General features: G+C 35.1%; 3 protein-coding genes and 1 pseudogene across 6 annotated transcripts; 2 read left to right on the top strand and 2 right to left on the bottom strand.

The window, feature by feature from the left end:
* Positions 1-23,554: 23,554 nt before the first annotated feature.
* Positions 23,555-46,002, top strand: LOC107791354 (E3 ubiquitin-protein ligase UPL7). Of its 3 annotated transcripts, none has more exons than XM_075222552.1 (15): positions 23,555-23,826; positions 23,917-24,039; positions 29,271-29,511; positions 30,385-30,959; positions 33,910-34,878; positions 34,982-35,316; positions 37,821-38,099; positions 38,197-38,449; positions 39,927-40,097; positions 40,177-40,269; positions 41,510-41,617; positions 41,862-41,978; positions 43,416-43,505; positions 43,652-43,746; positions 45,643-46,002. In XM_075222552.1, exons 1-14 carry the CDS (start codon positions 23,803-23,805, stop codon positions 43,733-43,735), a joined length of 3,462 nt encoding a protein of 1,153 aa, XP_075078653.1. In that variant the 5' UTR covers positions 23,555-23,802; the 3' UTR covers positions 43,736-43,746; positions 45,643-46,002. The 3 variants fall into 3 exon arrangements, with proteins under 3 accessions (XP_075078653.1, XP_075078654.1, XP_075078655.1); XM_075222553.1 differs by having other exon boundaries at positions 45,569-46,002; XM_075222554.1 differs by lacking the exons at positions 43,416-43,505; positions 43,652-43,746; positions 45,643-46,002 and adding an exon at positions 42,098-42,293 and having other exon boundaries at positions 23,649-23,826.
* On the bottom strand, positions 44,965-47,329 carry LOC107791355 (GDSL esterase/lipase At5g03820-like). Its single transcript, XM_075222555.1, has 5 exons — positions 46,997-47,329; positions 46,756-46,886; positions 46,439-46,672; positions 45,631-45,886; positions 44,965-45,268 (listed from the first exon to the last, which is right to left on the bottom strand). The coding sequence occupies exons 1-5, from the start codon at positions 47,232-47,234 to the stop codon at positions 45,075-45,077; spliced, it is 1,053 nt and encodes a 350-aa protein (XP_075078656.1). The 5' UTR covers positions 47,235-47,329; the 3' UTR covers positions 44,965-45,074.
* A 7,908-nt stretch (positions 47,330-55,237) lies between these two features.
* On the top strand, positions 55,238-61,851 carry LOC107791357 (uncharacterized). 2 transcript variants are annotated; one of them, XM_016613402.2, is made up of 9 exons: positions 55,238-55,692; positions 55,782-55,897; positions 58,026-58,109; positions 58,870-58,937; positions 59,031-59,171; positions 59,826-59,867; positions 60,321-60,460; positions 61,152-61,253; positions 61,397-61,851. In XM_016613402.2, the coding sequence occupies exons 3-9, from the start codon at positions 58,027-58,029 to the stop codon at positions 61,526-61,528; spliced, it is 708 nt and encodes a 235-aa protein (XP_016468888.2). In that variant the 5' UTR covers positions 55,238-55,692; positions 55,782-55,897; position 58,026; the 3' UTR covers positions 61,529-61,851. The 2 variants fall into 2 exon arrangements, with proteins under 2 accessions (XP_016468888.2, XP_016468889.2); XM_016613403.2 differs by lacking the exon at positions 59,826-59,867 and having other exon boundaries at positions 55,238-55,897.
* LOC107791356 (threonine dehydratase-like) lies at positions 61,608-67,557 on the bottom strand (annotated as a pseudogene).
* Positions 67,558-72,089: the final 4,532 nt, after the last annotated feature.

Below are 72,089 nucleotides of genomic sequence, written 5' to 3'. Positions count from 1 at the left end.
ATCAAAGATCAAAGCTATCCAAGAATTGTCACCCCCAAAGAACAAGACTGAGGTGATGAATCTGTTGGGGAGATTGAATTACATTAGCAGGTTTATTGCTCAGCTCACGACGACTTGTGAGCCTATCTTCAAACTGTTAAAGAAAGATGTTGCGGTCAAGTGGACAGATGAATGTCAGGAAGCATTTGATAAGATAAAGGGGTACTTGTCAAACCCACCTATGTTGGTCTCGCCAGGACTAGGGAGACCTTTGATTCTGTATTTGACAGTCTTGGACAATTCATTTGATGTGTGTTGGGACAGCATGACGTCACCAGCAGGAAGGAGCAGTCCATCTATTATCTCAGCAAGAAGTTCACATCTTACGAGGTTAAGTACACTCACCTTGAGAGGACATATTGCGCCCTGACTTGGGTAGCACAGAAGTTGAAGCACTATTTGTCATCTTACACTACTTACCTCATCTCTCGTTTGGATCCGTTAAAGTATATCTTTCAGAAGCCCATGCCCACAGGGAGGCTCGCAAAATGGTAGATCCTTCTCACAGAATTTGACATCGTTTATGTGACGCAAACTGCGATAAAAGCACAGGCTTTGGCTGACCATTTGGCCGAGAACCCAGTGGATGAAGAATATGAACCTTTGAAGACTTATTTACCTGATGAAGAGGTAATGCACATTGATGAGTTGGAACCGATTGAGAAGCTAGGATGGAAACTTTTCTTTGATGGGGCTGCTAACATAAAAGGCGTTGGGATAGGAGCGGTACTTATTTCTGAAGCAGGGCATCATTACCCTGTTACGGCTCAGCTTTGGTTCTACTGTACTAACAACATAGCTGAGTATGAAGCATGCATTCTGGGTTTGAGGATGGCTATAGATATGGGTGTCCAGGAAGTCTTGGTCTTGGGTGACTCGGACCTTCTGGTACACCAGATTCAAGCGGAATAGGAAACACGGGATTTGAAGCTCATACCGTACCGACAATGTTTGCATGATCTTTGGCAATAGTTTCAATCAGTAGAGTTTAGGCATATTCCAAGGATCCATAATGAGGTTTCCGATGCTTTAGCTACGTTGGCGTCAATGTTATATTATCCAGATAAGGCTTATGTGGACCCTTTGCAAATTCAGGTCCGCGATCAGCATGCTTATTGTAATATGGTGGAAGAAGAGCTTGACGGGGAGCCTTGGTTTCACGATATCAGGGAATATATCAGGATGGGAGTGTATCCAGTACAAGCCACAGGTGATCAAAAGAGAACAATTAGGCGGTTGGCAAGCAGATTTTTCTTTAGTGGAGGGGTGTTGTACAAAAGAACTCCAGATCTCGGGTTGTTAAGATGCATAGATGCTAGGTAGGCCACAATTATCATGACCGAGGTACATTCCGGGGTCTGTGGATCGCATATGAGTGGGTATGTTCTGGCGAAGAAGATTCTCCGGCAGGTTATTATTGGCTCACCATGGAGAGAGATTGTATCAGTTTTGTGCACAAGTGTCATCAATGTCAGGTGCACGGAGATTTGATTCATTCTCCACCATCTGAATTGCATACAATGTCGACACCATGGCCCTTTGTTGCTTGGGGCATGGATATCATTGGGCCAATCGAACCAGCAGCATCAAATGGACACAGGTTTATTTTGGTGGCCATTGATTATTTCACAAAGTGGGTTGAAGCTCAAACTTTCAAGTCTATGACCAAGAAAGCAATGGTTGATTTTGTGCATTCAAATATCATCTGTCGATTTGGGATCCCGAAGGTAATTATCACGGACAATGGTGCTAATCTTAACAGTCATCTGATCACGGAGACATGTCAGCAGTTTAAGATTACACATCGCAATTCCACCCCATATCGCCCCAAGGCTAATGGAGCAGTCGAGGCAGCCAACAAGAGCATAAAGAAGATACTTCGGAAAATGGTGGAAGGGTCCAGGCAATGGCATGAGAAGTTGCCTTTTGCATTGTTGGGTTATCGCACTACTGTTCGTACTTTAGTAGAGGCAACTCCTTACTTGTTGGTATATGGCACGGAAGCAGTGATACCCGCGGAAATTGAAATTCCATCCATTCGAATTGTTGCAGAAGCCAAAATTGATGATGATGAGTGGGTTAAAACCCGCCTGGAACAATTAAGTTAAATTGATGAGAAAAGATTAGCAGTAGTGTGTCATGGCCAGTTGTATCAACAACAGAGAATGGCAAGAGCATATAATAAGAAGGTGCGTCCATGGAAGTTTGAAGTGGGTCAGTTAGTATTGAAACGCATTCTTCCTCATCAGGCTGAAGCCAAAGGCAAGTTCGCCCCAAACTGGTAGGGGTCGTTCGTCATAACGAGAGTGTTGTCCAATGGTGCTTTGTATTTAACAGATATAGAAGGAAAATGTGTAGAAATGGCCATCAATGCCGATGTAGTCAAAAGATATTATGTATGATTTCTTCGTTTAAATTGTATTTGTTCGTACTTGGCATGTTTTGAAGATTGGAATGACGCAAGGCATTTTATTCTGCTATCTAAACACTTTATCCTTTGTTGCCCCCTTGAGCCTTAATTATTTCCTTCATACCCCCCTTTTGGAATCAGTAGCAAAGTTTAGAAATGCAAGCGCAAAATATAAGTAAAGGAAGAAGAAAAAAAAAAGAGAAAAAGAGAAAGAAAGGAATGAAAAGAGAAAGAAAAGAATGAAAAGAGAAAAAGAGAGAGAAGAAAAGCAACAAAAGGAGAAAAAAAAAGAAAAAGAGAAAGAAAAGAAAGAGAAAAGAGAAAATCACAACAACAAAGTAATTTCTATGACACGAACTTCGTTTGACCTGATTCCTTTTAAGGATACGTAGGCAGCCTTACAGTTCGGTCCCATCAAAACAAAATCCAAAAGTCCCCCAAGCAAAGCAATTGGGGCAGAAGTTGTAGTTGTTGTAGGAAATCTGATTCCAAAAGGTGTAATTTTGAACCTATTTGTATTGTTTTGAGCCTTTAATACCATTTCTTTCTAACCCTATCCAAAAGCCCACATTACGGTCCAAAGAAAGACCTTCAGATCAGTTTTTGAGGGATGCCAAGTCGAGCAAGTAGAAGTGATTCATATCAGGGGCAACACTCTGGTCCAAGCAGGAAAATCAAAATGAGAGAGTCTTATTGGTGAAAACCCTCGTGGACATCGTAAGGCGATAGGAGTTGAGAGAAATAAAAAATGAGAGAGTCTTATTGGTGAAAACCCTCACCGGCACCTTGAGGCAAAAGTGAGTTGAGAGATAAACAAATGAGAGAGGCTTGTTGGTGAAAACCCTTCAGGGTACCACAGGCCGAACAAGGTCAAGGTTTTGGTGAAGAAATCAAGTTATGGAAATTCCGGGGCAACAAGTATGGCAACTGAAAGTTGATTGGTTGGACAAATTGGGCCAATTAATCCGAAATGCATGTCATGATCATTGGTACCAACTGTTCCACATAGATAAGTCTTTTTCCTCTTTCCTTTTTTTAGCAAGTCATCCAGTTTTGGATTTTCTTTACCCTTAACTCTCAAGGTCATTGCATTTTATTTCTTTTGGGTTTCATTTCTCTAAGATGTTCCAATGTCAGTTTTGATAAGAAGGGATTTCAAAGATTACTACCAACTTCCAAAGTTGCATAAGGCGCAGGGCAAACAAGGCATTGCTAGAGGTAGTACGATGTGAAATGGGGTATTAAAGGTCAAGTGAAAGTTCCATCGGTGAAACGGTTTAGTAATTTTGTGGGAAATGCAGAGGGTCAAACAGATGACTCAGAGATGGAGCACAATAGTTTGGGTATAGAACACTCGGGTCATCCAAGGTCATGGGAGTTTGAAAGTCAGCCGGGAAGTGAAACGGTTCTTAGCCAGTTCAGAGGGAGCCAATCAAAACAAAGCACGACAGCGGAGAGACCTTCAGCAAAGAATGTCATCAACTAACCACCACATTTAAACTGATAAAATTTCTCCTTGATTGAAACAGGGGCAGAAAGTTCCGTTTGTTTCAGGGAAACCCTCCGTAAAGAAAGGCGAGCACCAAACAGGTTTGACGGTAAAATCTCAGGTCCCGCTTAGATAATGGGATTTAATTTGAAGTTCTCAGGACCCTCCTGAAAAATGGAACCTAGTTTAAAATTCAAAACAATCATGAGTAGTAAAATCTAGCATAAATGTACTCCAAGGAATGCAAGATGGTTTCAAAGTTTGCATGTTTGAGATAGGATTCAAGTAGGAGTTTTCAGGGCCCTCCTGAATAATGAGACCTAGCTTTAAGATTTCCATTAGATAACAAGATGTACTGTAAGTTCTGTTATAGGGCAGCATAATTCGGCCGAAAAGAATAGTCACTCTTAAGATAAGACTTGGTTATTGATTTTCAAGACCCTCTTGGATAATGGGATGTAGTTTAAGACTTTCTTAGATAACAAGATGTAGCAGGAGTAATACCTTTAGAAGATATAATTTAGATTTTAAAGCCATCATTTAACTAGGAGTTTTCAGGACCCTCCTGGATAATGGGATTTAGCTTTCAAATTCATAGAGATATTTGGTAACATGATTCAATGGCGCCCAGAATCAGACTGGGGCAGAAATTTTCTTTGTTTTGTCTATTTTTGTTAAAATGAGGTGCCCACCAGCCTGGAGAACAAGAGAATACATTTTCAAGTTCTGCAATCAGGCGCCCACCTGGAGAACAAGGGAATACATTTTTAAGTTTTAGCAATCAGGCGCCCACCTGGAGAACAAGGGAATACGTTTTTAAGTTTTAGCAATCGGGCGCCCACCTGGAGAACAAGGGAATAGATTTTTAAGTTTTAGCAATCATGCGCCCACCTGGAGAACAAGGGAACACATTTTCAAGTTCAACAATCATGCGCCCACCTGGAGAACAAGGGAATACATTTTTAAGTTTTAGCAATCAGGCGCCCACCTGGAGAACAAGGGAACACATTTTCAAGTTCAGCAATCAAGCGCCCACCTGGAGAACAAGGGAATACATTTTTAAGTTTTAGCAATTAGGCGCTCACCTGGAGAACAAGGGAATACATTTTCAAGTTCAGTAATCAGGCGCCCACCTGGAGAACAAGGGAATACATTTTTCAAAGTTTGGCAATCAGGCGCCCACCTGAAGAACAAGGGAATATATTTTCAAAATTTCAGTAATCATGCGCCCACCTGAAAAATAAGGGAGTACAATTCAAGTTTTAGCTTTCAAGTTCTTACTGATATTTGGTAACATGATTTAGTTTACAATCACATATGTTCCCAGCCACCAAACTGGGGCAGAAATTTTCTTTGTTTTTGTCTATTTTTGTTGAAATCAGGCGCCCACCTGGAGAACAAGGGAATACATCTCTCAAGTTCAGTAATCAGGCGCCCACCTGGAGAACAAGGGAATACATTTTTCAAAGTTTGGCAATCAGGTGCCCACCTGGAGAACAAGGGAATACATTTCAAGTTCAGCAATCAGGCGTCCACTTGAAGAAAGGCAAAGCATCTCAGACTACAAATTCAAGGAGGCAACAAAGGGATTCCACCGGGAGAATACAAGTCAACAAGGCAAAAAGAACCACAAAAGCAAGTTTGAAGATATAGATAGGATTTTTGTAATGCATAGATCATAGTCTAGTCTAGCTTCTTATTTTATTTTGACATGGTGTAATAAGGGGGTTCAACAAGTGGTAGTAGCAGCGACGACAACAGTGAAATCACAGCTTCATGGTAGTCCCAGCTACCAAACATTCTTGAACTACACTGACCTGATTCCTTTTTAGCCAAGGATATGTAGGTAACCTCGGAAGCAGGGTGCTTTCAAAAATGCTTCCCACGGAGTATTCAAACGGGCAAAAATCGCTCGTATCCGCTAACTTTATCTTTGCCCGAAAACTCTGCGTGTTTTCGAGCAAAGAGGGGCAGCTGTGAGCACGTGATTTTTGCCCTATATAAATTACTCTCATAGTTTCAAAACAAAATAATTTCTTTTCATTATTTGCAACTTTATGGATTTTCGGGGCATTTTCTGTTAATTGTTTGCATTTGTCTGTGCATTTTATTTTTGTTTAATGAATGAAAAATACAAAAAAAAAGTGTTGCATGTGCATTTAGGAGTTAATTTTGCATTTTTATAATTTTTTAGTAATTAAGTTGTTTTAAATAAAAGAAAATCACCAAAAATAGGTTAATTTGCTTTTTTCATTCTAAATTTCAGTTTGGAGTAATTTTTCTCTTAATTGTTTGGTTAATTAATTTTGATAATTATCATTTAGGCTTAATTAGTGTATTTAGGTCAATTAGGTTCTAGGAATTAATTTATATTTTTATTATTATTTTGAAAAAAACAACAACAAAAAGAATTAATTTTGGAAAAAGGAAAAGATTTTGAAAAGAAAAGAGAGATTAGATTTTATATTTGGGCCAAAGTTAATTAAAATTGTCAAGCTCAAATCAAACTCAGCCAAACCCACTCAAAACCCGTCCAATAAATCCCCACAACCCGGCCTAGACTACCCCTGAACTAGTCCAGATCCCTCCCATCTAAAACGACCCCGTTTAATTGAGAAATGATCCCAGCCGTCGAGGTTCTCTCATCCAACGGCTGGGAAGCTGGGGGTCAATAATATAAATATGTCCAAACGCCCCCTACCCCCTTAGCCTCATCTCTCACCTCCAAACTCTAGAGACCCAAAACCCTAGCCGCCCTATTTTTTCCCACCGTCTCCGCCGTCCGCCGAAAATTGCCCCACGGCGGCAGCAAGTCTCTGATAACCTTCAAATTTACACCACAACTTCGTCTCCCCTCCCTCTCCCCTAATCCACAAATGGTTCTCTCAGAATCCTCCCCGAACACCTCAAATCTTGAATTGAAGATGAACCCTAATTCAACAAAAACTCAAATCGTGCGAGTTATTGAAGATTGAGGCCAAAATTGATCTTATTCATGTGTTTTCACCTGAAAATACATGATTAAGACCCATTTCGTTCAAAATCTGAGGCTCAAGGAATAACTTCAAGACTTGCCTATCCGATTTTAGGTATTTCCAGTTTCTTTTCCTTTTCCTGCATTTCTTCTTCTTTTTAGTTCAAATTCACTTTCATCTCTTCTCCGTCCCCTCTCTTTGTTGTTTCGTTATGTGTTAATTTCCCTTGTTTATTCTGTTTTTTTTGCATGATTAGCTTAACCACGAATTTAGCCTAATTAGTTTTGATAATCGGTTCATTTCTCTTTCTGTTGTGGAATTTGACTCAGTAGAGTTAGTCTTTTGTTTTTCTTTTATTTGATCTATTTGTTAATTTTCAGGGTTAGATTAATTTAATCGGGTTCTTGATTTTTGATTCTTTTTTTTTACTTAGTGGTAGTTTTATTTAATTTGTGTAATCAGGCTCACTACTTTAGGATTCGACTGGTTAAACTTTTGTGTGTTTTTCTTATTAATGTGTGATTTGAGTTTGTTTCACTGTAGTAGGTTAAGACTTCTTTCTTGGGGTTTGGGGTAAGGCAGACCTGGGCATTAGAGGCCCATACGTTCAGGCCTAGGTTTGGAATCCAGCTAGGCCATTGAGCCAGCCTGACCCAAGTAAGAGGAAGGTAATTTCAAGGAACTTGGGGGTAATTTAGGAAGTTTAGGATAGGGGAATCTTGGGTAACTGATTTAGAAGCCTCTAGTAGGGGTCTTCTAGGAAATTTTAGACTTTAACTTGGTTAGCAAGTCAAAAACAGTGGCTAAGTAGCAAAAGAAAAGTTAGGAGAGGTCTAAAATGCAAAACCTAGCATATATTGGCTGCCCTAGTAACTTGCCTATAAAGGCATAGTTACTTGAGGCTGGAAAAAAAAATCCAAGAGCTAAGAGACCTAAGGGAGAAATATACAGAAAAAGAAAAGTTGCTACTGTTCCATTGAGACTTGGCTCTACACTTCGAAATTTTCACTTTCTGAATCATTTTTTTTCCTTTGTCTGGACTTTGAAATGGTTTGAGGTTTAGTCAGTGAGGTCAGATCTTGGTGTTTATCGAGTTGGCTATGTGTTTGAAGCTGGTGTTAGCTTGCTTAATTGCATTTTACTAGGTTTTGAACTGTGAAGTTATTGTTCCATTGGATTTGGAACTAATGCGGTGGTTTCATCACTGAATCTGGGTTGTTTTGTTGTTGCTGTCAATCTCTGCTGAAATACAAAATGTTGATCCTTTTTTATTTACTTGTTCCTTCAGTTTCAGGTACTCATCTCACCTTCGAATGTATGAAAATGTATGAATATGAAGATTGGTTCACTTGAATAGAGATTTATACTAATGTAGTTGTTATTCAATGTTTTTGCACCTTCTAAATTGTTTAGCTTAGCTTAATTTTCTTATACTTCTTTCTGTCTGTTCTGAAAATGAACTGATGTAGTAATATTAGTTTGGTAGTTCACTGTGGGGGTATCAAATGTGCATGAAAGGTCTTGTTATGTAGGCCAGCTTTTGTATTCGTGTTATTGAAAGGAGTATGTTTAAAGTTAAGCTATCATTGTGACTATGTAGTTAAGTGTTTCAGTGGTTTTTTTATAGTTTTAATATGGGAGTAAGCATCATGAGAATGTGTTAGATTGATATTAGGATAAAGTTGAACTGTTTGTTTTGGAAATGAAGGTTCAGAAGACGAGTGTGTTTCATTTAGTCTCCACGACATCTCATTAATTAGTTTATCAGTGTGTGTTTAGCATGAATATGAATGCGAGTCTGGATCTCTTATTTGGGCCTGAGTATTCAGCAAAGTTGTTAAATTTAATTAGAATTTGGTTTTGTATATTGCATGCTTGAGGTAACTTATGGACAAAATGTCTGAATTTCGGGTCGATCACTTCAGTAACATGCTAGCTGGGCATTGCCTAATTTCCACATGAGTTCTTGAATGTTGGGAAGACTATGAATCAAAATTATTTTTTTAATCAAAAATGGAAAGTTCAATAGTCTGTTTGTGTATGAATGGGGATTCAAACTTGAACTGGTTCAGCCTTTAGTCCTTAACGTTTTTGGACCATCCTATGGGCTCTGGACCACGAGTCCATGTGAACAGAAAGTTGATCAGCCTTACTAGCCACGACAGGCTGTTGGGCTTCATGCCTAGCCCATTTTCTTTTTTGTTTACCTTCAACTTTTGGCCTTTTCTTAAAATTAACCGTCTCTTTATTTGTTCATATGATCAATTTCCCTTCAATAATTTGAGATGAGCCATAATTAGATAACTTATAGTTTATGGCCCTCCAAGCTTTAGTTTGAATATCCTTTTAAAATGGAATTGAGGTGCGTCGCGCCGCATAAAATCTCTATTGCGTGACCTTCGTTTTAATTAGCTTTAACTCAACCTTAGAATTCAAGGCGTGCCATTTAGCAAATTTCATGGTCCTCGCAAAGTGCAAACGCGTAGTTGCTTTAGGCACGTATTTTAATAATCTACTTTCCTAAACTCGGGTGCACATTTATGTGACCCAAATCCAAATCTCAACGATGTTAAATTATTTCAAAAACCACGGGTGCATTTATATGACATGGTTCGAGGCGTGTTTTAATAACGTTGCAATTTTCTTTAAAAAATGAATAAAAGCGGTTAAAACTAAAATTTGCACATAGGTTCATAATTGTTTAAAATCAGATAATTAAGCTGAATATAATAGTTGAGCGATCGTGTAGAACCACGGAACTCGGGAATGCCTAACACCTTCTCCCGGGTTAACAGAATTCCTTACCCGGATTTTTGTGTTCGCGGACTGTAAAATAGAGTCAACCTTTTCCTCGACTCGGGATTTTAAACCGGTGACTTGTGACACCATAAATTATCCCAAGTGGCAACTCTGAATCTTTTAATAATAAATCCCGTTTCGATTGTCCTTTAATTGGAAAAACTCCTTTATACTCTCTCGGGGTGTAGGTAAAAAAGAGGTGTGACAATCTTCATTTGCTTGTCCTTAAGGACAGAGTTCAGCACGACGATGCCAGAGATGTGACTATTGGTGATGATGGAGTATTGAGGATGCAGGGTCGGATATGTGTGCCCAATGTAGATGGGCTTCGGGAGTTGATTCTGGAGGAGGCCCATAGCTTGCAGTATTCCATCCATCCGGGTGCCGCGAAGATGTATCAGGATTTGAGACAGCATTATTGGTGGAAAAGAATGATGAAGGATATTGTGGGATTTGTAGCTCGGTATCTCAATTTTCAGCAGGTGAAATATAAGCATCAGAGACCGGGTGGCTTGCTTCAGCAGATAGATATTCCAGAGTAGAAGTGGGAGCGGATCACCATGGACTTTGTAGTTGGACTCCCATGGACTTTGAAGAAGTTCGATGCTATTTGGGTGATTGTGGATCGGCTGACCAAGTTCGCCCACTTTATTCTTGTGTGTACTACCTATTCTTCAGAGCGATTAATAGAGATTTATATCCGAGAGATTGTTCGCTTGCATGGTGTCCTATTTTCCATCATATCAGATAGAGGTACTCAGTTTACTTTGCAGTTTTGGAGGGTCGTACAGCGAGAGTTGAATACTCAGGTTGAGTTGAGCACAACTTTTCACCCTCAGACGGACGGGCAGTCCGATCACACTATTCAGATATTGGAGAACATGTTGAGCGCTTGTTTCATTGACTTTGGAGGGTCATGGGATCAGTTTCTACCGCTCGCAGAGTTTTCTTATAACAACAGTTATCAGTCGAGTATTTAGATGGCTCCATATAAAGCTTTATATGGGAGACGGTGTAGATCTCCCGTCGGTTGGTTTGAGCCAGGAGAGGCTAGGCTTTTGGGTACAGACTTGGTGCAGGATGCTTTAGACAAGGTGAAGGTGATTCAGGAGCAGCTTCGTACGGCGCAGTCGAGACAAAAGAGTTATGCTGACAGGAAGGTCCGTGACGTGTCTTACATGGTTGGGGAGAAGGTTCTACTGAAGGTTTCACCCATGAAGGGTGTTATGAGATTTGAGAATAAGGGTAAATTGAGTCCTCGGTTCATTGGGCCTTTTGAGGTGCTTCGGAGGATTAGGGAGGTGGCTTATGAGCTTGCCTTGCCACTCAGTTTGTCGAGTGTGCATCCGATATTTCATGTTTCTATGCTCCGAAAGTATATTGGTGATCCGTCTCATGTTTTGGATTTCAGCACGGTTCAATTGGACGGTGATTTGACTTATGATGTGGATCTAGTGGTTATTTTGGAGCGTCAGGTTCGAAAGTTGAGATCAAAGGATATAACTTCAGCGAAAGTGCAGTGGAGAGGTCGGCCCGTGGAGGAGGCTACCTGGGAGACCGAGTGGGAGATGCGGAGGGAATATCCTTACCTATTTGAGGCTTCAAGTATGTTTCTTGACCCGTTCGAGGACGAAAGTTTGTTTAAGAAGGGGAGGATGTAACGACCCGGCCGGTCATTTCATGAGTTACCGCTCCATTTCCCCCATTTCTGCTTCTTTATGTCTTGTTCGGCTGTATTATGTGGTATCGGGTTGGTTGGTTTGGGTTCAGAGTGGTTTTGTAGAGGAATGAAACACTTAGACTCTTTTGAGTAAGCTTAAATTGGAAAAGTCAACCGGATGTTGACTTATAGGTAGAAGGTCTCGGATGTGAATTCTGATGGTTCGGATAGCCTCGTTAGGTGATTAGGGACTTAGGAGCGTGATCGGAATGTATTTTGGAGGTTCGTGGAAGATTTAGGCTTGAATTGGCGAAATTGGAAATTTGGCATTTTCCGATCGGCAGTGGAAATTTTGATACCGGGGTTGGAATGGAATTCCGAAAATTGGATGGTTCCGTTAGCTCCGTTGAATGTGACGTGTGTGCAAAATTTCAAGTCATTCAGATGAGGTTTGATAGACTTTTTGATCGATTGCGGGATTCGAAAGTTTTGGAATCCTTAGACTTGAATCCGAGGGTGATTTGATGTTTTGACATTGTTTTCAGTGTTCCGAAGTTTGGAACAAGTTTGAATGATGTTATGGGATGTGTTGGCATGTTTGGTTGAGGTCCCGAGGGCCTCGGGTGAGTTTCGAGTGGTTAACGGACCAATTCTTGGTTTTGGAGAGCTGCAGATTTTGCTGGTTTTTGTTGCAGAAGAATTTGTTCTTCGCGTTCGCGAAGATTGTCCCGCGTTCGCGAAGAAGAGCAGGGTCTAGGGGAGAAAATGCTCTTTGCATTCACGAGTCAGGGGACGCGTTCATGTAGGTTTGGATTCCAGTGAATCGTGAACGCGTGAGAGGAGTCGCGTTCACGTAGGGTAAATTGGAGCAGTTGGGACCCCAGGAGTTTGTGCATCGCGTTCACGTAGGTAGGAGGCACGTTCGCGAAGGCTTGGGCAGCTGAAGCTTCGCGTTCGCGCGAAGGAAGTCGCGTTCGCGAAAGAGGAATAATTGGAAGTGATTTTGTGCTTCGCGAACGCGAGGCTTTGACCGCATTCGCGAAGAAGGAAGCGTCTAGGCAGAATCTTTAAGTTAAAAAACGAGAGTTTAGTTCATATTTTCAAAACTCATTAGAGAGCTCGAGAGAAAGTGAATTTAGAGAGGATTTTCTGAGGAGTGATTGGGGTAAGTGTTTTTCACTTGTTTTGGGCTAAATTCCATAATTATGCCTTGAATCTTATCATTTAATTTGAGAATTTGGGGTAAAAATTGCGGAAAATGAAAAAAAAAATTGGAGAATGAAATTTTGGGATTTGGATGACCTTTTGACGTCGGATTTTGATGAATTTGATATGAGTAGACTCGTGAGCTAAGCTAATGGGTTTTCCAGTTTTGTGATTTTTATTGGATTCCGAGACGTGGGCCCGGGCACTGTCCTCAGGTGCTGCTCATGATCTTCCCGACTCCGGGAGTATACAAGAATATCATCAATAAAGACAATGACCAACGAATCAAGATATGGTCGGAACACACTGTGCATCAAATGCATAAAGGCTGCTGGGGCATTGGTCAACCCAAATGACATAACAAGGAACTCGTAATGACCATACCGAGTCCTAAAGGCAGTCTTCGGGATATCTGGCTCCCGAATCTTCAACGAATGGTAACCTGAGCACAAGTCAATCTTAGAAAACACATGTGCACCCTAAAGTTGGTCAAACAGATCATCAATACGAGGCAAAGGATATCGGTTCTTCACTGTAACTTTGTTCAACTGGCAATAATCAATACACATACGCATAGAACCATCCTTTTTCTTCACAAACAAGAGAGGAGCACCCCAAGGTGATACACTGGGACGAATGAAACTCTTATCAAGCAATTCTTGTAACTGATCCTTCAATTCCTTCAACTCATGAGGAGTCATACAATACGGAGGAATAGAAATAGGCTGAGTACCCGACAACATATCAATGCCAAAATCAATATCTCTATCAGGCGGCATGCCTGGAAGATTAGCTGGAAACACGTCAGGAAAATCTCGTACTACAGGGACTGAATTAACAGAAGGGGTATCAATAATGACATCTCTCACACAAGCTAGATACGTGTCACACCCCTTCTCAACCATACGTTGAGCCTTAAGGAAGGAAATAACTCTACTGGGAGTGTGATCTAAAGCACCCCTCCACTCAACATGCGGTACACCTGGCATAGCCAGTGTCACGATTTTGCGTGACAATCAAGAATAGCATAATGGGGCGACAACCAGTCCATGCTCAAGATAATAGCAAAATCTACCATGCTGAGTAACAATAAATCGGCTCTAGTATCAAAACCACTAAGAGCAACCAAACACGACCGATAAACGCGGTCCACAATAAGAGAATCTCCCACAGGGGTAGAAACATAAATGGGGGGACTCAAAGAATCCTGAGATACACCCAAATGCGGAGCAAAATAAGAAGACACATAAGAATAAGTGGAGCTTTTTTTTTTTTGCTAAAGAAAGGAATACTTTATATTAAAAACTAAGAAGTCTAGTTATTACATAACATAGGGTTAGGTTGCATAGAGATTATCCCCAATCTGTCTTTATTGAAAGCATTTAAAGCAAACTCAAGAGGAGTTTCCCATTATATTGTGTTGTTTTCCTTCGTGGTTGTTGATTGCATGGAACGTCTGCACTTTCCTATATGATCAACCATAGAATTGCCTTCCCTATAAATATGGGTTATAGTCTCTGATCCAACAACATCAAGAAGAAAACTACAATCACTAAGAATATATGAGAATCGATGTTGTTCAATCTGAAATAAATTATATAATACATGCGATTACTTCCTAATATTGGAAAGAGATTTTTTAGCCATAGTAATATTTTATCATATATACAATATAATATGTTATTATATATTTTGATTATATATATTACGTATGTGTGTATATATATATATACATTATTTGGTATATATATATATTATTTGGAATAGATTATAATGTGTATATATTTGTTAATGATGTTTCTTTATTTTTAGTTCAATTGTAGTAATAATATCCTATATTTTATACATATGTATATATATATATTGTATATTTATAATATAATATATTCTTATATATTTTCTTTGGAGTTTTTTGTGGATAAGGATTACTTCAAAGTATGCTAAAATATTTGGGTCCTCTTAATTCAATTGACTAATTTTCGCACAGAGAGAGATGAGATCTTGTTTGATATATTTCTTATATCAAATGTTAAAATTTTCTGTTATAAGTTATTACTAGTATTAGTACCCGCGCGATGCGCGGGCAAATCATTTCAAGTTGCGATGTATGTTGTTTGAATCATGTACAAATAACCTTAAAATATATATCTCTTAGATAAAAATTATATAACATGAGAATTTAATTATGAAGCAGGATATGAAATTATTGATCAAATCTCGTAGTAGACAACCAATCTTTTTAACATATATTTGTAACAACTTAACCCCTTGATTTTAGTACTTGCTTTTCGTTCCATTGTTGATATTAAAGAATACTAAACATGTCATATTGTGATCTGTCTTGTTCGAGCACATTAGATTAGATTATTTTAACAAAATTCTTACAATCACTTTATTTTTATCAGGAAGTCAAATATGTCTTATTCGTCACATCATTTTTACGTAAATTCTTTTTTTTTTGTTCTTTTCTTATAGTTATTGTATTATTTAATATTTCATATTATTATACCATCATGTAGTTTTTTGTTAGCTTATAATTAAATTAATGTCTTCTTATTATTCTTTTAATAGTATGTGATAAAAATAAATATTTTATTCTCGAAAGTTGATATATTTTTATGCTTTTATCCTCTTATTCATAATATTTTAATTATTTTAATTTGTCAGTAATATTTTTAAATATAATTAATTATTTTATTTTATCTATATTAAAATTAATTTAAAGTATAAGTATCCTCACACTACCTCTATTTTCTTTTTAATATACACTAGTATAGTACCCGCGCGATGCGTGAAAAATACGAAGAAAAAAATATAATAAATTATTAACTTAGTTGCTTAACCATCTCATATTTTTATAACTTGATCAATCGTAAAATTTAAACCATTTGATCGATTCCTCATTAATTTTTAAATCCTCATTAATATAGATTCCTCATTAAGTTTTTATTGGAAAAGAGGCAAAACATTTGTAAAGTATTACTATACATCATAATTACATATAATCAAGCAAAGAGCGTAAAGTAATGTGTGTATTCATGTTTTTCCTCTTTTAAGACATTGGATATGTCATTAAAGTTGCATTATTTGAAGGAATAAGTTTGCGTTATTCCATTATGTAATTTATCTTATCTAATGCTCTTAAGAAAAAAATAATAATTAAATGACAGGTAATGTTGCAAATCAATAAAAAACTTTCATTAATTAAATAAATTACATGTAGTCGTAGAGACGGTTCTCCCACTCTGCTTCAAATTTAAGGACATAAACCCAAAAAGGTCCACTTGGCCACACCTCGTGATAAATGTCAGTTAAAATACTACCTAAAGGTTGTCCAAGTGAATCTACTAAAATTGATAATACTTCTCAATCATATAGTATAATTTTGTCTATAGCATCTATTAGTGCATCTCTCATAAGCTGATAATTTGCAATATGTAGATCTATTGCAGGCCTAAGCTCTCTAAATTTCTTTTTTTTTTCCCTTCGTTCAGCCCTTCGATCTCTTAACTTATTTTGTATAGCCCTTGGGACATTCCTGATAATTCCAGGCTTTGAGTCTGAAGCATTATAGGAATAAATGTTGCGACGGCGTATCTTTCGACGTTATCCCCTTCGTTGAATTTGAGCACTCGTAGTTGGAGTAATTTGAACGTGTCCTTGTTCATCCATATCTGAAATAGAACTAAAGAAAGAATAAGAATAGCTACAACATGCCAATGAGATAACATAGTACATGCATATTATTTTGAAACTTGCTCCTTAGTAGATATAGCTCAGGCAGTAGCGTCTCAAAGCACTCACAAATTTGAGAGACAATGATGTTATTTCTTGAGAGGACTGCTAAAAGGATAGTGAATGCTAATAGAAACATTTAATTGTTGAATTGGATAGAATAATGAATAGAGGATACTACTATTTAAATTAATTCCAATATGAGTATTTAGAAACGCATCCTAATTTCAGTTAGTATACAAATAAGTTGACAACACCAATAGACTTGTACATACTAAATTCCAATAGATCACATAAAATTTAGTATAGTCTTGTCGGTGATACTATACTATATTGCAAAAAAAAATACAGTAATGAAAGCGAAAAAACAGTGTTGATTTTGATCGCTTAATTTATAAACTATTCCATTGGAATTACGTGAGCCTTTGAGAACCAATTGCCCTGAATAGCTAGAAAGCTAAAGAAAGCAGGAAAAACCAAACGAAGTCTGCCTTTGAGAACCAATTTTCCAGATTGATGAAGTATTATTAATTTTGAGAGTAATCAAAATTATTCAAATCAATATCTTATTATTTCTTCAGATTATAAATTTATTCAAATTAAATTTTACTGTAAAAGTTAACCAAAATCAAGCGAAAATATCTTGTGACAAACAATATTGGAAACGAAGAATCCGAAAAGCACTCACTTTTCCGGTAGAATTGAGGCTATGTTGAATTTGCAGAATATTTTTGTTTGCGTAATATTGTCGGACTCTCCTCTGTTCTTCGTTGTTCTCTGAATTTTCTTGTATTAACACCTCCCTTATTATGTCCTTTTATAATATATGTGATTAGTATAGTGGGGAAGTGGTTATAGTGGGTAAGTGGGGGGGATTTGTGAAGGGATATGTGAAGTAGAGGGTTGAAAACATGGGGAAGTTGAAGGTGGACGACTGGACGTGTATGAAATGGTTGGATGTGAGGAGTTTTGTATGGGAGTGGGAAATCATGGGGGTAGTGGCAGAGTATTGTAAACTTGTTGCTGAAAATGGGTGCAAACTAAAAGTTGTTTACTGTATTCGCCAAAGGTATTATTTCCTGAGATTGGTTTACGACACTTGATATGGGCAGTCTTGAAACTACTCTCACCCAATTTGAATAGGTAGATATTTTCTTATATATTTTTATTTTTATTTTTTAATTATAGATAATCATAAGAGATCGATATTTATTAATTCAAATAAAGTAACATATATATATATATATATATATATATATATGATAGTTTTTTCCCGTTATTTATAGATATTTAAATTCAAAAATAATAATCAATAACTAATTATTAACTAAACAACTAATTAGATTATGCCATGTGTCATTCTATTGTTCTGCAAGATAGTGAATGCTAATAGAAACATTTAATTGTTGAATTGGATAGAATAATGAATAGAGGATACTACTATTTAAATTAATTCCAATATGAGTATTTAGAAGCGCATCCTAATTTCAGTTAGTATACAAATAAGTTGACAACACCAATAGACTTGTACATACTAAATTCCAATAGATCACATAAAATTTAGTATATTCTTGTCGGTGATACTATACTATATTGCAAAAAAAAAAATACAGTAATGAAAGCGAAAAAACAGTGTTGATTTTGATTGCTTAATTTATAAACTATTCCATTGGAATTACGTGAGCCTTTGAGAACCAATTGCCCTGAATAGCTAGAAAGCTAAAGAAAGCAGGAAAAACCAAACGAAGTCTGCCTTTGAGAACCAATTTTCTAGATTGATGAAGTATTATTAATTTTGAGAGTAATCAAAATTATTCAAATCAATATCTTATTATTTCTTCAGATTATAAATTTATTCAAATTAAATTTTACTGTAAAAGTTAACCAAAATCAAGCGAAAATAACTTGTGACAAACAATATTGGAAACGAAGAATCCAAAAAGCACTCACTTTTCCGGCAAAATTGAGGCTATGTTGAATTTGCAAAATATTTTTGTTTGCGTAAATATTGTCGGACTCTCCTCTGTTCTTCGTTGTTCTCCGAATTTTCTTGTATTAACACCTCCCTTATTATGTCCTTTTATAATATCATGTGATTAGTATAGTGGGGAAGTGGTTATAGTGGGTAAGTGGGGAGGATTTGTGAAGGGATATGTGAAGTAGAGGGTTGAAAACATGGGGAAGTTGAAGGTGGACGACTGGACGTGTATGAAATGGTTGGATGTGAGGAGTTTTGTGTGGGAGTGGGAAATCATGGGGGTAGTGGCAGAGTGTTGTAAACTTGTTGCTGAAAATGGGTGCAAACTAAAAGTTGTTTACTGTATTCGCCAAAGGTATTATTTCCTGAGATTGGTTTACGACACTTGATATGGGCAGTCTTGAAACTACTCTCACCCAATTTGAATAGGTAGATATTTTCTTATATATTTTTATTTTTATTTTTTAATTATAGATAATCATAAGATATCGATATTTATTAATTCAAATAAAGTAACATATATATATATGGTAGTTTTTTCCCCTTATTTATATATATTTAAATTCAAAAATAATAATCAATAACTAATTATTAACTAAACAACTAATTAGTAACTAATTATGCCATGTGTCATTCTATTGTTCTGCCATTTGGCATCATGAGGTGCTTTTGGCTTATGCTTTTAATTATAGATAGATTCTCTTATAATTAACACATAAGTTATTTGATTATCATGTTCCAAATGTATTGATTTCTCTTATAATTAATTTTGTATAAGATGCAGTTAAATTTTCTTTCTTTTTTAGCTATAAGATAAAATTTAATTTGAATTTTCATTATTAAGATTACCAATATTAGAAATTTATTTTGTATTTTTAAAAAATTATTTAATCAAAGAAAAAAAATTCTTAATTTTATGAACACATTATTTCTAAATATTGTAATAATATTTTTACTATCATTTTAATTCTTTACGTAATATTTTTTTAAAAACAAATTCATCTCAAACTCAAATAATTCATATCATTTTATTTTCTAAACTGGACCACATTTTCAAAAAATTATGCTATGCATTCAAACTCAAACTAATTACACTCGATTCAGGTATTAATCATAAGTCTGAAATATTAATACATAAGTTATTTGATTATCATGTTCCAAATATATTGAGTTCTCTTATAATTAATTTTGTATTAGATGCAGTTAAATTTTTGTTCTTTTTTAGCTCTAAGATAAAATTTAATTTTTAATTTTCATTATTAAGATTACCAATATTAGAAATTTATTTTGTATTTTTTAAAATTTATTTAATCATAGAAAAAAATTCTTAATTTTTTGATCACATTATTTCTAAATATTGTAATAATATTTTACTATCATTTTAATTCTTTATGTAATATTTTCAAAAAAAAAATCTCATCTCAAACTCAAATAAACTGGACCGCATTTTCAAATAATTATGCTATGCATTCAAACTCAAACTAACTGCACTCGAATTAGATATTAATCACAACAAAAAAATTCTTAATTATTTGAACATATTATATCTAAATATTGTAGTAATATTTTCACTATCATTTTACTTCTTTACATAATTTTTTTTCTTTTTAGTTTTAAGATAAAAATTTAATTTTTGTAAAATTACCTATATTAGAAATTTATTTTATAATTTAAAATTTTATTTTTATTATTATTTTATTTTTCATAAATAAGACTTCAATTTCGTGGTATTATTCATAATTTGAGCATTCGCATCGTAGTTTTAAGAACTTTCTAATCTTAAATTCAAATAGTCTTTTCTTTTCATTTCTAATAGTAAATTTCTAATAAGTTAACATAATTTTCCTATTTTTTTAATCTAATATATAGTCTTATTACGTTTTATGTGGATTTTCATTAACTCGTAACTTTATTTAATATCATTCTCAACTACTTTTCTTTAATAATATAAGATAAATATATAATTTTTTAATTATAAAATAAATATTTATTTTGTTTCAAAAATATTGCTCGAAAATTTTAAATTATTTAAAATTTAATAATATTTTTAAGTATTGTATATTTACTTTATTTTATTTTCTAAACATATGATTTATAAATGTCCTTACATTATCTCTAATTTATTTTTATTGTTCAATATTTTTAATTTTTAATTTTACTATTAGACTTGACTTATGTGGACTTATATTATGATTTTTCTTATCATAATATAAAAAACTTTCTCATCTCAAATTTAAATAAGTTTTACACTTTTTCCTATGATAAAAAATCTTAGTTTTGTTTATATTTATTCTTTATTATTGATTTTATATTATTCAATACCTAATATTATTACATTGTCATGTGAATTTTTATTAGCCTTTTTGAATTTAATAGCTATTTTTACCATACTCATTCTTATATAATACAGACAAAAATTAAAATACTTTCTAATCTCAAATTCAAATAATTTTTATCATTCTATTTTCTTAACTGGACCATATTTTCAAAAAATTATGGTACGCTTTCAAACTTAAACTAACTAAACTTAATTCAAATATTAATCATAGAAAAATATTTTCTTAATTGTTTGAACACATTATATCTAAATGTTGTAGTAATATTTACGTATAAAATATTCGTTTGCACGATTTATCAATATTAATATGAATTTAGTTTTCTTGTTATTAAAATGTCTTTTGCTGATTATTTAATTTTTCTCTTACCTTATAATTAATTTGTATACTTTATGTAAGATCTTATGCTGCTTGAATTTGTTTAGTTTTTAAACTCAATAAATCTTTAATATCTTAAGTAATTTTTAGTTTTATTTTATATTTTAACTTACTCCAAAGTATAAATAGTCATAGGTTATCTCAATTTACGTCTTTATATATATATTATTTTTTTTCTATTATAGTTTTTAATTAATTTTTCACCTCCATATTTCTAGCAAACATAGAAGAAAATCTATGAGTGAATCAATATATAGATATAAATATAGATATAGATATAGATATTGATACAAATATACACATAAGTTTAAATATAGATATATAAATTAGATTTTTGTCTAGATCTATTTAGATTATGTATAAGATTCATTAAACTACCTCCATTAATTATGTTTCTATATATAATTTCTAATTATTAATGTTGTCCTAAAATTGCCATGTGGCTTCATTTTAGGTTGTCATTTGGCTTAACCACAATGCATACTACTCTCCTTTTAATATAATATAGAAGATAGTGGTAATCAATAGTTAATAAAATGGAGAACTTTTAGGGAATAATCACGGGATACAAAATGGGAATCTATCGTAGTTTTAGAGTATACTTTTATATATTTAGTTGTAAATATGTTATTCTATTATAAAAAAATCCCTATAATATATTCTTATATATTTTCTTTGAATTTTTCGTTGGATAAGGATTTCTTCAAAGCATGCTAATATTTTTGGGTCCTCGTAATTCGATTGACCAATTTACGCAAAGATAGAGAGAGATGAGATCTTGTTTTGATATATTTTTTGTATCAATTGTAATGTGAAAGATTATAATTTTCTGTTATAAGTTATTATAGTAGTAATCAATAATTAATAAAATGGTGAATTTTTAGGGATTAATTATGGGATACAAAATGGATTCCCTTTAATAGGGGACCGATCATATTTCTAAAGTATACTTTTATATACTAGTTTTAGGATATGCGCGATGCGCGTGTACCCTATAACAATGTATATAATTTTTTTTAAAAACAAGATCTTGAAAATAAAATTTAAACAAAATATAAACACTTGAAAATACGAATATTTATCATATTCAGTTGATAAGATAGCGGATAGCCTAGCTAAACATGAAACAATAAAAATAATTTTAAAGGCTCAGTGATCTATTATATATCCCCTTATTTTGATTTAATTTCGTATTAAAATGATCGTCTAGGTACCATTCTTCTAAATATATCAACTACAAAAAGGATAAAGAATTAGCAACGGACAAATTATGTGGTTCATAAAAATTTGTGCTAATCCTATGTAGTGATGAATTAGAGATAGATTATTAAAAAAATCCTATTAGCTACAATTTGAATTTCATAGCTAATTCTTATTTTTTTAATCAAATTATGTAATAACTATCTTAGTAATAATATTAGTTTCTTTTTAGCCGAAACTTTTTCCATCTATTTAACGTTATTATGCATTACAGTAACTTAATTAATGTTGTAAATTCAATTATGGTATTAAACTTTTATTACAAATACATTATTATATTATTATTATTTTCCAATAATAATTACTATTTCAAAATCTAATGGTAGAAATAGTTCAAAAAATTACACAAACCGTGGGCTTCCCTTGTTGGAAAAAGAAACTTTTCTCCTACTTTTTGTATTCTTTTTTATTGTCTTAATATTTTTTTTTTATTAGGAAAAGGTATCAAATACGGAATTATATTTGGACAAAACTTATTTGATTTTGAACTCCTAAATAGTAGGAAAGTTTGTTGAGTTTACAATTTTATCCAATGTAAAATATATTTTTAAGGGGTAAAAAAGACGAACGATATTTCGCTAAGAGCGTTCGTGCTTTTAATATAGTATATAATATATAGATAGATTTTGTTGTAGAATATGTTATTCTATTATTAGTTGTAGATTGTGAAATGTTTTATGAATCCATAATACTTATGAAAAAAATCCCTAGTTTAAGAGTCTCATGTGTAATGTGCACAGCTTAAAGCCCGTTTGGATTAATTGAATAAAAGTAGATTTTAAGCATCAAGTGATTTTTAATGCTTAAAATCGTAGTTTTGTGTTTTGGTAAAAGTACTGAAGTTAAAAATAAATAGTGACATATTTGATAAAAAATGGTAATAAATATTTTTTTTAATTAAAATTACTGAAATGTTCATAAATTTGTTAACATTAAATATACTGTTTTAGGAGAATTCCCTAAAATAAGAGAAAAAGTTATTTGTATTTTGAGTAATATTTAGTGCTAAAAGTACTACTCATTTAGTTTCGAATTTTCATTTTTTTTTTTGCTAATTCAAAATATTTGTTACTAAGCAAGAAAGTTAAAAAGAAGGGGAAAAAAGATACTTTGTGGTAACATTATTGAAAAAGGAAAAGTTTTATTTTGTGTCTCCTACAACTAACACTAATTGTATGAGGCTCTTTTTGTCTCACAAATTTTGTGGACCCTATCTTATATTTTTGGGTACATTCAAATCTGATTTTTTTTTTTGACCCAAAACAAAGAGAGAAGAATTTTTTATTTTATTTTTTTGTTTTTTTTTCCCTTCTGTTGATTTGACCAGATGTAAAACGCAAGCTTCGCTTCCGTAAGAATCTAATTGGTTAATTAGTTATCGTCATACGCATTCTGCAATGATGGTGTTTTTCTGTTAAGGAATCGGGTCAATAATTAAACCCGTTAACCCATAATCATATCCCCAGCTATCTCACGCTTTCTTTCAGCCATTTTCCTCTCTAATCACTTCGCTCGTATTAACCTTAAATTATCCGCCATGAGTGAACCTCGAAAACACCAGGTTTGCATATAATTAATCATTTTCTTTGCATGATTTTGGATGCTAATTTGAGAATTTGGTTGATTTTTTTTTTCCTTCCGTTTTGATCAGGTATCATTGCGAGGCGCAAGTGCGAAGGAGATTTCGAGGGATGTGCTTTTGGAAAAAGTTTCGCAAGAGAGAGCGTTGAGGAATTTTACTCGCCGAGCCACTGCTGCCGCTCGCTTAATTCAGGTCAGTAATTCGGGCTTTATTAGTTTAATTTTATAGTTCATTTTGAAAATAAGAAGATTTTCTTTTATCTGCGTACACGAGTTAGGATCGATATAAAGTGCTTGATTGTGTAGTCAGTTTGATTTTTGTTTACTATATGTTAGTTTGATAGTTAAATAGTAGTAAATAACCCTAATCCATATGTATTAGGAGTATGACATCTATTATATATAAATGGGCCTCATTGTATCATTGTCATAATTAATCAATAATATTTTCTCCCGTGCATTCTCACATGGTATTAGAGCTTCAGTGAGAAAATTATCACTCTGCATCATTCCAGCGGCCTCCGGGAAGAAAGATCTCGTTGTCGTGCAATTTTCCGGCGACTTAAGAGGTTGTCCGTAGCAAAAAGCCACTTTTCGTCAGTGTTCTGCAAAAACCAATACCACCACGAAGTAGATCGGCCTCCGGCGACCAACCCATAAAAAATTCTCCGTTAGAAGACCTCTCACGCGCTGCCGGAAGAAATTTTTCGGCGAAGCTCCGACGCCCATGCGCCGGCACGTGACAGTGTTTCCGGCCATTTTTCGCGAAATTCCTTCAGGACTGCTTGCTCTCCTCACTATTCCGAGCCTACCCATCTAGTTCAAATCAAATTCCGACCACTTTGAGTTTTTTCCGGCGAGCTACAGTGATTTTTCCGGCGTGAACAGTGATCCCCAGAAAATTTCTGCTTTTTCTGGCACGATATTATAATGGAATTCGTATCGGAAGCCTTTAATTCACAATCTGTTGGATCCAATGCATTGAATCTCATCCAGATGGTTTCTTTACCGGATTATATTGAGTTCCTTCAGTACAAAGCACGTAAACAGACATCTTCAGGATTAGTCTCCATTGTTCCAACAAATAGTAGCATGACTTGTGTCTCCCAATCTTCACCTTCTGAGTCTTGGGTCATTGATTCAGGTGCATGTGATCATATTTCTGGTAACAAATCTCTTTTCACTAGTATTTCATATTCTCAATCTCTTCCAACAGTCACAATGGCCAATGGGTCTCAAGTCATGGCAACTACAATAGGTCAAGCAAGTCACTTCCTTCCTTACTTTTCTTTATGTTCCTGGTAGTCCTTTTAATCTCATAGCCGTTAGTCGATTAGCCAAATCCCTTAAATCTGTTGTTTTATTTCTTGATGACCTTGTTTTTATACAGGAACGCAGTACAGGGCGGATCATTGGTACCGGACGTGAATCAGATGGACTTTATTACCTTATCCTTGCAAAATCACATGGACTCGCATCTTGTCTTCCTCCAATAACTTCTCCCGTTATTGATTCACCAGATTTATTGCATAAACGGTTAGGATATCCCAGTTTGTCAAAACTTCAGAAAATGGTACCTAGCTTATCTCACTTGTCCACTCTAGAGTGTGAGTCATGTCAGCTCGGTAAGCATACCCGCTTCTATTTCCCGCGGCGTCTTGATAATCGAGTAGAGTCACCTTTTACTTTAGTCCATTCAAATGTTTGGGGTCCTAGTCGGGTCAGTTCTACCTTGGGATTCCGCTACTTTTTCAGTTTCATTGATGATTATTCCAGGTGCACTTGGATATTTTTGATGAAAAATCGATCCGAGTTATTTTCTATTTTTCAGACCTTCCACGCTGAAATTCAGAATGAATTTGGGGTTTTTATCTGCCATTTCGTAGTGATAATGCCCTAGAATATTTGTCTTCCCCATTTCAGCAGCTTATGAACTCCCATGGGATTATTCATCAAACATCTTGTCCGTACACATCCCAACAAAATGGGGTAGCTGAAAGAAAAAATAGATATCTTATTGAAACTGCTCGTACTTTACTCATACAATCTCATGTTCCGCTGCGTTTTTAGGGGGATGCAGTTCTTACATCTTGTTATCTTATTAATCGTATGCCATCTTCAGCTATCCAAAATCAAGTTCCATTCTCTGTCCTGTTTCCCCACTTACCTTTGTTCTCTCTTCCACCCCGTATTTTTGGGAGTACGTGCTTTGTTCATGACCTTACTCCATGAAAAGATAAGTTAACTCCTCGTATAAGTTAACTCCTCGTGCTCTTATGTTCATATTTCTGGGTTACTCAAGAACGCAAAAAGGATATCGATGTTATTCTCCTGACCTTCAACGATTTCTTATGTCTGCTCATGTTACCTTCTTTGAAACTCAATCATACTTCACAGGTCCAGTTAATCACTTAGATATTTCTGAGATGCTACCCGTTCCTTCTTTTGGAGATTCAGTCCCTATCTCCCATTCATCTTCCTCCATAGCTCCATCGTCTACAGTTCCAGTTGCAGCTCCACCACCTATAGCTCCAGTGTCACCACCGAGTCCAGTGCCACCACCTAGTCCAGTTCCACCAACTATAGCTCCAGTGCCACCACCTAGTCCAGTTCAACCTTCTACAACTATAGCTCCATCGCCCAGCTGATTCACGTCTTGCACCTGACCCTGCTAATACTGCGAACTTGTCTCCTCTTAATCAATCGATTACACTACGAAAAGGTATACGGCCCACACTTAATCCTAATCCTCATTATGTCGGTTTAAGTTACCATCGTCTCTCATCATCCCATGGTGCATTTGTGTCATCCCTGTCCTCTGTTTCCATCCCTAAGTCTACGGGTGAAGCACTGTCTCATCCCGGATGACAACAGGCTATGATTGACGAGATGTCTGCTTTACATACGAGTGGTACTTGGGAGCTTATTCCTCTTCCTTTAGGTAAATTGACTGTTGGTTGTCGTTGGGTGTATGTAGTCAAAGTTGGTCCAGATGGTCAGGTTGATCGACTTAAGGCTCGTCTTGTTGCCAAAGGATATACTCAGATATTTGGACTCGATTACAGTGATACTTTCTCTCCCGTGGCTAAAATTGCATTAGTCCGCCTTTTTCAATCCATGGCTGCTGTTCGCCATTGGCCTCTCTATCAGTTGGACATTAAGAATGTTTTTCTTCACGGTGACCTTGAGGATGAGGTTTATATGGAGCAACCACCTGGGTTTGTTGCTCAGGGGGAGTCTAGTGGCCTTGTATGTCGGTTGCGCTGGTCCCTCTATGGTCTAAAGCAGTCTCCTCGAGCCTGGTTTGGTAAGTTCAACATACAGGAATTTGGCATGACTCGTAGTGAAGCTGATCGCTCTGTTTTTATCGACATTCTGCTTCAAATCTCTGTATTTATCTGGTCGTTTATGTTGACGATATTGTTATTACCGGCAATGATCAGGATGGTATTAGTAAGTTGAAGCAACATCTTTTTCAGCATTTTCAGACTAAGGATCTGGGCAGATTAAAGTATTTTCTGGGTATTGAGGTTGCTCAGTCTAGCTCAGGTATTGTGATCTCACAACGGAAGTATGCCTTAGATATTCTTGAGGAGACAGGAATGACAGGTTGTAGACCTGTTGACACTCCGATGGATCCTAATTCTAAACTTCTGTCAGGACAGAGGGAGCCTCTTAGTGATCCTGCAAGATATAGGCGGTTGGTTGGTAAATTAAATTACCTCACAGTGACTAGACCTGACATTTTCTTTCCTGTGAGTGTTGTGAGTCAGTTTATGGATTCTCCCTGTGATAGTCATTGGGATGCAGTTGTCCGCATTCTTCGGTATATAAAATCAGCTCCAGACAAAGGCTTATTGTTTGAGGATCAAGGTCATGAGCAGATCGTTGGATACTCAGATGCTGATTGGGCAGGATCACCTTTTGATAGACGGTCTACGTCTGGATATTGTGTCTTAGTAGGAGGAAATTTGGTGTCTTGGAAGAGCAAGAAACAGAATGTGGTTGCTCGGTCTAGTGCAGAAGCAGAATATCGAGCAATGGCTATGGCGATATGTGAGCTAATTTGGATCAAACAGTTGCTCAAGGAGTTGACATTTGGTGAGATTAGTCAGATGGGACTTGTGTGTGATAATCAAGCTGCTCTTCATATTGCGTCAAATCCAGTGTTCCATGAGAGAACTAAACACATCGAGATTGACTGTCACTTTGTTAGAGAAAAGATACTCTCGGGAGATATTGCTACAAAATTTGTGAAGTCGAATGATCAGCTTGCTGATATTTTCACCAAGTCCCTCACTGGTCCTCGTATTAGTTATATATGTAACAAGCTCGGTACATATGATTTATATGCATCAGCTTGAGGGGGAGTGTTAGTTTGATAGTTAAATAGTAGTAAATAACCCTAATTCCATATGTATTAGGAGTAGGACATGTATTATATATAAATAGGGCTCATTGTATCATTGTCATAATTAATCAATAATATTTTCTCCCGTGCATTCTCACACTATAGTGTATATTGAATGTGTCATTTTGCTAGAAATGTTCGTGCTAACGTCTACATTTAAAAACTAGGAGATAATCATACAATTGCGTGCTAGTGGTTTTTCATTGTCACAATGGTTAAATTACTTTATTTGTTTTTAATTCAGTGTGCGTTGGAGCTTTACTCTCTTTGAATTGATTGTATTAGGATGATCCAGCCAGTAGTCATATGCTTGTCTCTTACTTTAAGCAGTGCATGTGTAACAACAACAAACAACAATAACGATCCAGTAAAATCTCACTAGTGGGGTCTGGGGAGGATAGTGTGCACGCAGACCTTACCCCTACCCGGGGAGTAGAGAGGTTGTTTCCGAAAGACCCTCGGCTCAAGAAGACGAGGTCGATATGTTTCACAACATGGTTAGAATGTACCTCAGTACTAGTAACAGTCAAATACAGATAGTTGGGGGCTGAAAAATTCGGTGAACCAAGTCAATAATTGGGAGAAAGATCAGGAGAGGCTATTCAATTGTATTTGTTGGCTATCTTTTTGGCTTACACGTATTTAGCTATTTGGATGAACTTGAAAAGTAAAATTAAAGCTTGAATAATATGCTGTCAAGGTGGACTAGAAAGAACAACTAGAATAGTCCGAATTCGTAATCTCTTCTAATTGCAAACATGATAGTAATTTTTTTTTGTTGATCTGTGGTTTGAAGGTTTATCATTTTTATTTGTTGGGTTCACTTTTGTGTAATACGGCAGAACCAATGTGCTTTCTTTCATTATATTCCTTTTTTGAAGTTTCCGTTAAAAACCAGTAACATGTTGAAAGCCTTATAAGAAAACAATGTTATATATTGAAAGAAGACATTTTATGATCTCATCTTCAAGTATGATTGACAACTATGAATGCAACTGCTTAAATATGTGCAGAGAGCTTGGCAGCGTTATAAAGTTAAAAAATCTGTAGCCCTAGAGCTTCAGCAGCAGTGGGAATCAATGATAAATAGTCATCTTGCTCCTATAAAGAAATCGCATATATCCAGCCAAGTCCTGAGGCCTTTTATTTTCTTTACTACATTCTTGTTGGCACGGTATAGAAGAATTCAAGCCAGAGAAAAAGATTGCATCAGGAGTTGCTTTAGAGTTATCTTGGAGAGCATAAACTCAACTGGTATGCTATTCTTATATTTTTTCTAGCTTTTAAGTTTCTATGCAATTTTGTAGTCCTGATTGTCTTACTATAAGTCTATAACTATTGTGTTTTGCAAGTCTTGGCATGAAAAGTATTCCTTGTCTCGTTCTACTATTATGATTTCATACAAAACATAGTTATAGAATAATTCTTCACTGTCAGAAAGCTGTCTGAATTTCTATGCTGCACAAGGCAAGTCCATTAATCTAGTCCTTTTTAATTTTGGGGAAAGTTATGCCAGGTAAAGAGAATTGCTTATAATATTTTAACTTTGGCTTCATTTAAGCTGTGATTCTTTTGCTGCATTAAATATTTTTTCATCATGCATTTTACAGTATTTCATGTGAAGATGGACTATACTTCTAGACTGAGTGCTCGAGTAGTCATTAGGGCCTTGTAAATTACTCTTCTGAGATGCTTGTGGCGGGATATTCAAATAACCCATGTGCTGGCACAGTTGTGGGTCAGATAGGATAATTGTTTTGTTCTGTCATAATTTCTTCTATCCTTCGCTTCATTATCACCCATGGAAGCAATGAAAAAAGAGAAGAATGCCTTAGCATTCGGAAGGAAGTAAAGCTTTTTTAACCTGATTCTACTTCTCGCCCGAGTTATTTCTGATTTGCTAACTCCATGATGCACAACTTACTTGCTTTCGGTATTATTTCCTAAATTTTGAACCATAAGCACAAATATCAGCTATAAATCCTTGCTCCTTGCCCAATCAAAATAAATAAATAATAAAAAATCCTGCCCCTTGCATGATCTACGTTTATCTTGTGCTATTTGTTAGTTAAGTTGATTATGTCACAGCATATGTTGACTTTTTCTGTCTATTTCTTTCTTTTTTAGATCCTCATGGAAACTTTTGCTCAATGGCTATTGGAACCGTGGAAGAGAGAAAAGTTTGGAATTATCAAGCAAAGAAGTTGATTACCATGTGCTTGTTTATTTTAACAGAATATGATATGTCCTGTCACAAGAATGACGATGTATTACTTACATCGTTAGCAATGCGTTTGGCAGTAATTCTCACCGATGTGAAAGGTTGGAGGTGCATCAGCGATAACAATATACAGGGTGCATTAGTGGCAGTTAGGGGTTTAGTTCAGTTCATGGGAAGTATTAGAAGTGGACTATACAATTCTGTAAGGAGGTACATTTGTAAACTTGAAGCTCCTTGTTCCTTTAAGGCGGCAGATGAACGGTTGTTGATAACTGCAAGTGCAATTACTTTAGCACTACGGCCATTTCATGTTGCGAACTTAGTTGTGGATAAAAATGTCTTACTAGAAATGCAGAGTGCTGCTGAGCAATACTGTGTTTATCTACTTACAATACCTTGGATTGCTCAACGGTTACCAATGGTGTTGATTCCGCCTTTGAAACACAAGTCTGTGTTAACACCTTGCTTGAGGATTCTATTGGTAAGTTTGGCATAGTAAAGGAAATAATTTACTGTTTACTGTTGCAACAAATTATAAGTGTATATGCTTGTAGTTACATAATTTTAAGGCAACATGCGACTATAGGAAGATATTATTGTCAGTTGTGGGCTAGAAAAATCTACCAGACAATAGTCAATTAGTTCCACTTCATTTTAAACATATAGAAATACTTTTCTCCTGAATAAACTATGCTAAGGCTGAGGTTTAATTTGTCTTTCTTTGGCCGTAGAATTCTTTTGGAATTCAAATGATACTTTTTTGAAATTTTTGGGGTAATACTTGGTTGCATTTGCAACTTATCCACCTAAACTATGGGGTGTTTCTATTACTTCCTTGAACTTCTTTTTTTTCTGTATCTGTGTAGCACCCTGGAACAAGATCTAGTGGAAGTGGTAATCACACACTAACCACGTCATGTGGATTTCTTAAACACATGACATCACAAGATCTAGTGGAAGTGGTAATCACACACTAACCACGTCATGTGGATTTCTTAAACACATGACATCTTTTTAATATTAAATAATATTTTCTTTTAAAACTTGCATTTTTAGGACCATTTTTTCCGGCAAGATCTATATATAGTTAGGCCGAAATCTTATTTTTCTTTTAGCGTAGCTACAATTCTACATTTTAAATGCGTGGCATTTCTTCCAAATTAAATAATTCTATTTTCTGTTCAAACTCGTGCATTTTTTCTGTGATTCATTTTGTCTGGGCAGATCTGTAACAAGCTTGGTCAGAATTTCATTTTTTGGGTGTTGCTACAGTTGTAAACATTTTACTTTAAATTAGATAAACATTTTTCTTAACTCAAGCATTTTTTGGAATCCATTTTTCCCCATCAGATCTGTGAAAAGCTTGGCTGCAATTCTATGTCATTTGGGTCAGATCCAACACTCGAAACAAAAGAACAAATAAATGAGAGAAATAAAGAAGAAAAAGCAAGAAAAGTTTACACAGTTGTATATAACCATGTGACAATTAGTTGTAGGAAGAAAAAGTCAGTGTAGCTTCTTTATATTATTTCTTTCCTCTCGCGCGCCACACAAGAGTTGGACCTACTCTGTGCCACTTGGCACTTCAGGGTGGTAATAGATAGGTAAAATGGAAGTTCAGTGGGTAAAGTAAACACTGCATAGTTTAGGTGTGTAAGTTGCAGTGGAGCCAAATTTAGAGAAGTTTTATGTATTATTCACATTATTAGCTTTATTATTTTCTTTGTTGCTTGTGGTGAGTGATTCATTGGTACTTTCTTTTCACCATGTTCTACAAGAAGAGTTGATCAGTTGGACCGTTGGATGGTTTCTAAAAGCTTGGCACTTCATGTACTATATATAACCCCCCCCCCCCCCCCCCGCGCCACCAAAAAAAGAAAAAACCATTACTATATGCTTGTCAAATTGATATTTAAATCTCAACTGATTTGGTTCTATTGACAAGGGGAATCTATGGAAGCATGCGATTGAGGATAGATATGGAATGAATGTACAATGGTGCAGTAAGTAGTCATAGCTTGCTATGGAATTTCAATCTTCAAGCAAATCAGGACTCGAAATGACCACATTTTATTTTTTGGCATTTTACAGAAGAATAAGGCTGTGTCAGGATGGATGGCTAGAAAACGAGAGTCCAGTTCGTAAACCTATACATCGTGTCTGTGACAAAGATTTACTATTACAGAGGATTGAAAAAGGAACTGGAATTGAATATTTCATTAGAAAAATCTTCAAGAAGAAAAAAAAGGATAGTATTAGGTTTCTGCTCGTTAAATTAGACGGAGTGGTGCCAGTGAACCACTAGCCTGACTCCCTTCAATGGTTTATCAAGAGTGGTGAGGATTTTTCAGTAAAGTCATGTTATGACTAGCTGCTAAAGAAGGATTTTGGAGAGCTAATCTCAGTGGACATGGAAGATGATTTGGAGGCTCAGAGCACTTAGGATTCTTTAGGATGTGTAGCACATGAGGCACACTTAACACGTAGTAACCTACTAAAAAGGGGTTCCAGTTATGCTACAGATGCTATTTATGCTATCATCTGCTGCGTACATGGAACCCCTCTTCAGTAGGTTATCACGTGCTAAGCGTGCTTTGTTCAGTTGTATCCACCCAATAAGGATTCCACTTATTCAATAGATGTTACTACTGCATAAAATGTACTGAATTTGTAAACACATTCTTGCATGGTACATATGATGACATCATGCATGTTTGTAAACTTATTTTGGGGGATTATGGGCGAAATTTGACAATCTATAAGCTGCAGTAAACCATTGCTAGAGACAAAGGATAAATAATAGCCAAAAGCAATATATGGAGAGTTATCCCTTACTGTAAATTTGGACAATTTGGATGGAAAGGAACCATAGATATTTTGATAAGCCTTATCTTTGTCTTTTGTCCCTTGTGGTCCGGCCCTTCCGGGACCCCCGCGTAGCGGGAGCTTAGTGCACCGGTATGCCCTTATCTTTGTCTTTTGTAGTACTTAGATGCTTGCGGATCATGTTTTTTGTGGTCTAGTAGAAATGTTGTAAATGATTTTGGTAATATGCTGAAAGTTATTGGCCCCTTAGACTTATCTTAACCTTTTTATTTAAAAAAAAGTAATAGACCCCTTGAAGGAGTGAATCGCAGATGATTTTTTAACACTCTTAGTAATCCTTGATGCTGTAGTTTGTTTACAAAATATTGTCTGATATAAAAAGCTGGACATTTGACTATAAATTCCCTTAAATTGCTGAGGCAGCTTGCATTAACACTTACCGGTTTCATCTTGGTGATCATCTCTATATCAACAATTAGTTTGTGCAGATTACTGTATTGATACCTTTCCAGAGTTGGATTGCCATCTATATTTTGCTTTATTTCTAATGCGATCAAGATATTAGAATGTGAAGGGACTGATCATACTGTGACAGGTGATGGCAGATGTCAAAAGAGCAAATTATAAAGGATATGTCAGATGTTGATCAGATGACGAGTTCTTCTCATAACAGGGTGATGCCACCAGTTGGTTGGGCTCTTGCAAATTTTATATACCTTTCTACAGCCAGCGAAAGCAGTATCTCAGATTCTGGAAAGTTAGTGTCTGGTTTAGACCGTCAATCCTATGTCCATGTTGTGATTACTCTGGCGGAGAAATTATTGGCTCAGATTGAAAGAGCTGGTTGGGTGAGAAAGGAGGACCAAGAAGTTCAAGGTGACGGAAATTCTGTTGAAGCCGAGACAACTTTTGAATCCTTGAAGACATCATACATGGACCTTTTTAAGCCTGTTTGTCTGCAGAGGCATCTGATGGAACTTTTAGTGGTAGAAAAAGACTGTCTCGTTCAGAGAGCTGAAAGTCTACCATCATGTGGAGCAGAATCTTCTGGGAGCTGTGAATTGCTTGATGTTTCTTACTACTATTCGTGCATGCTCAGAATATTTTCTGTTTTGAATCCAGTGCTAGGGGCAATGCCAGTTCTCAACATGCTATCTTTTACTCCTGGTTTTCTTTCTAACCTTTGGGGAACTCTCGAAGAGTCATTTTTTCCAGGAAAGAATCTTGTCGGTAAGGGCAAATATTTGGATCAAAGTACAATTTCTGAAAACAAGATTCTTGAAGTTTCCCAGAGAAAGCAAAAACATTCTTCTAAAGATGTAGGCAGCAAATGGGCTAGTGTATTTCAAAAGATAACCGGGAAATCACAAACTGAGTTCAAAAGTGTGGATCCACTTGATGGAAAATCTGATACAGTGCACATTGACGATCTCTCTGATATATGGGACATTGAACTGCTAAGGCAAGGTCCTGATGGCATATCACCAGATATGTCTTGTCTGCTACATCTGTTTTGCGCTAGCTATTCACACATGTTGTTAGTCCTTGATGACCTAGAGTTTTATGAGAAACAGGTCAGATTTCTGTATTACTTTAATATTTCATGCCATATCTGATATTCCTATGTCTTCGGCATGATATTAATAGCTCCTGAAAGTGAGAGTTGCATGAATGTAGGTTCCTTTTACATTGGAGCAGCAGCGGAAAATTGTGTCGGTGCTGAACACATTGGTTTACAATACAATGTCCCACGGTATTGGTCCAAAAAGCAGACTTCTGACAGATTCTGCTATCAAATGCCTTCATTTATTATATGAAAGGGATTGCAGGCACCAATTTTGCCCTCCTACTTTGTGGCTTTCTCCGGGTAGAAATAATCGGCCACCCATTGCTGTAGCTGCTAGGACTCATGAAGTTTTATCAGCTACTTCAAATGTTGATGATGCCTCAACCTCTTTGAGCATGGGCTCCATCATTACTGTTATCCCACACATCTTTCCATTTGAAGAAAGGTAGTTTTGACCTGAAAAGCTCATCATTAGCTGTAACAACTTGTCATTGATTTACCTTTAAGTTTATTATGGCACTTTTAACTCCTAGAGTGTACCCAAATGCTTCTTTCCCATGCTTGACATTGGCAGATGGTAGAGGCTTTTCTCTGCAACTCAGCTGTACCTTTCAGCTTTGTTAGTTCTGGAGAATTAGTTAAAATTCATATCTATTTGTTCATATTTTTGTTGTACTCTTCCACTTCCACCTTAAGATATATAGTAACTGGACCAAAATACTTGCTACAGAGTCCATGGAAGATCATTCCTTAGCTTGCTGTACTTGTGGATTTATCACATATCATCAACTACGCCTCAATTTTAACTTAGATGGGGTCAAATATATGAATCCTCTTTATTCACTGTGTGTTATTCAGGTTTATTTCATTACAACAAATACCAACTACAACTGACTCTCAAACCAGTTGTTGTCGGCTCTATGGATCCTCTACATCCATTCCCATCCTTTATGGCCATTTTATTCCTTTACTAGATAATTCATCCTTTAGGAGAACTTAGGGATTATCTAAAAGTAGGATTCTGTAAATCTCGCACATATCTTTACACTGTCATGCAAAACCCCTTTCAAATACAGATAATGTGAATGTGCCAATAACGACTAAGCATAATTCCAACTAGAGTATTACCTATAAGGATACTTTGCTTTCATTGTATTTCGTTCTGGATAAGTTCACATGGATTTCATGAAGTATTGCAGGTCTTTTGAGATGACATCCTTCTATGTGATTTTTTAGGTCTGACTTCTTCTTCTTTTTGTAGCACCTTGAATATGTTTTTCACAACTATGACCTGGTGCATTGAGGTCTACATATAACATGATAATATCTCAAGCGACCTTTCCCACTCTTTCCGCTATATGTGCTACTTGCACGTTCTGTTCTATGTCATAATTTCTAATCTTTTATATTATTGTTTGACTATACATCTATCTTAATATCCTTAAGTGCTACTTGCACCTTCTGTTCTATGTCATCATTTCTAATCTTGTTTAATATTGTATGTCTGTACATCCATCTTAAATTGTTGCCTTCGCTTCGGTTTTCTAATTGCACTACCTAGTGTTAGTTTTGTGTTTTCGCTTGGTTTTCTAATTGGTTTGCTTGTCATTTCCCCTTCCCTTTATCTTTCCCGAGCCGAGGGTCTACCGGAAACAACCTCTAGGTAGGGGTAAGATATGCGTTCACACTACTCTTCCCAGACCCCACTTGTGGGAGTACACTGGGTTTGTTGTTGTTGTTGTTGTTGTTGCTCCATCTTAATATTCTGTTAGATCTCACAGTTATCCTGTACACACATACTTATCTCTAACTAGAGAAGAAAAACTTCTGACAAAATAATGACCTCATATAGGTGTAACAACAAAAGCAACTAAGCTTTAATCACAATTTTTTGGTATCACCTATATGGGTCTCTCTTCCTATTGTGTTCCCTTATGTGGAAGGGAACTCTATAAGGCCTTTGGGGGATATAAATATATCTCTTTGGACCATGATGGAATTTTTATAGCGATCATCATTTGCCGTAGGTATTTTCTCGATGCCGGGGTGAAGAAGCTAATAACACTAAGACCACCAAATTTGATTTGTGACATTAGTTTCTTCCACTGCTGACTGCTATAGCCTTTTGCACATTGGAGTATAAAATTCCTATAATTAATCAAGGTAGTTCTCGTCAGTCTTTCTGGTTGGATTTTTGTGGTCTCACCCTTCGTCTAAGATATAAATATATTAATCTCCTTTTTGTGTTGCCAATAAGGAACTTTTATGGACTGAAAACTTCAGATGCTCCATCTTTTCAACATCTCAATGGCATAAATATATATGTAACATGGTTGTGTGGAAATTTTGAGTATTTCTATAGTAACAAGGAGTTGTACTTATTTTTGGTCCTCTGTGTATGACGATGTTGCAAATTGGCTCAAACCACTAAGGTTAGTCCCATGGGTCCAATGTAATTGTGAAGGATTGATTTTTCTTTGATTTGTAGATAAAGAGATGTTAATTGTCCTACATTGGTGGAAGAAACGGGTTGTCTCCTTATATGGTCTTGAACAATCCTCACCTCATAAGCTAGCTTTTGGGGTTGAGTAAGATCCAAGGTCCAATTCTTATCATGGTATAGAGTCAGACCAATTCCTATCATTGGGTTACTTAGTCTTGGGCCCCCATATTATGTTGTCCATGCTTCATATGTCCAGTCCTGGACGTGCGGGAAGTGTTTAGTGTCTTGCATTGGTGGAGAAAATGAGTTGTTGTCTCCTTATTTGGTCTTGGGAAATCCTCATCTCATGAACTAGCTTTTGGTATTGAGTTAATTTCTTATCAGCTATATCGACTTAATGAATTCAAATGTGTAGTTCTTGCATCAAAGGTAGCTTCTTGGAATTGCACAAGCAACTGTTTCTTCTGGTCTAGGAGTGCTCAAAATCATTTCTTGGTTCTTGACAGGGTTGAGATGTTCAGAGAATTCATCAACATGGATAAAGTATCAAGAAAAATGGCTGGTGAAGTTGTTGGACCTGGAGCTCGTTCTGCAGAGATTGTAATTCGTCGTGGTCATATTGTTGAAGATGGATTTCAGCAGCTAAACAATTTAGGATCAAGGTTAAAGTCCAGCATTCACGTCTCTTTCGTGAATGAGTCTGGTCTTCCAGAGGCCGGCCTGGACTATGGTGGGTTGTCCAAGGAATTTTTGACAGAAATAGCCAAAGCAGCTTTCTCACCTGAGTGAGTTGCCTGTGCTTATGTAGTTATCCAGTTAGCCATCTCATTCTTTTCTCTCTGAAATGACTGGAGGTCTTTGTAATTGGCTCTATTTTGTAAGGTACGGGCTGTTCACACAGACCTCAACCTCAGATAGACATCTAATTCCTAATACAGCTGCAAGATTTTTGGACAATGGAATTCAGATGATCGAGTTTCTAGGGAGAATCGTTGGCAAAGCACTTTATGAAGGAATATTGCTAGATTATTCCTTTTCTCATGTGTTTGTGCAAAAGCTGTTGGGCCGCTATAGCTTTATTGATGAATTATCTACACTTGATCCTGAGCTATACAGGAATCTGATGTATGTTAAGGTAAATTCTTCTATTCACTTCTAGAAAGTTCTGGTAAGAGTTACAGATGATATCTTGTAAAAGACAAGCAAAAAATAGTAACTTATTACTCCTTGTGATACTCACTTTGATGTGTTCTAGAAGAGCTGTGGAAGGGGCAGGAAACTCCATCACCAAAACAAACACTGATAGAAAAACAGATGTTTCTATTTGCATTTAACAGAATGCTCAAAAAACTCTTTAATCCCTTTAATATCTACTATATTTAAGTGGATATAGTCCAAAAGGTGTTTATTCTAATCTATGTTTCTATTGAGACCACTTCTATCCTAAACACCCTCTTATTTTATTTTTTCCGAAATATTGCTTGTGAAAGTAAAAAAAAAATGTAAAACATCTATGGAATTCATAGGTATTCAGTTCCTGTATATGCTGAAATGTGAAAAGTGATTGGTCATTGAGGAGATTTAGCTTAGGGCTGAGAAGTAAGTAGACTCCAATATTCATTTCCAATTTCTTTTGCGTTTAAGTGCCTTTCAGCATTTAAAAGGCTCATTCTTCATTCCTGTTAAATACTCAAATGTATCAAAGCACCTAGAGATTTTCGATTCCAATTTCACCATCACTTGTAGAATATATTACATGTGTTTGGCGAAAGAAAAAGAAGTAAGCCCGCATGTGATGAATGTATTGCAGACCTAAAATAAATTAAATAGAAGTACCCATTTGTAACTGTTTAAACCTTCTTTACTTTGATACTGTATTGATGAAGAAATAGGATTGAAAAAAAGTTGTTATAAAAAAAATGAATTGTTACAAGAGATGTGACAGGAAGCTCCCAAGTTAATGACCTAAGATTGAAGAGCGGAGGACTCGAAAACACAAGAAACAGGATTACTGATTTAAGTAGCATGTAATACTTGTGGAGACGATTATTAGTGTTTGAAACTGAAGGAACTTAGTGTAAACTGCCATGTAAGCTCTGTAGTTTGAATTAGTGGATTGGATTCCATGACTTTAAGGATTACATAAAGATGTCGCTAGAAATGTTGCAAATATAATCTGGTTATCAGAAAATTGTAACAGTTGCTTAAAATAGTATCGGAAATAATTGGAAAGAGGCGACTGCGGGAATTGTAACCGGAAAGAGGCGTGTTGCTTCCAGAACACTCCTCGAATGAGGCATTGGAATTTAACAAAAAGATGGAAGATCGCTGAAAAAATGCATGGTGTTGCTGGAATTTTTGTGGGAAATAAGAGGGCTAAAATATGTGAAAACAAGAAAATAAATGTATTAGTGATTTGATTAATATGGAATATAGACACACCTACTTATAAGTAGACTAATGATAGTCTTGTAATGAGGGACAGTATATAACATAACCAACTAATCACCAACACCAAACCTCCATATCCGTATCCATATCCATATCCATATCCAATTTTGATGGAATATGGAACTATGCATAAGACTTATACTTTGTTTCTGTCTATGCAGCACTATGATGGTGATATCAAGGACCTCGCATTGGATTTTACAGTTACTGAAGAATCATTAGGGAAACACCTTGTCATTGAGCTTAAACCTGGTGGCAAGGATATTTCTGTAACAAAAGAGAACATGTTGCAATATGTTCATGCAATGGCAGATTTTAAACTTAATCGGCAGGTCTGGATATTTGTGCTCCAGCATTGAGATGCCCATTTTCTGGTATTAGTGACTTATTGTTTCCAGCACGCAATTGCAGATACTTCCTTTCTCAAATGCATTTTATAGAGGATTGACGGACCTTATATCGCCTTCTTGGTTAAAGTTGTTTAATGCAAGTGAATTTAATCAGGTATAATTACCTCTGTGCATATCTTAGCAGAACTTCATTTTCAGTTTTAGTAGCTTTTTGTACAATTTTCATACCCTTTTGTTCACCCCTTCCACATATACGATAGTAGGTTATGGCTTGACTCTTCATGTTAGCTAGACCTAGGAGGTGGTAAGTAGATCAAAATCTGTGTTACATGGACTCTTCATTTGGCTTATTGTAATTGTATCAAACAGGTGAGGTATGGGTATGAGTTCGGATCCTTCAAAACACAATAAAACCTCCTAAATGAAATCTACCTGTATGGATAGTACCGAAGTTGTATTGGATTCATAACCATGTTTGTCACCATGTGAAATAGATATTGATTTCATACCCTATGATTTTATTATTCTAGCAAAATGGAGGTGGATATCTCTCTGGATCCACTTGTGATTTATTGCAGATGCATATATACTTGCATGTGTATGTAGTTGAAGTGTGTTTGTGTGTGCAAGAGATTGGGGGTGGGGGGGATGGGCTTGCTAATTGGTTTATTAGCTACATATGCACTCACTATGTCATCCTACCATCAATCCGATGAATTTCGTTGCCCCCACGACTTTGATCTAGTGGTAAGAGCACAACTCATGATGTGTGGGTTAGGCACACCTCACAGGTTTGAACCCTACCACAGACAAAAGCCTACAATTTAAGTGGAGAAGGATAGAGGGATGAGCCCATTATCCACCGAGTTTTGAACCTTACGCTACTTTTCTCAACAACCCAGTAAAAATCCACATGTGGGGTCTGGGGAGGGTAGAATGTACGCAGACCTTACCCCTACCTCGGAGGGGTAGAGAGGCTGTTTCCGAAAGACTTACGCCACTTTTCTCGATTATCAAAAAAGATATTCAAAGAATTTTATTGTATTCCTCATGCTGTATGTGATTCTACTATCAACTGACCTCTCCTTGATCTTTCAATACTAGTTTTGGGCTCATCCATTTAACGAGGATTGGTTTGTCATGCTTGTAAATGCCAAATGCATCAGCCACACCTCTGCTATTTTTTGTTTTTTCTTTTTCTTTATCTTATCTGGTTCTCTACATTTCTCTAATGATTGAGGAAGTTATGTGACATGACATACAGACAATAGAATGAAAGGCATAAACAAACTACGTTGAATGCATATGCTTTGTTGAAAGCCGCATGTGCCACAAAGGCTTTCCTTTGCTGGACTGCATGCTTCTGTATCAGCTAATCCAAAGTGTATATCCAGTTGCTTTCAGGAGGAAACCATGATATTGACATTGATGATTTAAGGAAAAACACACGCTATACTGGAGGTTACTCAGAAGGGAGTCGGACAGTTAAACTCTTTTGGGAGGTAGACATGAATTTTCCCTCTCTTTTTTCTTGTTATTTTATGAAACTACAAACGTCATTTCGATCAGTTGAATTTTCTCTCTCCTCCTCTTCTTTCTTGTTATCGTATGAAACTACAAATGTGATTTCCATCAGTCTACTTGAACCATCTCAAATGAACATCTCTCAACATTAAGGAACTTGATCTTAGCAGAGATCTTTTATTATTTTGTATTATCTAACCATATGTATGCGTTTGTGTTTAGGTATTTTCGAATTTTGAACCAAGAGAACGGTGTTTGCTGCTTAAGTTTGTGACAAGTTGTTCGCGAGCTCCGTTGCTTGGATTCAAACATCTGCAGCCAACCTTCACTATTCACAAGGTATGAGCCTCCCCCCCCCCCCCCCACACACACACACACAAAAGAAAAGAAAAAAAATCACCAGCACCCATGAAGATGAAAAACAGATAATGAGTTTAAAACTGAGAATTGTATTATAGGCAATGCTAATTCAAAATGGTCAACTGATGATGGTGAAAGTATAACAAGGGGCAAAAAGTGTTGAGAGTTGAACTAGCGAAAGAACTCGGAAATAGGAGGGCAAGGAAAGTATCTATTGGCAGGTGAACTGGTGTGAAATTATTGGTTAACTGGCTCCCTGCTTCATTTGGATGGAAAATGCAGGAAAGATGATTTTTGTTTTATATCTTGTAACAAATTCCTGCAAAATCCTGGTAAAGAAACAGGTATCTGGGGCCAACTAGCAGATGTTTTCTTCTTCATACAGAGAGACTGAAAATTTGTGTGGAAGTGAACAGGACCTAAGTCTCCTAATAGAGTTTAAGCTAACGTGTTAGTGATGGGATATGAACTTCCTCCTGTGAGCCACTGGCCGATAAGGATCACAGCTTCAGAGTGCATCGTCAGATGTGTGATGGATTTGACATACATTCAGTAACTTGTGCTTTATGGAAGCTGAAAGGAGGCAGTCTTGATTTTGGTTGAATTGTAGACAGTAGACCATGAGAACAGAGAAATGCCAGTAAATGACTGTACTTTTTCTGATGGATACTATCTATCGTTGTTATGCTTCTCAGTTTGCTTCAATGATATGAGGAATGTGATGCAGAGAAAACTCTTGTACATTTTCCCCTCTAATAAAAACAAACTAAAACTAATCAGAGAAGCCCCTTCCTAAAAAGAAACCTAATTTTATGACGTAAGCAAATTAAAAACGGAAACAAATGCTTCACTTGATCTGGGCCACATTATGTGTCATGCAGACATGCTTCTGGTTAAATCAACATTCGGCAAAACCTTTTTTTTCTCTTTAATTTTCTACGCAAAACAACTTAATTAATTAGCATATTTTATTAACTATAATGAGAGGAACATTTTCATTAACTTTCTGGCATTTATCTTTATCATGTACTTGTTCTTGTGTGTGAGTTTGCAATTATGGCTCCTCATACATACTCTTCGTTGATAAATTACATGCTGTTCATGCTTCACCTCTTCCCAGTAATCACTCAACACCAGCATATTTAAAAATCTAACACTTCTGGCTAGCTAACGTTTGTTGCACTTCCTTCTTCCCTCTCCTGCTTTCACCTTCCCTTCTCTATGTTCTAAAGGCCTGTTTTGATCCTGCTCTTTTTCATTCTAGGAAGAGGGGGGAGATGAACATTGAAACAAAAAAATACAAAGAAGTATCAAAAGAAAAGGAAGGGGGAAATTAGAGAAAACGCACATACCGAAAATTTTAATGGAATACCTTGATTACCAGTGCTTAATAGTAATGAAATTTCGTAAATATAGGTTTCATGTGATTTGCCACTATTGGCGACATTCGGGGGACAGGATGTTGATCGGCTTCCTTCAGCTTCTACTTGCTACAACACTCTCAAGGTACAATATTCTATATTAACTTTGAGGTATCGAATGCACCAAATCCAACTCATATAGTCAAATGGAAAATCAAATTAGCTTTCAACAATAGGACCTCTTTCTGTCAAACATACTGCAATCTGTCCTTTTTCTTATGCCTTTGACAGCTTCCGACATACAAACGCCAGAATACGTTGAGAGCAAAGCTTCTATATGCTATCAATTCCAATGCTGGTTTCGAACTTTCATAGCTGTTGATCAGGTAAAGTGGTTTTCTCTTTGTTTGTAAACACATAAGCTAGTAGAAGATTAACCCCATCAGAAAAAAAAAAAAAAAAAAAAAAAAAAAAAAAATAAATTTTTTTGCCTTTTTTTTGTCTCCTTTTTTTGTGTGACTAAAATGGAATACTTAGTGAACTTACTTTATATGAGTATTCCTTTATTCCTTTTTTTAATTCGGGGTAGGCAATCAAGTAGAATATTTAGAGTTGAATAGAGTTCGTCTCATGGGATAACTCAAAGACTTAGGGCGTGTTTGGTATGAAGGAAAATGTTTTCCAATTTTCCCATGTTTGGTTGGCTTAAATATTTTGGAAAACATTTTTCTTATGAACTCATGTTCCTCCAATTGGAGGAAAATGTTTTCCTTATGAAGAGAAGGAAAAAAAAGCAAAAACTCCTTCTCAACCTTCCCCACCCCACCCCCTCTCTCCAAAAAGGGCATTTTTTTTTCAAATTTCAGTTTTTCCATTACCACCCACCCTACTACCCCTCCACCCTCCCGCCAAAAAATTATATTTTTCACCTTATTTTCTTTTTTTTTTGCAATTTTAAATTTCTATTTTTTCGTTTTTCTGCACCCCCACGCCACCCCCAATTTTTTTTTTTTTACTTTTTTTTTGTAATTTAAACTTTTTGTTTTTTCGGTCCCCCCCCCCCCCCCCCCCCCACACACACACACACAAAGAAAAATATTTTTTAAATATATTTTTCAGTTTTAGTTTTTTTATTTATCGGTTTAAAGGCTCAAAATTTTACAAGTTCCGAAGTTATGAGTTCGGAGGTTTATGTGATTGGAAGTTTACGGGTTTAGAATTATAAACTTTATGAGTTCGAAATTCCGCGGTTTCGAAAGTTTATGAAATTTGTGGGTTCGGAAGGTTGTTGGTTTGAAAGTTTATGGCTTTATGTTTATTATATTTAAATTATTTATTAATACTCTTTGAGAAGTCATTTTCCTTAATTTGCATACCAAACACCGGAAAATGAATAAGATTACTACTTGTTTTCCAAGAAAACATTTTCTTGGAAAACATTTTCCGTTATACCAAACACACCCTTAAATAGAACTGTTGTTTCTGCTTACTTTTATGTGACAATGATGGTACATCAAATACTGGAAAACATATTCCCAAGTTGGGAAGGTTGTCAGATGTGTGGTACTTAGCTGTAACTGCTTTCATACGAGATATACTATAGCTTGAATGATCAAAGACCAACATAAAGCCTCTTTCAAGTTGGAAAGTAACTATAAAACAATATCATGAAAGGGTGAACTACAAAGTAGACCGTTTCTGCAGCTTTGAGGCTTTAAGAGATGAGCTCAAAGCCCTGTTCCAACAGACTTTGAGCCAATTTCTCATTTGCTGTTTCTGAGGGATGAAATCCATCCCAGAAGACATAATTTGTAGCATTGGAGCATGTTCCAATGGACCTGGCATTACAAAGGAACGATGTTTCTATCATACCAGTCCCACAACAAGCCTTCCTTGATTCAAAAAATCCTGGAAAAGAGGAAGATTATTAGAGGAGATGTGATCAAGTGTCCTCTTTGATTTCAAAAGATAGTTAATCACAACCCCCCCCCCTCTATGTGGCTGCCTTCTTGTGTGGAAAAGAAGGGGGACTTTACTAATTTTCCTGTGATTTTAGAATGCAGGAAGTAGGAAACCAATTTAAGAAACTTCCATTGCTTCCTTTTGTCAAGTTTAAAGCTCCTTTATTATGTAAACGAGACACGACTTTTTTTTTGTTGAACGGTGAAATTCTGTGTTACATGTTTGTGCTTTGCAAAACTTTTGAAGGGTTGTCTAGTTTGAGAAAAAGGAAGGAAAAGGAGAAGGGAGAAAAAGTTTCAGCACATTACCATTTTCTACAGGTTTTGTGATCAGATCAAAGAGAGGCTGATAGATGTCGAAGACAACGAGCTTGATGCCAGGAAGCTTGCTCTTTAGATTTTGAGATGTCCGGTTGAGCTTATTATTGAAAGAGATTGCATCTTTGTTCAGTCTTGCAACACAGTGGTTGGTTCCTGCACCGAACAAAGTAATGGCTGCTGGCAAACAACCAGTTGGTGGCAGAGTTGTGACCCCAATCCTCCTTGCTCCCAAACCATAGAGGTTCTGTCCATAGATCGCTGCTGTATTAAATGCGGATTGGCTTGTGTATAATATAACAGTTTATATATGATATTTCTTAGTTTATGATTCTTAATTACATCTTGATCTGATTTTCTTGATGTGGCTCAGTATCAGGAGTAAAGGTTGTGATAGTGTATTGATGTTCAGCTTTTTCTTTTTTTCCACGGTAAGTCCACGTGGTGCTCAAGTGTTCCAAAACAATCCCAAGTTTCTGTAATTTGCAAGTGCTTGTTATAATTCAAGCGCGGGCAAGCTTGCTCCCGTTTGTCAAATGTGAGGTGCAACTTAAATTTATATTCCAGGGCTCTTACCATCGTACCGAAATACTACTTGTAAATTTTATTCTAATGATCTGGCCAAATGATCTCGAGTTAGGACATTATAATGGGTTTGTTCTAAATGCATTTTCATTTGATATTGCTCTTATGGGCAAGGGTTATGCCTAGAAATGCGATGCAGGTTGCCCTGATTTTTGTGTCAGTTGTTTATTGGAACAGTCAAACGCTAACAATTTGTACAAAGAGGTAGGCGGACCTGAATGAATGTAGAGTATGACTGCATGAGGATATCGGAGAACTGATCAGGTGAGTAGACTCTGTTGAGTAGTGGATTTATGTAGTAGTTTTGAATAAAGTCACTGCTCCCTGCACTTATAAGATGTATACTTCCTGAGAATATGTTGTTAGCCTTGGTCCTCCCGACCAGATTCACTACTTTCCTTTGCCACACCCTGTAATATTTTAGTTGATGTGGCAACGTTAGAGCACGCTGCAAAAACCATGACATTTCCAAGTTAGTCATACTCAACAGTCCACAGATTTCTATTCTCATGCATACAGTTTAATACTTACATATAGTTTAGCAGTCCTCTCATAATAACCGGAAGAGGCAGAGGCAAAGTTGACGCCAGTCAGAATTCTTTTCCCTCTAGCTTCTCGGCTCAGGTAAGCTGGTGGGTAAGAAGTGAACCCAAGATACTCAGCTGTAGATTAAGACATGCATGTGTGAGAAACAATGGAGAACTTTTACTTATTATTTTTTTTTTTGGTGTGTGTGTGGGGGGGGGGGGTGTTGAGGAGACTTGGACATTACCTGTGAAGTCTGTGGCCAGCTTTCCGTTGCAGAACCTTCCGGTGGGTTTGTGTGTAACAAAATCTCTTCCATAAGGTGGGAAGTTTGCCTTGATGAGAGTGCTTAAGTTGTTATTATTTCCAACATCAACTACAGAATCACCAAAGATGCACAATGCTGGAACCAAAGGGTCCCCATCAGATACAAAAAATGCCATAGCAAGAAGAAGACCACCTAATAGACCCCTCAAGAAACTCATTGTTCTCTTCTCCTATAGCGAATCTCTTCTTTTTCTTATCGTTAGGAGGGCGGGCAAGAAAATTGGAGAGGTTTGATTGATGAGTGAGAGGAAGGTGGGGGAGCAGGTGATGAGAATGTAAGGACATTTAAATTCAAGTAAAGGGAAAAAATGAAATAACTGTTGGATAGAAAGTTGCTCATTTCCAGGTGAAGAGGCATGTTTGGCACCTCCTAAAGCTAGTAATCTAGTGATGTATTGAGAAAAAGTATGAGTTCAAGTAAAGCTTGTTTAATTTTGTCCATATCTGTGAGTTTATTTAGGAGTATGTGTGTTTTAATAAAAGCTAAACATACTTTGCAGAAAATTGAAGCACAACTGGCGTGAACCACATAATATTCCTTTATGTATGACCTGCTTCTTCATGCTACTCCATATATGTTTAATTCAACCACAGAAAGCTATATAGATAACATAAGTAGAAGTTGAGTGGCAAAGAAAGATACAATTTCCTCTATTTTTTTTCCTTTTTGGGTTGGGGGAGGTACTGGAGAGGGAGGCCAGAGAACCTAAACATCAACACTGGCAACAAGTGCTAGTAATATTTATTAAAGCGGAAGATCAGCAAAACAAAATAGAAGGGGACTAATGACCAAAAGTTTCACAACCAACAACAACATACCCAAACAAAATACTTGATAAACGTAACTTTGATACTTGATACATATGAAAGATGCTCAAATGATATCTAAGTAATATCTAAATGTAACTTTCTGGGTTCTTCCATTTCAGCTGGGTGTTGCAATAGCAAAGGTCTGCAACGTTCAATTCTGTTCTAGTTCTTTTAAAATCAAGTCCAATTTTTTGGGAAAAATGACACTGTATAGCGAAAAAATATATAAAATTTGTATATTTTTTGTATATATATACATTATGTATTATATACAAAATTTATACACTTTTGCGGCTACCACATATAAATAGTTTATGGCGCGGGCTAAAAGTGATAATACCCCAACTTTTTTCCTCCCTTACACTGTCAAACAACGTCATTGAACAATTTTAATTTTTCATCCCTTTATATTTTATTTGTATTTTCTCTTAGACTCCCACTTCAAATAAAAATATACTCATATATAAATCCATATCTATACTATATTAAAAGTACGAAGGCCTTAGCAAAATGTCGTTCGCCTTTTTTACCTTTTAAGAATAGAGTTTACACTGGGCAAAATAGTCCTTCTAATTAGTTTCCAAATATTTAGGAATAGTCATAGGGGTGTTCATAAAAATCTGAAAACCCGAACCAAACCGACCAAAAAATCGATACTTTTTTGTTTGGTTTGGTTTGGTTTTGGTTTTGAAATTTAAAAACCGATCAAATTTGGTTTGGTTTTGGTTTTAATTAAAACAAAACCGAACCAAACCAAATGTAGGAGTAGCTATTTTAAGTTTATTATTACACCTATATATATGTATACTTTTATACGAAGTTTTAAAAATTTTATAGTAAATATTAATCGTTTGCACTTTTAGTACAGTTCTTTACCTTTACATTCTTGTTTAATTAGTAGTTTTCTTTTGTTAAATGTAAGAATCTATTTCATGTTAAAAATAATATATTTTTAATTGAGTCCATAAATTATTCATCACTATTTGATTCAATTATCATCAATATATGTTGGTAAATAATAGATTTCTCAAAGGGCAATTGATTTGATAGTGTTACGTTGAAAATGTGGTCGCTGAAATATGTGTTTGGTAGTATATGTCTTATATTTAAGAAAAAACCGACAAAAATAACCAAAAAAAATCGATTTAATTAGTTTGGTTTGGTTCTAATATTTGAAAAACCGACTTACTTGGTTTAGTTTCTTTTTAGGAAAAAACCGATCCAAACCGAACCATGAACACCCCTAAATAGTCATTTAATTAATTCCCTAATATCTAGGAATAATCATTTAATTATTTCCTTAATATTTTGGAATAGTCATTTAATTTTACTAGAAATCTTTCCTTATTTAAAACATATAAGGATTCTTAATATTTAAGACTTTAAAAGTAATAAAAGTTTTACCTTATTTAAATTATTTCCTCATTTAAATTAACATACTTTTCATATTGAGATAATATGCATTATATTATTTGATGGGCGTGGAACTCACTCGAGGGACGGAGAGTAGGTATATTATATAAAATTTTAAATCAAAAGATACAAATGCCATGAGTTATGTATTTTATTTTGAACTTAGTTTTGAAAGAATTAGTTTTGAAATTTTGGAAAAGAATTCCTTGGTTTTGAATTCTTGTTGTCTTTTATACTTCGTGTGTATTCTGACTCATGATTACCTTTAATTATTAATATAACTATGAAACTCGCGACAAATATCCGTAATAATAGTAAAATTCTCCTGATAAAACCATCCAAATAATAAAAGAGATCATACTTCAGCGAAATTATTCATGAATTAAGAGAGATAATATCCAATCAGTTGAATTTAAGTATCATCACTAAATATTATCAACGAAAGCTGAATTCAAGTACCATGGCTAAATATTATTAATGAATAAATTTTAATTAGTTAACTATAATTAACTTTTATAATTCGCAAAATTAAAATTGCATATGCGGATAAAAATGAATATTGCAAACACTATTATAATGATTTATCTTAATGCACATTACATGAAATGTTACTAGATTTTTATACCTTTGAGAATTATATTACATAACGATACCTTCATGTTGGGTAAGATAATAATAATAAAAATAATAAATAATGTATCACTATCTTGCATTGGCGAAGCCATGAATTTCATTTAGGGCGTTCAAACTTGAAAGAAGTAAAAAAACCCTCTGATAAAGGGTTTTCAATATATATTATATACCACTAAAATCTAATAGTTTATCTATATATACCGTGTAATTTTTCGATGAAGGATGGTCAACCTGGAGCTACGTAGCTTCGCCCTTGTTATCTTGTCAACGATGTCCATTATTTCACTCATATAAATGACTTTGAATTATTTTTATGTAATTCTTATTTCGTTATTCAAGCATGTTCTTCAATTAGATTAGATACATATAATCTTAAAGGACACAACAAAATAACCAAAAAACCGAACTGAAAAGAAAAAATATGTTTTTCAAAAAAATCGAATGAACACCCTTGAGTTTTTGACCAATATTGTTCCTTATCTTTAAGAGTATGTCTATTTTGGTTCCTCAAATATAACCCTCAGCATATTTAGTCTCTTAAGTATGTTAAAATGGAGCACCTTTAGTCTCACTGACATAATGTGTTCAAAAACTAACGGTGTTACCCAACTCTAATTCATGAAGTAAATCTTCTATTATGAAGCAAAACGTTTCCTCTCATTTTATTGGATAACGCAAAGTATCACTTTAATTTCTCATTTTTGGATAATGTCTTCTAAAATTTTGACCTTAAAAATATCCCCTATTGTGCCAATTTTCAATAAGAAAATGACACTGTATAGCCGTTGTAAAAATAATAGCAAAAATAATGTATAAAATTTGTATTTTTTTTGTATATATATTTACATTTTAAAATTTCGGTTGATTTTTCCAAAAATAAAAGTTAAAATTTGAAGGAAAAAAATAGAGATGCCAGGATCACTTCTAGGCATATTATTGATGCAAATGAATAACCAGGTTGTATTATCACTTTTAGCCCGTAGCAGAAACTATTTACATTTGGTAGCCGAAAAAGTATATAAAATTTGTATAATTTTTATATATTAATGCGAGCACCTAATTTTTGCCCCGCATGGAAATAACTCCTAAAAATAGACCAAAAATAATTTTTGAGGGATTTTAGAAGTTTTTATTTATTTAGTTGCATTTCATGCATTTTTAATATTATTAAATCGTAGAAAAATCATTAAAAATTATCACATTTTAATTTCATGCCATCTTAGGTTCAATTTGCATGTAGGAATTAATTTTATTAAGTAAAAATCACAAAATGGGCATTTTTACATATTTAGATTTTAGTCTTTAAAATCAACATTTTTCTTTAATTTTAAATTATTAGTTGTTTTAACGTTAAAAAAGGAATTTTAATTTCTACAAAATAGATTAATTTAGTATTTTAATTAATTGAATAAAAAGAAAAAAAAAAGGGAAAAACAAATAAAAGAAAATAGGAAAAAATGTTTGGTCTTGTTTATTCAAAATTGGGTCAATCCTTAAATTGGTCCCAATTAATTAAAAGGCTTTTTCGTATATATACCATATATGAAACTATATTATCAAATATATTCATAGTTTGCTTATTACCCTTCATGCTAATAGTATTTCTACCTAATATATACAGTGCATTAAATAAGGAATCACTGTACCTTTATGATTTCCTTATTTTGCGCGCTAAAAAAAGGGAATTAAATATTTTCCATATCTTCCCCAACGCAAATCACGTCGATTCCATAATTATCGTCGGCTTCACTCTGATCTTCCACAACGCAGAACAAGATTTTTCATACTCTATTTTTGCGATACACTCTGTTTCCATAAATTCTCTCTACATCTCTCTCTATTTCTCAATCGCAAATTTCAGTAATACAAAACAAATGAAAAGAGAGCAGCAATTCCACCATTGACAGACATTAAAAAGCTTGAAAACTTTGAATTCAAATTTGGGTTTTCAAAAATCATTATTTGTTTGGATTGAGTGTTGTTGAAAATAATCGGGAATATGATTTCGAGTTTATATCTCAATTTTGACGGGTTTTGGTGAAGATTAGACTTGGTTTTGACTGAATTTTAGATTGAAACTCGAAGAATAAGAATAAGAAGAAGAAGAAGAAGAAGAAGAAGAAGAAGAAGAAGAAGAAGAAAAAGAAGAAGAAGAAGAAGAAGAAGAAGAAGACATATTGCAGAAATTGCAGAAAAATTGTAGATAAATTGTAGACTGTTGTTTATTTATTATCTTTTATTCATTTACCTATTGTATGAAAGTTGAACAACATTGTATAAAAATCGGATTAAAGTGGATGATTTAATACTGTTTTGGACAAAAATATGTATAAACAATGTGAAACATACATTTCAGGGGAAGCATGTCGATTCCAAATATGTACCCAATTTGTAGATATTTTGTAGATAAATTATATATTATTTGTATTCTGATTGTAGATGCTTTATTTTCTGTTTTCACAAATAAAAACAGCTAAAACTTCTACAAATCTTCTGAAAAAACGCAATTATGTCGAAAATCCCAATTAAACTACAATTGAATAGGAATTGGGATATTAAAATTCAATATACCCAGTTTGTAGATATTTTGTAGATGAATTGTAGATTATTTGTATTCTGATTGTAGATGCATTGTTTTCTGTTTTCACAAATCCAAAACGACTAAAACTTCTACAAAATCTTCTGCAAAAAACGCAATTATGTCGAAAATACCAATTAAGCTACAATTGAATGAGAATTGGGATATTAAAATTCAATGTACCCAATTTGTAGATCTTTTGCAGATAAATTTTAGATTATTTGTATTCTGATTGTAGATGTTTTGTTTTCTGTTTTCACAAATCAAAAACTACTAAAACTTCTAAAATTCAATGTACCCAGTTTGTAGAGAAATTGTAGATTATTTGTATTTTAATTGTAGATGCATTGTTTTCTGTTTTCACAAATCCAAAATGACTAAAACTTCTACAAATTTTTTTGCAAAAAATGCAATTATGTCGAAAAACGCAATTATGTTCTGTGGTAATAGATTAAATTAAACAAAATGGAAGTAAGGAGCTCTTCAGATCTTGACTAGCCAACTAAGTCAATTGGTTTGCATGAAACAGAAGTATATATACTAAAAGTTACTCTATAGTAAAAGACATTGCCATTTATGAGATTGGACGAATCTTTATGATTTAAGAAGAATAAATATTGAAATAACACATGGAGCTAAGTTAAAGCTTGTGACAACTTGTACATATAATGTGCAAAAATATCCAACGCAAAAGAAGAGTGTCCAGCTAGTGGAAGCCTGGGAACAACAGATTTTGCAAATCTGAATAAATTTAACTAAAACATCCTTCAACTCCAACCCAAAAGAATTGCGTTATGGATATTCTACACAACTGAAACATAAAGCAATGCTCATTCTGGAAGCCCAGGAATCAATTTCTGAACTGATAAGCTATATAGATTTCAAAGAACCAAACGCATAGTGAACGGTTCTAATTTTAGTATTAATAGACCATGTTACAAGTTAAATATGTAGAAGTACTGGTGTCAAAGATTCTCCTGGTATCTGAACCAAAAACATATGAAGTCAAAAAGAGGGCATGAAGAAAAGAAAGCCCTCACTAAAACGTGGGTGAGGGTGAGGGTTTGGGAGAGAGAAACATGGGAGGGGTGGGATATACGGTACCTTGAATTAAGGAGGGATATACGCTGCATTAATTGTACCCTTAAAATACACTATAGTATAGAATTGGTAATTTGGTATACAAAATGTAATTATATCAAACCTTAAACATTAAGGGTAATAAGGTTTCCTATGTGGTATAGGAATGTAAAAAGGGATTTTTACCTATCTATACTATATATCAAACCTTATTACCCTCAATATTTAAGGTTTGTGTTTATTACATTTAAGCATACCAAATTACCATTTCTATACCATAATTCAAATTAGGGATATAATTAAGGGTTCATTTATATTAGGCATAATTATAGGACTGTATCTTCCCACTTTCTCTTTCCTTTCATCTCAACTGTTCACAACACACACACAACTCACGATGCTCCTATGCTTCCTCTCGTTGATCATCCCCAACTGCCCACCACCGTCGAAGAATATCATATTTTCAGATTCACAAGAAAATTTTAAATTCTTTGATCCAACCGCTTGAATTCCCACTGGAAATAATAATGGCAGAGAGTTCGAAATTCTTTGACCTATTTTTTTTTGGACAGTGGTTGAAGGTTACTGGTTAACACAGTCGATTGAAATTCGAAGAAGAAGATGAGGAAGACATATTTCCAGAATTTGTAGATATTTTGTAGTCAAATTGTAGATAAATTGTAGACTGTTTTTTGCAGAAGATTTTGTAGAAGCTTTAGTCGTTTTGGATTTGTGAAAACAGAAAATAATGCATCTACAATCAGAATACAAATAATCTACAATTTATCTACAAGATATCTACAAAATAGATACATTGAATTTTAATATCCAAATTCTCATTTCAATTGTAGCATAATTGGCATTTTCGACATAATTGTAGAAAATTTGTAGAAGTTTTAGTCTTCCCAATCTACAATTCATCTACAATATATCTACAATTCTACAATTTAACTACAATTTAACTACAATTTCTGGAAATACGTCTTCTTCTTCTTCTTCTTCTTCTTCGAATTTCAATCTAAAATTCAGTCAAAACCAAGTATAATCTTCACCAAAACCCCTCAAAATTGAGATATAAACTCCTAAACATATTCCGAATTATTTATAACAACACCCAATCCAAACAAATAATGATTTTTGAAAACCCAAATTTGAATTCAAAGCTTTCAAGCTTTTTAATGGCTATCAATGGTGGAAAATATATGGAAGAACAGATGAAGATGAAGATGAAGAACAGAAATCTCCTTTCCGTTTGATTACTGGAGCTTCAGTAGCTTGCGTTTTTTGAGAATTGTAGTTGAGTGAGAGAAGAGAGATCTCTTTCCGTTGAGGAAGGAGAGAATTACGCAGCAATTCGAATTTGATGTTGACAGAATCACACGCAGATCTGGTGCCTCATTTTAGGGCTTTTTTTATGGCAAAATCTACCTATTTTTGGATTGGTATATAATTTGTAGTAAAAGTGTGGACTACACGGGTAAATAACAAATTATGAACATTTTTGGTAATAAGATTTGATATATGATATAGATAGGTAAAAATCCCATATAAAAATATCATTAATTAACCCAAATACAATCCTTTAGCCCAAGCCCAAATTCCGCCTGACCCAATCCCTTCTCCACCTCATTAAACCTAATCCCTTCCCCATTAAAAAACGAAACGATCAGATACGCTCCCCATTCCGAAAAACAGAGAACAGCGGCGCCATCCCTCCCCTTGGTCCTCGATTCCTTCTTCTTCAAAACACAGAGAAGAGGACCCCTTTCCCTGGATAAAAGCGGCGCATTTTCCCCTTCTCCTCCATCCCCTCATCATCTACAAAACCAGATTTCACCCCAATTCAAGGAACCTAACTTCAGGGCCCTGCTTCGATACACAGCAGCGGTTTTCCCTCAACAGGAAGCTGCTGCTCAACGACCCCTCTTTCTGATTTGAAAAACAAAAGAACCACCATTAAAAGCTGTTGAATAATCTCCAAACCAACTGAAAAATACAGAAAAAGAGCCTCTTCTTCGCTCAAAAAACAGCCGCTCCAAAGTTGCGCTCAAGAGCTCGTTGAGTTTCCCGGCTAGGTCTCTAGTTCGGGTTTTGTTGATGAGGTTTGATAATTTCTGGATTTTCGAGTCTTTTTGGCTTGGGATTAGTGCTGTTTTCTGCCGATTCCATGGCTGACTTCACTGAGCTTTAGGTTTTGAATTTTTTGTGGTTTCATCGTTGATTGAGGGCTTTTATTTGCTGTTACTGGTTTGCTGCTGAGGCCACTAGAATTAAGCCTTGATTTGGTCTTTTGGATTTATGGCCAAGGTATGATGTCTAATTTCAAATGATGTATTGGTTGTTTGGATGGTGATATGGTATGAAATTCGTGATGATTATTCACCTAAACGCTTGAAAATGCCTTGTTATGTTAAATTCGAATTATTCCCGAAATGGCAGAATGGAATGGCTGATTACATGGCTTGGCTTAATTCCATGTTTTCTCTGCATTGGGTCACCCGATCTGATCACTTTGTTTCTCTATTAGTGTTTGATTGTCTGTTGCGAGCTAAATATGCTAAATTGTACCCGTTTGTTAATTAGCTAGTTGCCACATGTTAGTAATTGAAGTATCCTTGCGTTCAAACATGTCATGATACTGTTGATTAATGCATTTAGTTGATTTCTCCTTGTTAAATAGTCTTTCTTTGTTCCTTTGTCAAAATTCCTCGTAAATGATTTGTTTATAGTTTCAGTTCATTCGTAATTAGTCCACTGGTTCATTTTGTATGCTAAGTGTTTTATAGATAATCTGCTGGCTTTGTTCTATTTGTGAGGTAGTCAATTAGGATTAATTGAGTAAACTAAGAACTAAGGAGGAATAGGGTTTGGGAATTTGGGGTTGGATTTTTAGGAAACAATTGGGTTTTGGACCACTTCTTGATGGGTAGAAATGAAAGGAAAAATCAGACCTTTTAAGATTTGGGCCAAGGTAGTATGTTGCCGGCCCATCTCCTCTTTAACAACAAGGATAGCCTATCTTAAATTATTTCATATTTTATACAACAAATTCCACAAATATGTCCTTCATATTAATCTCAAACATAGGAAATGAATAACTCTGAACATCGTAGCATGCTTCAGGCGCAATTACTAAACCATCGTGATTATGGGTATGGTTCCCTTGACATAGTTACGATGCCTAATTCCAAAATTCGGGTGTGCATTTCATGTGACCCGATCATAACAACTTTGAACAATAATAAAATAAACATGTCGCAAATTGGGTGCATTTCATGTAGCGTGGTTTGCAATGTGTTCCAAAACGGCAAGTGTACGACAATCGTAACTTGTTCAAGAAATAATTCCATAAATCCTAAAAAGCGGTTTAAAATAATTAAAAGCTGTTATAAAGTTAAAAATGCACAATAGATTTAAAACATGTAATAAATCAAATAATCTGGCCAATTATTAATAGTTAAGCGACCGTGCTAGAACCACAGAACTCGGAATGCTTAACACCTTCTCCCGGGTTAACAGAATTCCTTATCTAGAATTTCTTGTTTCGTACACTTTTAAATAAAGTCAAAATTTCCTCGATTTGGGATTTTAAAATAAACCGGTAACTTGGGACACCCTAATAAATATTCAAAGTGGTTACTCTGAAATAAATAAAATAATCTTATTTCGAATAATGTCACTTTAATTGGAAAAACTCCCTTGTATACCCTATCGGGTGGAAAAAGGAGGTGTGACAATTAACATACAAAATGTATAAAAATACAAAAAAAAATACAAAATTTTATTTCTGCTATTATTTTTACTGTGGCTATACAGTGTCATTTCTCATTGAAAACTGACACAGAAGGGGATATCTTCAAGGTCAAAATTTTAGAAGACATTATCTAAAAATGAGAAATTAAAGTGATAATTTGCGTTATCCAATAAAAGGAGAGGAAACATTTTGCTTCAGAGCAGAAGATTTGCTTCATGAATCAGAGTTGGGTAACACTGTTAGTTTTTGAATACATTGTGTCAGTGAGACTAAATGTGCTCCACTTTAGCATACTTAAGAGACTAAATATGCTCAGGATTATATTTGAGAGACCAAAATAGACATGCCCTTAAAGATGGGGGACAATATTGGCCAAAAACTCGAACACACTTAGTTGAAAGTTGAAACACATTAAACCCTTCTGACCCTACGTGCTTCTCAATCGTGTTGATGTTAGTATCCACGTCGATAAAATATGCCATGTCATTTCTTATGTTTACAGAAATTATTTTTTAATTTTTCCTATACTAATATGAATTCCTCGTTCCTCACTTACCATTTCCACACTATTCCCTTCTTCATTCATTGAGTTCTCCTAGTAGCTGTAAATTGGATTTTGCTCCTCTCTAATTTTTGTGGTTTTCCGTTCGCTGATTTTGGTGAGTTTTCTTTTTCTTCTAGCATGGAAATACAAGACAAAGACAATGGTTCGTCGGATAAAGCTAAAGAGAGGATCTTCCAAACTTTCTCAGAATTTATGATTAGGTTTATTCCCAACTCTTAACTACCTTGAAAAACTTATGCTTTCTTTTAATTATTCTCATAGTTGTCCTTACATTTCCCTATTCGTTTAAATTTAATTTACAAGCAAACAAGAATTAATGTATTTCATCATACAACCTTTAAAAAATAAATAGAGTTTGTTAATTAATAGATGGCCAAATAGAAATTTCTGTGATTTTTTTTTTGATATTTAGAGAATTTTCTTGAAGTTAAGCCATTGCCGCCCCCCCTCCCCCCCCAAAAAAAATCCCCTCTTTTTACTGAGGTTGTGATTTTGCTTTATTGAGCCAAGGGTCTTCCGGTCTTGTAAAGGTAGTAAAGGTAGGGGTAAGGATTGCGTACATACTACCTCTCCAGACCCCACTTGTAGAAATATAATGGGTTCTTTGTTGTTGTTGTTAGAAAGTGCTTAAAAAGTTTGAGAACTGTATATTTTTAGTTGCTCCAAAAAATAATAGCCCAAAATGTATTTTTTTTGTATATATGTATGTTGTACATATTTTATATACTTTTAGGCTAGCGGATGTAATTAGTTTTGGCCAATCGACCATTTTTGTATTTTGCCAAAAAAGTTCACATTTTTAAAATAAAATTGCAAACTTTATTTGCAAAATTTAAGTTTTGTAACTTTTAAGGACAAACAATAGTAGTATTATATTCATCAAAATTTAGGCAGACAGTAAGAATTCACCGAGCTATTTCTTCTTTCGTTGTGCGACTTAGGTTCGTTCTTCTATTTCAGGATTACAAAATTTGATGAATTAGCAGAAGTGGGAAGTAGATTGCTAGTTGGTTTTCAGCAAAGCCTCGGTTAGTGTGTTGTAGCATCCATTTGAGTGAATCTATTGTAAGAATACATAAATGCTCTTTAGTGAACCTTGCTTGTTTGCCTGTTTTTGTCAGAGTATATGCGACGTCCACCAATTGAAAAGAATTCCGGACTGGTTGAGCGCATTATTAGAGAGAATGATACTAAGAGGCTTTCGTCTTATGTTGAAGCTGGATGTCTGAATGCTCATGACACTCTACAAAATATGTCCAAGTGTAAGTGTTTTACATATCTGGAATCTATACCTGCAGCCGAAAAAAGAAATAGTTAATGTGAAGGAATTATATGAGGTCGTTCTATTCCTGTAGAATTTTCTCTCTTGTTTTTACAATGATCCGAGTTTTTTGCACTGATACATATTGTGTATACCGTCAAACCTCTCTATAACAACCATCCTCTATAACATCATTTCACTATAACGACCAAGTTTTCTTTGGAACCAATTTTTCATGTTATGTTATAAAATATGTTATCTGTAGTAACACTTCACTATGACCGCCAAAAATGTCATTTCTTTGTTGCTGTTATAGAGAGGTTCGACTGGACGTGCTACTTATGTATGATGATATTGTCATTTCTTTGTCGCTGATAGAGTTTAGTTGTATAATACTGTTCCACTTATAGCCTTTCCATAGAGTAGGCTATTGAAATATCTTGTTACAAATTTTTGACATATCTATAAGTTAACAAGAGGAGTGACAAATTAATCTTTTCGTGATTTTGGTTTTTGTTGTTGTTGCTGTCTTCCCTTAATTTTCTTGTGTACATCTTGGCCAATCGAATTTCTCCTTTTTGTTTCCATTTTTTTCCCACTAGATTCTTTTGGTGTTATTTACCTTCATAACTTGGATTGTGCTTCTGCACAGAAGTACATACATGCCACCTTGGACTTCAGGATCACGTAAACAAAGGTATTTCAGGTGCCCTGTATTAATAATTTTTTCCATATCATCTTTAAGTACGTTAACTGACCCCTTCTTCAGCACCACACACAAGACACGTTGGTTCAAGCTAAGATTAACAACACGGTAGGGTAAAAAGGTTAATTCAACTTAGAAGATTAAATTAAGTCTCTTGATCTGGAACACATATGGTGTAATATACAAATGTATATCCAGAACTGTATATAAGAGTGTGAACAGAGTAACACTACTTGAATAACCAAGATGTGCTACATTCAGAATGAGTGTTAATTGAAGTTTTACTTGAGCTTATTCGACGCTACTATTGGTTTATTCATTTAGCTTTACCCTGCATAGTAGAATGTCCTACTTTTCTTTACAGTTTTTATGTTAAGTGTAAGAGTTGCATGTTTTTCCAAATGGAGTTGGAGTTTAGATTACAAAATGGGGATATTATTGCAGCAAAGTGTGTTGTTGATGAACTTGCATGCCTTTTAAAGGATGCGGAAGCTGTAGTACAAACGATGAATTGTAGTTTGGCGCAAATGGGGGAAAGAAATGTTGACAGTGGTACAGATTCGTCGGGCACCTCTCATGATGAAGTAAGATCCTTTTTTCTTTAGCCACTTGCTTGCTTGAGCTTTTAATATGTAATATTAAACTATTATTAGCAACCTCTTCATTTAGAACTGAACCACTAATCATTCTGTTGGGAAATACCTAGAAGTACACATCAATAGATTTATCTATTCGGGAATGAACTTAAGAAATATAAAGCAAGAATTTGGTTTGGAAATCCAGATAAATGCTTCCATTCTTTTGTTTGAAGAAGAAAGAAAGAAAAAGAAACTAAAATCGAGTTTACACTTGGTCATATTACCAAGTTATGAAGTTTATTAGGTCCGATATTCTAAGAATTACCATAAGCAAATATCATTTTGCATTGGATTGCTAAAAAATACAGTAAATGGCATTTGTGTTGCTAAATTGTAGAAATAATTTAGAATCCTAAATTTTAAGTTTCAACTTGGGTGTATGGAAAACTGTTTGAATAGTTAAGTTTAGTGGAAAGGCTTATTTTATGTGATTATTATTTGGATGTTGAGTCTGAAGTACAGTCAACTTGTAGTGTGCACTCAAATTTTTAATTTGAAGTAATACAGACATATTCTGATATGTTTATTACTTAAAAAAAAACTTAATCTACCATGTTCTTTAGGCTGACAATGAACCTACTTATGTTCCCCTTATGACATTTATATTTAAACAATTTTTAATAATGTCCCAATGTAGGAGGAAGAGCTATCTGTTGATCTTTTGAAACACGAAGTCATTGATATTGCAACAATGATGGCAGTATTATACGGCATGGTAAAAAATGACTACACAATGCAGGTAATAATCTCTTCCTTTCCAAGATGTTTCTTCATAGTCGGGTAATGGAGTTAGCAGTCTATGCTAGAGGGTTCATTCGTACATGATCAGTTGACCACTGACTATAGCCAAGCGTAACGGTTAGTCATTATTTCCTGTAACAGGAAAAGATTGTTTCTTCCCTTAACCTTACTTCATCTTCTGGAGAACTGGAGAGCTACTCCAGCATGTGGTCATTGCGCCCTTACATGGATGATGAAATCATGCATAAAGCTTGGAAACTTGTACGCCGCTAACTCTTTTTGTCCTCCTGTTTGTTATTTTGGTGAAAGATCATCAAATAGCGTTATTTATATCAAAGAAGCTTCACTATAGCTTTCTTTCTTGAAATTTGTTTGAAGCAATAGCAAATGCAGTTTTGCAGTACGAAAAAAAAAGTACAGAAGAAAGGAAAAAAGAAAAATAGCGGGTGAGGATGAAGAACATGTGACGGTTGTAATAATTTTTATTGTTAATTATTGGTTAAACTAAGCATGACTGCTATGGCACTTAATCAAGTTGCTATAAACATTGACTGGTTTTGGTATTTATACAGTGACTATCTGCTTTCACTTTCAAATACCTTCCTCTTTTGTTAGCTAAGGTGCTCGGACACGGGTGCGGATCTAGAGGTCGGATCCTTAAAGATGTTAATTCTAAGATTCGGGGATACGGATCCTAATACGGATATAGGTATAGGGATCCTGCTAAAAATAATTCAAAAAATTAAAAATATCTCTAAATTATGAGAAATTTATGGATTACTTACGTATATCTGGTAAAGTATGGATTCTTTTTATTCTCAAGTTGTAGATAAGTAAAGGATTGATTTCCTAGATAAGGTATGTTATTTTCTCCAAATTTACCCCAGTTTTTGTTCAGATATGAAATCTTATAGTTGTATGCTCCACATTATGAATTTATGATGTGTAATTGCTTTATGGTGAATAAGCTAAGTTCTAGTAGTGGAAATAAATTTGAAAAAAAATCTTAAAGGGACAATCCTCTGATTAAGATCGAAGTTATTTTGGACTATGCTTTATACAGTCAAACCTCTCTATAATAATATTTCATTATAATGACCAAGTTTTCTTTGGACCCAATTTGTCTATGTTATGTTATATAAACTCTTCACTATAACAATCAAAAACTATCGAAACAAATGAGCCTATTATAGATAGGTTTGCTATTACAGAGAGATTTGACTGTATGATTCTCGGTTATTCAATTCAAGGACATTTCAAGAATAGTAATTCAGCACGGTGGCAATCCAACTTAATAATATTTAGAGAAGTACTAGTTGATATACAAAATTATTTCTTAATGGAACTAAAGGCCATTAGATAAGACACAGGGTCATTATTCCTACCAAATCTACTAGCTTCCACTTACAGAGGAAATTAACTTACACCAAGAAGTTAATCCATAAATTATTCGAATTGCAATAACTGCAACTTTATTGCTCTATGCCAAATACTCTACTATTTAATACACTAAAATTATTCACTCCATTATAAGTTGGGAAGCCTCGTTGAGACTCTCGATTTCATATGAATAACCAAGATTGTTAGCTTGAGCTCGAAACTCATCCATCTCACCTTTTGGAACTTGGAATCCAACTAACACACTTGCAACAAGTTCTCCCTATCATGGATATAGAAAAAACAAATTATTTACTCCAAAAGTGGCATATAATGAAACTAGAAAGAGTTTAGCTTGTATACACTGATGGCGCAGAAGAATATTTACACTATCGAGTCATTTATAAGCCGAGTTCTAAGTTCTATGTACCTACGATGGTAAAAGTATTTACACAATCAGGTTATTTATAAAGTAATTACAAGTAAATCCTCGATGATAAGCATTTAAGCTAATGTAAGAGACGGCTCCGATGGGTTCTCTGTTTCTTTCATTCCTGGTTATCTGTTCTCTAGCCATTCTACCATATTATTATTTTCAGAATTCATTCCAGGCGGAAACTCATCTAGCTAGGGAACTCTTATAAGACGATTTCTCGTATGATTATTTTCGTGATTCGGCCTAGAAGAAGTTCACCTTGTCTGGCCAATGGGGAATTCGGGGATTTGGTATAGCAGTTCAGGTTCGTTTGCATATTAGTAATATGTTAAAAATGGTGGCTAGCATACTATCACAAATTAAGCTATACTGACAGTGTAAACAATCTTTACGTTATCAGTGTGTATAACGTAAATAAGTAGAATTAGTTGTATGAAAAATAAGACATGCAACATGCTACAAGTAGTTAAATAGCACTGATAGTGTAAAAATATTATTTATATTATCAGTGTATATAAGTTACATCAAACTAAAAATGAAGGTTGTGACTAGAAATTACCTGTTCACGATAATGGAACAAACTTATATTCCATCGAGGGCTGAAAGCATCTAAGAACTTCCTTAAAGCTCCAGGCTTCTCAGGAAATATGAATTGACAGAAAATCTAAAAATTGAATGTAATAAGTAATTTCTTTTTTCCTAACAACTAATAAAGCAAATCTAAAATGAGAAGCCAACATCCCCTCTAAAAATGAATAGAACTTTAATTACCTGTACAGAACTAGAGCTTGTTTTCTTCCAGAGTTATATCTGTACTTGAATTCGGTAATAATCATAGGTCCCACCAGTAATTCAAGTCAATATTTCAGTTTCTTAGACAGAAAGTATCATATAGTAACTAAAAAAGTTTTAAGTTATGTACACGTCAGTGTAACAAATTTTTACTCCATCAAGACGGTATAAAAGTTTCTTACACTGACGACGATGTATATAACTTAAACTCTGGCTAAAATGCTTGTTAAGTGCTCTAAGTAACGCACAAGTTCGCAGAATTTTTTGAAGCTTCCTGGTTCTTCTGGCATAAAAGTAGCCAGCAGAGCTTCCCTCTGTCCACCAATATCTGCTAAATCGACGACTAATTTTAGTTTGCTGATGTCCATATTGGCTCCACTAGCAATTGCTACAACGTTTTCGCCCTTTATGTCATAGTATTTGCAGTATGCTTCAGCTCCAGCTATGGCGAGTGCACCTGATGTCTCTAATATGTTCCTTCCTTTGTCGTACACATCCTATTGAAAAAAAGAACAAAACACACACAAACACAAACTAGTACATGTCAAAACCAGAGGGAAATTTAAGAAAGTTACTTTAATCCACATCTAAAGTATGAATGTCAAACGTGGACGGGTTAGCCTGAATTTGAATGGACCAAAATTGGTTGAGTTAATAAATGGGCGAGTCATATACCCACATAAATGTTATTTGGGCTGTGATTGATTGGGTTGATAGTTCAACCCGTCCTATTCTAACCAATTTTGGCTGGTTGGACGGATCATATCTGAAACCATTAGGAGATGGTGCGTGCTAACCTTTACTGCTGCACTAATAGCATCGTTACTGACTAAGACCATTCCGTCTATTAAATCTTTGCAAAGACGGAAAGTTTCTTCACCAACTAACTAGTGCAACAGCTACGCCATCTGCAAAATTATCAACTTGTTCTAACTTTACTCTCATTCCGTGGTACAAAGACTGTGTCATTGAACTTGCACCAAATGGCTCAACTCCTATAATCTTTGTATGAGGAGCAACCCTTTTGAAATATGCAGCAACACCAGCTATTAAACCTCCTCCTCCTACAGGCAGAAATACTGCATGTATATCTTTAAGATGTGATCGAAAGGCGGGATGAATGTGAGACCTTCATCTTCAGCCAACTTTAAAGCATGTGCTTGAGCTTCATCAAATGTGTCACCCTGTAGAACTACATTACCATCCAAGTTCTTAACTGCTTCAATCTGTTCATTTGTAAAGAAAATGGTCCTTTAGAAAAACAAATAATTTCACAATACTTTCTACTAAAAAAATAGGAATTAGCGACAGACTACTTCTGTTGCTAAATAGAAAAATTTCATGCTACAAGCTAAACAAATTATCTAGAAATTCTATTAGCTACGAGCGATTTAGCGAGACTTGCGACGAAGTTTGTAGCTAGTTCCAATTTTTTTTTAGTGAATTATTTTGTTCTCTCTGTTTTAGTTGTGTGACCCTATTCAGATGAGAGACTTTTATAACCACACAAACGTTATGACGCATTTAAGAGCCCGTTTGGACATAAGAAAATTTTCACATTTTTTCGAATTTTTTTCCCGAAATCAGCGTTTGGTCATATAATTTCCAATTTTCACTTGAAGATGCATTTTGGAATTTTTCGAAAATTTGAAAAACTCCAAAAAGTTGTTTTTTCAAAATTTGTGTCAGATCACTCACAAAACTTCAAAAACAACCTAAAATTATATTCATGTCCAAACACAACTCTAATTTTCAAATACCATTTTCACTTGAATTTTTTTTCACTTTTCTTGGAACTTTACAATTCTTATGTCCAAACACCCACTAAGACTATAAGTTTCAAAAGTCTTATAACTACACAAATGTTACAGCATGTTAAAGCTCCCAAGTTCCGAAAGTCTTCATTTTTTAGTAAAACTCAGTGCCCGATCAACTAGATTCACATGAATCGAACATGAAGGATAAATTAACAGGAGAGAACTAATTACCTTGATCTCTGGTGTGGTAACAGGCATGACAATCGTAGCAGTACATTTAAGTCTCTGAGCACCTAATGCAACACCTTGTGCATGATTTCCAGCTGAAGCAGTTATAACCCCTCTTTCTAATTGCTCCTTTGAGAGTTTGGTCATCATGTTATAAGCTCCTCTAAGCTTGAATGAGAGCACCTAAAAAATACCACCAGTTGATGAGCTAGCAATATTAGTTACCTATATTGCTCGAATTCTCCGAAAAGGTCATCGGGTGCGTGTCGAATCCTCAAAATATATATTTTTTGAGGATCCGACGCGGGCGCAACAACATTTTGAAGCGTCCACACAGTATAAATAGTTACACAATAATACAAGGCAGAAACGTTTGAAAAAGAGAACAATTATTAACTTATCTAAGATAGTTAAAAGTAGAATAATATCCCCATTGTTCAGAGGCGGAGACATAATTTTGAGTTTATGAGCTCTAGATTTTAGAAAGAAAAAAATGCAACTTAATTACTAGGCTTTTTATACATATTAAGTGAGCTTTTTAGTACAAGTACAGTGTTTGGGCCAAAATTATTGGGTTCTGCCGAACCAGTAAGTCGAAGGCTAGCTCCGTCGCTGTTGTTGTTCTATCTTAAATGATAGTCTTTCTTTTTTCGGTGTATTCCGAAAGAAAAAAAAGCTTTCCTACGTTTGGAAACTCTTTCACTTTAAATGTTTCTATTTTACCCGTAATAACATGCTTTGATAGCAACAAAAAAAACGTTTACAACAACAACGACAATAACATACTAAATATTATCCCACACCGTAGAGTCTGGGGAGGGTAGTGTGTACGCACACCTTACCCCTACCTTGTGAGGATATGAAAGTTGTTTCCAATAAACTCTCGGCTTAGAAAAGCATAAGCACCACATTAATGAAAATATAGACAAGAAGGGACAGTACCAAAAAGCCATATAAAAGCAGAATAAAAACAACAAAAGTAAGTTGATCAACAATGAAAGAAAATAACGGTTAGTCATAAAAACCTACTACCAACGGAAAGCGAGACTGCTTGTCAATATTACTGTTATGAACACTCTAGACTACCTACTTTACTACCCTAATCCTCAACCTCCATACCTTTCTAATGGTATGTTTAAAACCACAAATTCTAAGTTAAAGCAAATGCTACATCAAAAAAAGAAGAGAGGAGAAACATACGGACTGCATATCCTCTCTTTTGATCCAAAAGTTAACTCCAAGCTTCTTGGAAAGCTTAGTTGCATTTTGCAAGGGGGAATCAATTGCTACATCATACACTCTAGAAGCCAATATTTCAACAAGATACTGAAACAATTCTTCTGTATCACCCCTGATGGATTATTCTCAATCAACTTCCCCGCCTCGACATCCTGTAAAGACGCTGGAACGGGTACTGAATCAGCTGATGGAGATAATTCTGAGACCTTCAATGGCAATGCTGATGGTTTTGGAATCGTAGTACGTATCGCGCCCTTCATTTTCTTGTTGTTGCCAGTACTGGAAATTATGTGTCATTGCTAGAAATTGCTTTGGTTCTAATTGCTAATAATTTGGGGTTACAGGCAAAATGTGAGTTTCCAGCTGGGGCTAGACAAAGAACTTCCATATCGTACTATATTTGATAGAGGAAAATAGAAGAAATCATAGAAGAGAAATGTTGTAAAATACTACATACAATGGGGATATTATATAGGTATAAGAAGGCCGGTGGTGTTTGGGGTTTGGGGGGGGGGGGGTTAGATTTTGAATTAATCGTGATGTACTATGCAGAGGCGGATCCAGGATTTTGACAGGATGTGTGTACTATTAAGAAGGGGTGGATCCATGATATAAATTCTACATGTTCAACCTTTAGTTCTTACTATTGTGCATCCTTTACACATTCGAATTATAAGTTTAAAATTAAAATTTAAATAAAATATATTTTCTTGCACCTATATCTATTATCCACGTTAAAAATGTCGGGATCAATAGAACCCATTGATTATATGCTACATTATACAATTTTACTAGTTTTAATATACATATTTTGTTTAATCATATAAGATTTTACGGTGACAAAAGAAGAATAAGAATTTTAATGTGCGGAAATTTTGAAAGAATAATTCAACAAAAAAAGAAATAAAAGAAAAAATACTTAATTAATACGCAAAAAGTTACACCAGACATATTCATCTTCCGTGGGCGTCTAGTTCTAGGGAAAAAAAGAAAAAACAGCAAGATTGATATAAGATTTGACCTTACAACCTCACTTAGAGAGATAGATCCAGTAACTATCACATCATATAATACTTTGAGCATGAGTGCATACACATATATTTAAGTATTTTTGAAAAAAAAATTATAATATTACTATACATGATTTAGGGAGGGTAGCATGGGTTCACGTGCCCCATGGAATCCCCCTAAATACGCCCCTGGTACTATTGGGTAGAAGCTCAGTCACGGTTCGATCGAACCTAGTAACTTTTACTAGAGCATTTATGTTAAAAAATTTATTAAATATGTAAACATGTTAAATTTAAAATTCAAATTCAGAACCCATAAAGTTAGAATCATGGCTTTTGTCTTTGCATGCCGATTCAAGTTATTTTGTTGTTTATTAACCTGATATATAGTTAAGTAGTCTCAGTTTTCTTTAATCTCTTTAGTACTTATACATGCATTTGATTTGCTTTTAGATTTAGGGTGTGTTGGTACGAACGAAAATACTTTTATGAAAAATGAGTGAGTTTTTCACTTATTTTCCCATGTGTGGTTGGTGAGTAAAAAAAAAATCGGAAAATATTTTTTAGTATTTGGTTAGAGAGTAAAAAATATTTTTTAGGAAAATAATATTTTATGCTACTCTTTCACCGCCTCTTTCCCCAAATCCCCATATTTCCTTTGCTCTCTCCTCTTCCCCCTTCAAATCCTCAAGAATTTAATTATTTTTTTAAAAATTCACACAAACTCAAAGGAACTAATGCTGTTTTTTTACTTTTTTCACGCAAAAATAATTATAAAAATTTATACTCCATCTATTTTTAGTTATACGATTGGATATGCGATTATATAGGTTAATTTTTCTTTAATTAATTTATGCTATTTCATCAATTATCTCTGATTCATTTTCTGTTTCTTAGTTACTTTCATATCTTCAAGTGCAAAGGTATGTTGTCAAATAGTTACAGAAGTTTCGTGTGTAATTCGAAATACAGAAGAAGCCCTTTGCTGTGGACAAATATAAAAAGGACATTTTCTGTTTCAATGTTGTGATTATTATGAAAAACGTGATAATGTTAAAATACTACGACACAAAGATGATGTATGTGTTGTACTTTTTAGTTAGAAAGGAGTACAAGGTCACGGGAGTCTGGGGCGGAGCTAGAGTGTCGTGAGCGAGTTCAGTCGAACCCAGTAGTTTTGGTTCGAATTCTGTATTTCTCTAAGAAAATCCATTGAATATGTATGATTATTAATATAGAACCCAATAACTTAAAACGATTAGAATCCCGAACACAAATCAACCATTTCACCTATCTTTTAGTGGCATTGTATAAATTACTCACGTGATAGGTAAGCTATATTAATAAAGGGTTTTTTTTGTACCTTATGCGAATAAATTTTTGTGTCTTAACTAAAAAAGGTAAGTGCACTGACGCACCGTTTGATTCGATATACGGAAGCAGTGTTGTCTGACTAAATCCGGATTTACACTGAAAAGTTCCACTTTAAGGGTACAATGCCCTCACAAAGGAGACTTCATATCCATGACTCGAACACAAGACTTTTGCTCGACAAGTAAAGAATGTAACATATAACGACAACTTCAAATAAAGCATGTGATATTAGACATGACGAATAAAAGACATGACATGTGCTAACAATTCCAAATAAGTTCATGAAAGAAGCCTAAGAGTCTAAATCGGTCAATTTCCATATATAAGTCCGAGTACATACTTGTCACCTCGCGTAAACTGCTTTCACATGACACAAATAGCACAAACGATTCAAATCCTAAAGGGTATCCCCCCTCCCCCCCACAAAGTTAGATAAGATACTTACCTCAAAGAAGCTAAACCAATACTCTAAAATGACCTTCTCATGTGAAAAAATCTTCGTACGGCTCAAATCTAGCCAAAATAACTTAATATTATAAATAAAAATCACAGGAAACAATTACGGATAATAAAGCTTCAATCTTTAATGAAAACTAAAAAGTCAACCCCGAGCTCGCACCTCGGAACTCGATAAACTCACAAAATTCGAACATCCAATCCGATACGAGTCCAACCATACCAAAATTATCCAATTCCAGAATCAAATCGTCCTTCAAATCATCATTTTATATTTTTGAAAGTTTTCACAAAAATTTTCATTTTCTCCAACTCAAATCACTAATTTAATGATAAAAACAAATATGGAATCATCGGATAAAAATGGTCAAACCCTCAGGGGTTTCGCATTTGAGGACCAAAAATGCGCACCTGCACTCTCGCTTTTGCGAGCCATCATCCACACCTGCTATGTCCACTTACCAGACTAGACCTCATGCCTGCACAAAAGGGGTCGCACATGCAACACCTCAAAAGTGCCCAAACAAACCGCAGAAGCGAAATCCTGCGCATCTGCAATAACTAATCTGCAGAAGCAACCATCGCACCTGTGCGCCGAAATCCGCAGAAACGAAGCTCCCGCCCAGGCCTCAATGTCGCAAAAGCGACACAAAATGCGTAGAAGCGGCCCCTGATAAGTGGGAATTTTGACTAAATTATTAGCACCTTTTAGCTTTTGTTTTAGTCTAAAAATATTGAATTATGTTCCCAAAACTAATATGCAAAATTGCAGGAATGTTGGAAGTTGGACTCCCAAGATGAAATCCGACTAAAAAGGAGTAGTCTAAACATAAGTCAATAAAAGCACAGAAGCTTGCAATGTGCGGTTCGCAGAATTTCAACTGCAGCCGCAATCAAAGAAGGAAAACTCAGCAGACTTTTGAGCAAATTACGGAAATGTGTGGCCGCAAAAGCTAGGCTAGGATCTAAGATCAGAGAGATGGCAAAAAGCCAAGTCCAGAGCTTCCTCGAATTGTGGTCCGCACAAGATTTGTGTTGTCGTAAAAGATTATCTTGTGGTCGCAATCATACTATTGCGGACCGCAAAAGAATGCTTTGCGGTCGTAGTGCTAAATCTGCGGACTGCAGAAATATTGCCTCGCAGCCGCAGTTCAGAATTGTGTGGCCGCGAACCTCCAGTTCCTGACAAGACAAAGAAACCTACGAACTGCACATGGAATTGTGTGGTCGCAGAACCTGCCGAGGGGTATTTTTGTCCGAAATTTTCAACCTTGCATAAATAGAGGAGTTTCGCGAAATTAGGTCAAGTTTTGAATCTCTGAAGTACTGTAGCTGTTTCTCTTTGTTGTTTTAGGAAACTTTAGCTATTTTTGGTGATTTAACATTAGATTTCTCTATTTTAATCTTCCAGTATGAGTTTTGGTATCTTTTCTTCTTTGTTTTCTTCTACACCTACTATGAGTAGCTATATTTTTACTAGGGTTGTGAACCAACCCTAGTGTGTAAACCTTATAGGTGTAAACCCTAGTGTTAACCTTATAGGGTTGTGAACCAACCCTAGTCTAGGTTAACTTAGCTAACAAGGAATTGGGTCAATTGAGAGATTAAATAACCCAGTTAAATGGTTCAACCTAGAGATAGTAATAACCCGACTTGAGCTCTTATCAACTTGTTTGGTTGATACCCATTTGGTCTTGAGAAAGTTAAATTGGGAAAAACTACTCTCCGACCGAAAGGTATTGAGTGGGTAACATAGTGTTGTGAGCTATAATACACCTCAATCAACAAAACGAGCATAAATTTTTTTATCCCATTTGGCAAACACTTAGGTCATGGTTACCTTTTATACATTTGTAAAAACTCCCTAAAAACAATTATCTCTAGTTTTATATCTTTAAATTTGCATTCATTAGCTTAATTTTAGAAGTAAAAACAAAAACCTATTCGTGGAAGTGCAATCTAGACACTTCATTTCCTCATCCCGAATATATATACTACTAACTCCCTTCTTAGCTCCCTGAGTATTCGATCCCGACTCTTTGTTGAGTTTTATTATTGCAAATGACCGTGTCATACCTCTTTAGAGGCGTGCATTTGGACGTGATAAATTTTTGGCGCCTTTTAGCTTTGTTTTAGTCTAAAAGCATTGCATTATGTTCCCGAAA

This window comes from Nicotiana tabacum, chromosome 10 (assembly GCF_000715075.1).
Source record: "Nicotiana tabacum cultivar K326 chromosome 10, ASM71507v2, whole genome shotgun sequence".
In the NCBI taxonomy this organism is placed as follows: domain Eukaryota; kingdom Viridiplantae; phylum Streptophyta; class Magnoliopsida; order Solanales; family Solanaceae; genus Nicotiana; species Nicotiana tabacum.
The sequence above is the reverse complement of the archived record's forward strand: the minus strand, read 5'-3'. Positions and strand labels throughout refer to the sequence as shown.

Coding starts and splice junctions, on each gene's coding strand:
- LOC107791354 (XM_075222552.1), top strand. CDS start 23,803: ATGAGTGAACCTCGAAAACACCAG. Junction 29,512..30,384: donor GGAGAGCATAAACTCAACTG/GTATGCTATTCT, acceptor TTTCTTTTTTAG/ATCCTCATGGAAACTTTTGC. Junction 40,270..41,509: donor ATGCAAGTGAATTTAATCAG/GTATAATTACCT, acceptor GTGTATATCCAG/TTGCTTTCAGGAGGAAACCA.
- LOC107791357 (XM_016613402.2), top strand. CDS start 58,027: ATGGAAATACAAGACAAAGACAATGGTTCGTCGGATAAAGCTAAAGAG. Junction 58,938..59,030: donor TGGTTTTCAGCAAAGCCTCG/GTTAGTGTGTTG, acceptor TGTTTTTGTCAG/AGTATATGCGACGTCCACCA. Junction 59,172..59,825: donor TCTACAAAATATGTCCAAGT/GTAAGTGTTTTA, acceptor TCTGCACAGAAG/TACATACATGCCACCTTGGA.
- LOC107791355 (XM_075222555.1), bottom strand. CDS start 47,234: ATGAGTTTCTTGAGGGGTCTATTAGGTGGTCTTCTTCTTGCTATGGCA. Junction 45,887..46,438: donor CATACTCTACATTCATTCAG/GTCCGCCTACCT, acceptor ATCTATGGACAG/AACCTCTATGGTTTGGGAGC. Junction 45,269..45,630: donor CACAAAACCTGTAGAAAATG/GTAATGTGCTGA, acceptor CCTCTTTTCCAG/GATTTTTTGAATCAAGGAAG.